This window comes from Giraffa tippelskirchi, chromosome 8, assembly GCF_054371585.1.
Source record: "Giraffa tippelskirchi isolate mGirTip1 chromosome 8, T2T-mGirTip1v1.2.pri, whole genome shotgun sequence".
In the NCBI taxonomy this organism is placed as follows: Eukaryota; Metazoa; Chordata; class Mammalia; order Artiodactyla; family Giraffidae; genus Giraffa; species Giraffa tippelskirchi.
The window spans coordinates 162,568,822-162,629,769 of NC_137282.1; the positions used below are offsets into that span (position 1 = coordinate 162,568,822).

At 54.0% G+C, this 60,948-nt stretch overlaps 1 protein-coding gene and 2 long non-coding RNA genes across 3 annotated transcripts; 2 read left to right on the forward strand and 1 right to left on the reverse strand.

The window, feature by feature from the left end:
- Positions 1-21,817: 21,817 nt before the first annotated feature.
- LOC145518572 (uncharacterized) lies at positions 21,818-23,846 on the forward strand. Its single transcript, XR_014062999.1, has 3 exons — positions 21,818-21,982; positions 22,449-22,784; positions 22,987-23,846. It is a non-coding gene; the product is annotated as an uncharacterized LOC145518572 (long non-coding RNA).
- A 3,441-nt stretch (positions 23,847-27,287) lies between these two features.
- Positions 27,288-29,243, reverse strand: LOC145518574 (uncharacterized). The gene is made up of 2 exons (XR_014063000.1): positions 28,815-29,243; positions 27,288-28,544 (listed from the first exon to the last, which is right to left on the reverse strand). It is a non-coding gene; the product is annotated as an uncharacterized LOC145518574 (long non-coding RNA).
- A 119-nt stretch (positions 29,244-29,362) lies between these two features.
- On the forward strand, positions 29,363-47,608 carry PXDC1 (PX domain containing 1). The gene is made up of 5 exons (XM_081523307.1): positions 29,363-30,218; positions 42,175-42,266; positions 42,617-42,734; positions 46,305-46,416; positions 46,600-47,608. Exons 1-5 carry the CDS (start codon positions 29,963-29,965, stop codon positions 46,715-46,717), a joined length of 696 nt encoding a protein of 231 aa, XP_081379433.1. The 5' UTR covers positions 29,363-29,962; the 3' UTR covers positions 46,718-47,608.
- The last annotated feature ends 13,340 nt before the right edge of the window (positions 47,609-60,948 follow it).

Here is a 60,948-nt window from a genome sequence, read left to right on the forward strand (position 1 = left end):
TAAGTTCTCAGGAAATGCGGGACCTGGTGTGTACATCAAGGTGTTGGGGGTGGAAACGAGGTCCCTCCCAGCTACCGAGAGAGAACCCGGGTGCTCTCCACTGTCTGTCCCCCTTCTCTGCCCCCATCCTGCCCTGCAAAGTCCACCTCCTCAATCCCACCAGGCTTCACGTCCTTGTCTTTATTCCCAATATCAGTGCCTTGGTCTAGGTCTGCCTCCTCTCTTTCGAGGCCAGGACCTGGCAAACTTCTTCTGGAAAGAGCCACATAATAGGTAAAGGAGATCAAACCATTCAATCCTAAAGGAAATCAACCCTGAATATGCATTGGAAGGACTGATGCTGAAGTTGAAGCTCCAATATTTTAACCACCTGATACGAAGGGTCAGCTCACTGGAAAAGACCCTGATGCCGGGAAAGATTGAAGGCAAGAAGAAAAGGGGATGACAGAGGATGAGATGGTTGGATGGCATCACCAACTCTTTGGATATGAGTTTGAGCAAGCTCCGGGAGCTGGTGATGGACAGGGAAGCCTGGTGTCCTGCAGTTCATGGGGTCACAAAGAGTCAGACATGACAGCAAGTGAACAACGACGCTGGCTTTTGTCCCAGCCTCCCAGCTCTGCCACAGCAGAAATGGCCACGGACAGCATGTCTGTGAACGGAGGCGCGAGCACGTGTGCTCCGTCGAGTCCAGCTCTTTGTGACCCCGTGGACCCTCCCTGGCTCCTCTGTCCGTGGGGTTGCAAAGAGTCGGGCAAGACTGAAGCAACGGAGCAGAGAGGAACCCTAATCTTAGGGATGTTCTTTCACACTTTCTAGGTTTTCTCCTCTCGGTCTTTCAAGTTCGTTCCTGATAGAGCATCCCGACTCTTCTCTCCTTCAATCTCCACTGAAGGAATCAGTTTCGTGTCTGGCTCTTTGCAACCCCATGGACCCTGCCAGACTCCTCTGTCCATGGGATTCTCCAGGCAAGAATACTGGAGTGGGTTGCCATTTCCTCCTCGAGGGGAGCTTCCCAGCCCAGGTTTCGAAACCGCGTCTCCTCCTGCATTGGCAGGTGGTTCTTTATCACTGCGCCACCTGGAGAGGTGGACGGAGGTGGCCCTTGTCCAATAAACCCCAGGCTCTGGGTGGTCTGTGCACGGCCTTCAGGCTGTAGCTCGCCAAGCCCCGGGACGCATTCTTCAGCCACCTCAGTCCCACGTCAGCAGCCCGTGTGCTTTCCCTCTTTATATCCCCAGGTTCTTACAGGACTTCTGGCACCCAAAGACACGCAACAAAAGTCTGTAGGAAGACTGCTGGGCGTACACGCCAAGGGTGTCAGTCTGCTATCAAGCAGTCAAATATTATTTCGATTTCAGTAACTTAAAAGATTCAGAGCTCTTTTTAGATTTGGTAAAAATTAGAAATCCATTCCCTTTCTAACAACACAATTACCTAGTAATGTTCTATGAACAGTTGTTTCAGAAACCGTGGAGTCCAGCATCTCTAGGGGTAAGCCTTTTAAAACACATTCCTCTTGGTGGTAAGTTTGACCGAGGCTTGGACAAGAGGCGTTTTGTTTTTTGTGTAAACAAGAGCATCTCAGACATGGGTGAGTGACGAAATCTGCTATCTGGCAGGAAGACAACCGGATCCCTAAACTCGATGTCGGGTCAGACGTGCTTAACTTATCTTCAGGGTTAATCATTCTTGGAAGAAATTCCTCACCTTGTTCTAAGTCACAGCAAAAAGGTTTTTCTCTGTTTGCTCTCAGAAAGAGGGGTTTTACACAGGTCACACAGCCCTGTGCTGCCTGAACACAACTCTGTGTTGGGTCGGGGTCCACCCCTGGGGGCTGCATGAAGCTCGGGTGTCCTCCGCTGGGCAACGCAGAACTCCTGTGTCAGAGTGAGATGTGGGTAAACTGTTCACCAGCCCCATCAGCAAACGCCTCCAAGGCTTCATGCTTTGGAGAACTGATTCAAGGATCACAGAGCCAGAGTACCTCCCAAACAAGGCCGCTCTGGGGCTCGACACCTTGTGCTCCGCCCAGGAGCCACTGCAGCCCCTTCCACGGCCCGTGAGACCAGCCGCACCCGTCCGCCCCTTGCGCCTTCACACTGGCTGCTTGGAACCAGCGCGGGGGGCGGGGGGCGGGGAGGACTCACACGGGAGAGACAGGCAAACACGACGAATCAGACCCAGAGCAGCGCCAGGCCCCTTCTCATCCTCCCGCACAGAAACGTGTTAAAAGGCAGAGCGTAATTAGCCCCCAACTAAAATAAATAAATTTATTAAAAAATAAATAAATAAATAAATAAAAAAGGCAGAGCGACGGAGCAGCCCTGCGCCTGATTTCCACGGGTTTTGGAAAGATCAATATTATTTGGTTTCCGCCTTCAAAGGGTCTGTCTGAGAGATAAAACACGGACAGATGAAAAGATGACTAATAATGTCAACCTCTCAAAGCGACCGCGATAAGCTTCTTGAGCACCCTGTATTTTGGTTTTCTCATCTGTAGAATATCTTGCAGGAGAGATAGGAAGTTAGATTAAATCATGTCGATCAAGCATCTGCATAGAACAATGCTGTTAGCATGTGCTTAATAAAATGTGGACATTGTTATAATCAACTAAGGAAGAAAGAAGCTGGAGATGAGGAGAGTGGCCGAAAATTATGATTTGGAACAAGTGAGCCCGTGGCTCTGAGGCTCACTCAGAGCCTCATCTATCACAGAGCTCAAAACAGGATCCAGCGAGAAACAGCTGTTCCCCAACCCTGCTCCGCTGGCCCCACACCAAGGGCTCAGGAACCTTGACAACAAGGCAGGGAGCTCACAATGAAGCTGCCTTCACGGAAGCACGATGGAGTCACCCGGCCTTGGGGACACATTCTGAACTGTCGTGTCTCTGCTGTGCTTGGAAAAGGAAGCTCTTGCTATGGCAACTGGGTCACCCTGGACCCTCCAAGCAACCCCACAGGAGAGAAGAGCCTACCTCCTGTTTCCTTTCAGGAAGTAGAAAATCACATTTCATGTAGCGTTTTGGAGGACTCTCTTTAATGATTTAATTGAATTTTATGCCTCCTTCATCATGGAAATCCAAACATAGAAATGGAAAATGCTTTGATTTTGTACACACTAGGACTTGGAGATGCATCTGTTTTCTATGCTCAAAAGAGGTGGAGAGTGGGCAGTTTCTAACACAGCGCTTCTTGCAGACTGTGTCGCCTGCAGCTGCCCCGCCTGTGGATACTGTTCTGTCAGTATTCTTAGCTGCAAGCAACAGAAGTCAAGTTTGCTGTTTTAAGCAAAGTGGAAATTCGTTAGAAAGGTATTGAGGAGCTCAAAAACTCATGGAAGGATGGAGAGCCAGGCTCAGAAGCTAAGCAGCTTGCAACAGCCTCCCCCACCCACATCAAAAAAATGCCCCTGGGGCCAGGAGACAGGAATTAGGAGGTTGGGATTCAAATATACACACTACTATAAATAAAGTAGGTAACTAATTTAAACCTGCTGATTAACACAGGGAACTTACTCAATACCTTGTATCAACTTATAATGGAAAAAAAAATTGACAAAGAATATATATACATATATATATATGGGCTTCCCTGGCGGCTCAGATGATAAAAAATTCGCCTGCAGTGTGGGAGACCTGGGTTAGATCCCTGGGTTGGGAAGATCCCCTGGAGGACGGCATGGCAACCGACTCTAATATTCTTGCCTGGAGAATCCCATGGACAGAGGAGCCTGTTGGGCTACAGTCCACGGACTCACAAAGAGTCAGACATGACTTTATGACTAAGCATAGCGCACACACACACACTCACATGCATATATATTATACGCATAACTGAATCACTTTGCTATACACTTGAAACTGACACAGCATTGTCAATTAAGTATGCTTCAAAAAAAATGCCACTGCTGCTGCAGCAGAAACTCTCCTGACTTGAATGCCACCGGGCCCAGGCGCTACTGCAATCAGAGCCTCGGCCACTGCCACTCAGGACGCCAGGCGTAGCCCCGTCTCCCCCCTCGTGTGGACTCTGCACCATTTGTTTCTTCACACCGCTAACTTCTGACTCAGGGCTTGGCCTAGGGGCCTGATTGGTGGAGTCGGTCCATTCTGAACTGTCCAGGAAGCTGCGGAAGTGAGCAGTTGGCATAGTCAACGTCTGTGTTGAAGGGTGTGCTTTGACGTTTAATGCAGGAGGTGCCTGCACAAGGGTCTGAACACAAGGGTTCAGACCAGGAAGAAGGATTTTGGCTACAGTAGATCTAGTCTATCCAACTATAAGTGGTTTAAACAAGGACTCTTCTCGTATCATGAGGATTCAGAAGTAAGCGGTCTCAAATACGGTAAATTCAGACACCAAGCAGGTGAATAGAGACACACATGTGTGATCATATCCCCACCCCTCCATCCACAGAGCACTGGTCTTCATTTCTGGACTTGGTGCTTTACGGTTACGAGATGACAGCCCCAACCCTAGATGTTATATCTTCACACTAGCGAGTTCCAAGCACAGAGTGGAGTTTCTTTCTGCAAGTATCTTTTGATCAGCAAGAAAAACTTGCCCTGGAAGTTATATAGGAGGCATCTCCCTGTGTCCCCCTGGCGAGGATTAGGACTCATATCTGTGTCCTTGCTGCAGAGGAGGCTGGGAAACCAAGTACCCTGTGCTTTCAGCCTCCACAGGGGGATGTGGACTCTGCCAAGAAAGAGGAAGGGGGAGGAGGCTTTAGGCAGACCACTGACAGGGCTGCATTGCTACCCTCCTTAGAGATGCTGGGGGGCTCCTGGGCTGATCCTCTAATGCGGGACTTACCCTGGCTTCACCCTGCACGATAACGCCATCTTTCAGCATGGCATGCCTGATGGGCGTTGTTGGAAGGATTGTGCAGGTCCACCCGGGCTCAGCAGGAAAGGGTGATGTCATAGGCTGTGGGAAGGACGGATGGAGCGTCACGACCTGTGCCACCACGTGCCGCACCCACTCTGGGAAGGCGCTGGCCTGTCTCCTGGACTCTTCATTTCCTTGCAGAGCTTCCGTCCAGCCCATGGAGAGCTCAGTGTACCAGCTGTGGGCCTGGCGCCCCTCTGCTCTCATCATCCGCCTGCCCTGTTCTCCTTCTGGTGTCAGGTGGTCCCTTTCCTTGTCACGCTTTTCCAGAAGTGATTGGGATGGATCCTACAGGCTGGTAGGGACCCACACTGGCTGGGGGAGGAGACCAACTGTGTGATGGGCAGGAGCCAGTGTTTCTTCTTCACGTGTTGGTTTCACCCATCAGGGCCACTCTGGGGTAATTTTGCTCATCTCCTACAGTATTTTTGCTTCTGAGATCCAGTAATATTCGGTTCAACTCTCTGAATTCCAGAGTAAGAAGTGGCTGACTCCTTTGGCTTTCTTAGAGCATAACTCTAAGTGTAAGAGTCAAAGATCCCACAGTGTATTTACTTGCACTGAGCAGCTTCAGCTGCCTGCAACCAATTCTGGTAAATTCTCTTTTCCTTTTTGTTTTGTTAAAAATACTTTTTAAAATTTTCCTTGTTATGGCTTTTTAGATACACCCATCATTTAAACCTGGACATTTAATTCCCAAATACGTGGGATTTAGATACACCCATCATTTAAACCTGGACATTTAATTCCCAAATATGTGGGATTTTTAAAGTATCTTTGATATTAATTTCTCACTTAAATGCTTTCTTCAGTCACCCTCTGTTTTTTTCAGTCTCCTGACTTGACTGAGGCTTTCAATGGCTAAGTCAAAGATCTCTCTTGGTAAATGTCACATTGTACTTGAAAATATGTGGGTTACTTTCAAATATCTTTTGATATTGATTTCTAACATAATTCCACAGTGATAAGAGGACAGATTCTGTATAATTTCAATACCTGTAGATCATGAAACTTTTGTACCTTGTTTTACACCCCTGGTTGTGTTCCTGGGTTTCCTAGTTTATAGTCTATGGGAACTTGAATAGAACTTGTACCCTACTCTTCTGTGAAAATTGTATAAATCTTAATTATGAAGAAAAAAATTGAAAATAGTGTACTTATTAATATTAAAAAAGAATAAATGTAAGAGAACTATTAACAGTGAGCACTTGCCAGGGCCACACCCATCACCACCGATAATGACACGTGACACGCGGAGGCGATGTGACGGTTTACAGCCGCCTCCCTGTAGAGGTTATTGCCCTGAGTCCCCAGAGCAGCAGCGTTCTGGGTGAGTCAATGTGAGTAATAACAGTAGCGAACTTCTACTGAGTTCTCGCAACCTTCTAATCACCCAGCAAAGGGCTTACCTGAGTCCCTCCATTCCTTCCTCTAATCCCTGCGACCACACCGTGAGGGAGGCATTGTTTCTCCTGTTTGTCCAAAGAGGAAATCGAAGCCTAAAGACTATAAGCAACAGCCCCCGCGGTCACGGGGCTCTTAAATGTAGACTCCGGGTTCAAACATGCGTCCATCTCACTCTAAAATCTAAAGACGTGCTCTTATTCTAGAGTCCCTGATTGTTATTTTCATTCAGCATCATTGTTACTCCTGGTTTAGGGGTTGAGGAAGCTGATGTTTAATCACGACTGGTTCATCCAAGTCCACCAAGCTGGTAAAGCAGGAACCACACCAGGCTTCTTGTTCCATTACCCCAAAGGCTGAAGACGAGCAGCGACCGCTGAAGAGAGAAGTTAGAGAGTGGGGTCCATCGTTTAACTGCCTGATTCATCAGATGCCATCCAAGCTCCGAGTTCCATGTAGCTCACCTGGAAGACCATCGTCTGGAAGGCAATAGATCTGAATCAGAATCTTGGTCAATTACTGAACCTCTCTGAGACTCAGTCTCTCTATTTGTGAAATCCAACCTACTTCATGGAATTGTTGCAGGGATTACAGGAGCCATTTCATGAACTGTCTACACAGTGTCTGATGCTTAAATATGCCCATTATCCTGTGCCGTCTCCACAGGCCATCTTTTTTCCCCTATTTCCAGGAGGTTGGACTTCCTCCACCCTGATCCGGAAATGCTTCAGGAGGACTGTGTGCCCTGGTTGTGGGTTTCCCACAGGGATTGACCAGAAGCCTTGGCACTTTTGATGTTTTGCACCAAATGCATCCGTAGAGCTCTGGGCCTTGTAAACAAAGATGTCTTACATCAGATGCCCAAGGCTTCATATCAGAGAATAAATATTGATAGCAAGGCTGAGCTAGCAATTTCACTTATGTCTGGAAAACAGAGATGGCTCCTTAAGTATCAGAGGGTCTCAAGCCCAGGACTTTGCCTGGTGGATAAAGACCAAAAGGCTAAGTGCTGACTGATTCTTATTCACTTACTCTCTTGAAAGTGGATCCTGAAACTTTCAAATGACAGCAACAATTTAGTCATGCCTTCTTCCAAGTTGCTGGTGACCTAGGGGTGTGTCCCACATGGGAGTCTACAAGTAGGTGCGTGGGCCCCTCCATCAAGAGACTTGGGTGCCAATGTCATCCTTCTAGACACCAGGTTCCCTGAGGGTGGGGCCCAGGTAGCCTGGTACACAGGCCGTGTCCAGTAAATGTCCATGGATGGACGGATGCTTCCCACTTCCTCAAAGTGGAGCTACTGTAGCGAGGAGACTTCCTTCCAGTCCTAAATGCCAAAGCTGCAAAAATAGGTGCCACTTCCTTCTGGGTTTTTTGGCAGAAACTTTCCCTCTCAAGTCATCTAAGCTGACTCATAAAACAAAAAACTGGAGACAGGAAGTGAGCTTCTGGGATGACATCAGTCCTGGCCATAGCCCGGTCAGGGACTCTCCCGGGCTCCAGGGGTGGCCACAGCCGTGATGACAACAGGATACCTCAGCCGTCTGAAGACTCCAGGTTCATGCCCGTCACCCACTGGGGGCTAAGAAGGAAGTGGGTCCAGAAGTCAAGACACCCATTTCAGGCTTTTCTTCTCTGACTGCCCAAGATGAATAAACACGAAACAACATTTCCCTCACTTCTGCAGCAGCACTGGGCAGTTAGTTACAGCTTCATTTCAAACTCCTGCAGACTTCAGATTAATCTGCTCTGGGAGTACTCAGCCACGGTTTGAGGACAGACAGGAGCAGCCCTTGACAGGGGACCTGCTGTGCGCCCTCACCCTCGAGACAGCCTGCAAGCTGGGCTTTGTCTTCATGTTAGCGAAAGCACGTGAAGGCTCAGGTTTAACACATCAGGTTTAAATAAGAAATATTCAGGTGAATTAAAAAGGGCAGAGGGAACGTGTGATGGGTAGCTCACCTGCTTCTCGTGTAAACTACAAACCGGAAAACACCAGCGCATCCATCTACGCTTTGAATTATCATCCACAGTCTTTTGATCATGTCTTTGGGGTTGTTTTTGTTTTTAGAACCGCAGTAGATTTGTACCCACACATCCTTGTTGTTTCTTCTTGAGATCATCCTGCGGTGTTGGCCATGACCTTTACCATTCAGCAACTTCTGATGGGTGATGTGGAGAATATTTGTCAACCAGGTATTTCAAAATGGGACCCTACAAAGTCCTACTTAAACAAGTTTAAATTAAACAGAAGTAAAATTAAAGAGATTTAGTTAATGCTTTTTTTCTTTGGGGGTCTTTAATCTGCCTGCACATGTCATGAATTGTCCAGGGTACGTATGACCATATATAACATTTTCCAGTCATATTGGAGACCATCATCTTCCCCGCCTCCCACCGTGCTTCCTACCATTTCTGAAAAAGAGTACCGCACAGAGTTTGGGAAAACTATGACTGAATGGATTTGTTTTTTGCAACACCAGTCCTTAGAAGCCGTTTCTATCTGGGAACTTGTCTACAATCCCAGAAGCTGCCATCAGATGAACCGTGAGCTGGATCTTGGTACCTCCGTGTTTTCCACTGGGACTAAATAAGCCTTTGAGAACCACTGTCTGGCACTACCGCCCAAGCCACGGCCACTCCACAAATTGCAATAATAATAACTTTCCATAGGACGTAGTTCAAGGTTTCAACGTTCTTTCATCCAGGTACCCTGTCACAGTTACCCATCTACCTGTTTGATTTTCTACTGAGAGCAAGGACCACGTCTGCTCACCTGTATACCTCCATCATCAGCCCACTCAGGTCTGTTGAAATAATTTAGACACACCCGACTCTCCAGGTGGACGTGAAAAGGTGGGTTCGTAAGTGACGAAAGTCAGGAAGCAGCTCAGGTGGGACTAGGACTCAGGATGAATCAGGAGCTGGATAATAAGACTATTCTGCTAAAGGCGCACTCTCAATGGTTACTGGATAGTATCCTAGAGAGAAAAAGGCTGAGACTCAGGGAGGGAGCCAATTGATCTGTAACTCGTGAACCCAGACACAAAATACCCTGCAGAGAAGCACGCGCCCTCCTGCCAAACCCCCGTCTCTGCACAGACCTGAGGATCGTTGCCATCAGGCTAAAGATGTTAACAACAAAAAGAGGGAAACAAACTCTCCCTGAGTAAGTGTGAACAGAAAGACCCAGAACCATCCTGCCACTCCCAGGGGAGGAAACAGACACACTGAAACCCCTGCCCTTGGGCGGGGAAGAGGCAGGACTTCCCTCTCATGACACGTTTCCCAGGCCTGAGACAGGGGGCTACCCGATCGGCCAAAATTCTACCCAATGACAGTCACTCCTTGGCCCATCGCTCAGTCCAGGGTGGAGGTGGGGGTTAGTATGGGACATAGGGCATAGTTTATAGATTCAAATTAGGGAGACTATTTATTCCATGTGCCTTGGCAGGCTGAAGGCGCAGTCAGGGGACCACTGCCTCCACTGTGGAGGGACCGTGGGGCACGGGGGTGCCTTGGCCCGAGGTGCTTTACCGAAGCCCCCAGGCTGGGCCACACAGGGGAGGGAAAGACCCTAACACTCCCAATCCTGCTCCTCCTCCCGGTGACGCAGGTCCGGGGTTACCCTGCCGGCCCGGGCAGCAACGCTAAGGTGTCAAACGCATGATATAAGCATACGTGTGTGTACGCTCAGTTGCTAAGTCATGTCTGACTCTTTGTGACCCCATGGACTGTAGCCCACCAGGTTCCTCTGGCCATGGGATTCTCCAGGCAAGAATCCTGGAGTGGGTTGCCATTTCCTCCTCCAGGGATCTTCCCGACCCAGGGATCAAACCTACATCTCCTGCATTGGCAGGTGGGATTCTTTACCACTGAGCCACCAGGGAAGCCCTAGGATTCTATTTGTAAACAAATGTGTGTTGATGTCCATTAGTGTGGGTCTTCTTTCATCTAGAAACTGGACACTAGGTCTCTGCTCGCATTCTGTCTGTAAAATCATCCTTTTTTTTTTTGGTTCTAAATTCTATGGAACTCAGTCAAAGTAAATAAAGTAGAAAATCTATAAGATACTGAAAAAGCTAAAAGAGGTAAATAGTGCCCTTTTGAAATGAGATTTTGAGAGCAGAGTTCGATCTTTGGCTGTGGTGGGCAATGACACTGAGTGTGGCCCTGGGCGGTCCCTGGGCACAGAGGCAACTGGTTGGCGACTACCCGCGCGCCCCGTTGGTGCCCGGGCCTCCCCAGCCCCTCCCCCAGCAACCCAGATCTCTCCATGGGCTCCAGCTAAAGGGTAACCCGGCCCAGCTCAGAGCCTCTGAACCCTCTGCAGCTAATGCCCAGGCTGACCCCTGGATGCCCCTGCCTTGCTCACTGTCGTGTACTTAATGTCTAAAGTTCCATTTGTGTTGACGGTTTCAGGTAAGAACGAACAGAAGCAGAGAAACTAACTGTAGCCGGGAGACCCACGGGGCCGAGCCCTGGGCCCCGGCAGGTGAGTTTCAGACGCTCACCTGCTGTGGCAGAGGTGAGCCCACCCTAGCAGTAGGTGAACAAGGCACGGAAGTGCTCCTGGCTCAGTGATGGCGAGCGGCTCACCCAGGGCTTTAGGAAGAGTTCACCCGCCAGGGATGGGCAGCTCCGACAAGCACCATCTGGAAACAACACAAGCGCTGGAGGGAGCTCACCCCTGGGCCAGGAGCAGGCTTGTCCCGCCCGAGTGGACCCTGCAGAGAGGCGGCTCCATTGCTGTGGTGCTTTCCAGGTCATTTCCAAGAGATGAGCGCAAAAATTATGCACACTTAGCCCCGCTGTTTACCGTCAAATGCAGTCGCCCACGGTAACCTCCGGCTGGTTAGGACATGCAGGGTTGGAGGCAGAGAACAGTAAGGGTGGTTGACAGGATTCATTAGGACACGAATCAGGGCAATTTGTCAGATACCGTGATACTGTCTTCCGTGCTAAGTTCTAAAGGCAGAGGCGACTGGGGGCTGGGGACCGCTGCCTGGGGGAGGGAGCATCATACCCAGATCTGCCCCACAGCCTCAGGGGGTGCGGCCCTGGGCCCTGTGATGCTGTCCGAAGCGCAGCTCACCCAGCAGGACGGGACTGCTGGTGTCCAGAGCTGAGGGCAGTGTGCGACGTAGTGTCTCTCTCTCTCTCTCTCTCTCACACACACACACACCCTGTACATATACACACACAACGCCTATACATACACACACTCTCACACACCGATGCACATACACACTCACCTATATACATACACACACACACACCTGTACACATGCACACACACATAGACACTCACGCCTATATACATACACACACTCACACACACCCATACACACACATACACACTCACTTATATACATACACATCCATCTATACACATACACACACACACCTGTACGCATACCCACACACACCTATACACACTCACACACACACGCTCAGTGTGAGGCCAGGAGAGCTTCGTGCCTGGATGTCAAATAGAAATAATAAATCACTGTGAATATGGCTTCAGACATCACCATGGATTTCAGTTATGAGTAAGGGGAGGAAAGCTGGCTGGACTGGGTTAATTCAGACCCGGGCTGCTTTTCTGGGAAAGAAAGGCTCCACCTTAGAGCCAAGCAGGTGGCCTCGGCAGGGAGCTACCTGAGGCTTTGGCAGCCCGTCCCTTGCACTCCCACTCCTGAGCTGGCCCCTCACCCCATGCCCAGCCCCCACCCCTGCGCCTGACCCCCACCCCGTGCCCGACCCCCACCCCCGCACCTGACCCCCACCCCGTGCCCGACCCCCACCCCCGCGCCCGACCCCCACCCCGTGCCGGGCCCCCACCCCGTGCCCGGCCCCCACCCCCGCGCCCGGCCCCCACCCCCGCGCCCGGCCCCCACCCCGTGCCGGGCCCCCACCCCATGCCTCGTGCCTCCTCCCCGTCGTCTGTCTGGCAGCATCGAGCGTGCATGTCGTCACACGTCTTGCTGGCTCCATCTCATTCTGTTTTCTTAGAAGGAACTTCAAGCTGCTGCATGAAAATTACACGTTGGTGGCGGGAAAAGAACCAAACCCCCAAAGCCACTTTCCTGAGTAGCTTTCCGTGGAGGAGGGGGCCCTATGGGAGGCTGAGGGCCGAGAAAGCTTTCTTCCTGACCTGCTGGGGATCAGCACTTACTGATCTATTTATTTGGAGGAAAAGAGCTGACAAAGAGACTGTGTTGAATAATTCAGCCCAGGGTGAGCAGAGGAGGGGCGGCCCTCAGGGCATGACACCCACCCATGGGGCCTGGAGGGGAGCTACTGCCCGGGAGCTGTGCCCGAGTGCCCTGGTGTGGGTCCCCCCATGGCGCAGAGCCCCGAGAAGCCCCCAGCGGGCCCCTCTGGCCAGCAGCCCCTGCTGTCCCGGGGCCCTGGGCTCCGTGCACCTTCCCTTAGTTTCTCGGCCAGTGCGGGGGTCCTGAGCGCTCCCTCTGGCACATCCAAGGACCGTGAGCTGGTGAGCCACCAGGCTGGCCCCCCGGGACCCCAGGGCTGCCCCGCAGTCCCCCTCCGGCTCCCGCGGTTCCCTCCCCGCTCTGTCCTCTTTCTCAGCCCATGTCTGAACTGCTGCTGCCGCTCTGGTTTCCCTTGAGTGAAAAGGGAACATGCATCCTCAAACTCAGCCTCACCTGAGCTCAGGGGCCCTCCCCACTCGGGCGGGCCTCCCCAGTCCAAGGCACCATCAGGCGGGTGCAGCCCGCAGCCCCCACCCCTCCCAGGCCCGTGTCTGCTGGGGCCCAAACCCCGGCCTCAGCCCCTTTCCCACCTGCCCTCTCGGGCCCCTCTGCTGCTTCTGTTTCCATAAGAACTTACTGACTCGCTGCCTGCTCCCCCCGCCCCCAGACTGTCCCCCACACAGCACGCAGGGGCCCAGAACTAGGGTACAGCCGCTACTGGAGGCCCCCAGGACGGGTCTGCCCCAGCCACACTTGCCCCCAACACACGCGTGCCTGGGCAACACACACACACCATCACACTCACGACACACACCCAATACTTCTACTCAATTTATGCATAGACAGCCACTCACATCCCAAACATGTGTATACAACACACACACATCCACACACACCCAACACCCAACACAGCCAATACACCTACCCAGCACACACACACACATCCGCACATACATGCTCTTCATGATACTCAGAATAAGACCTCTAAACACCCAGCCTGCCATGCGAAGCTCCCACCGTTAACTCCAGCCCACTCACCCAGCCTCCTCCTCCATGAGCCCCAGGCTCCAAAGATAACACTTTCAGGGACTACCTGAAATGAGCTCATGACTTGAAGTAGAAGTTTCCATGGACTAGTTTGCAGCTGTTGTTCTATAGACAACAACAAAAGCTGTGTATGCATACACACGTATACAGACACCCACGAAAGACCACACATCTGTATATTATATATGTTTCCATGTAACATATCTGAGTGCACAGTGAAGGGGCAATGGCTCAAAGGAAGTCCCCCCACCCTCGTCACCTTCGGCAGGGCAGGGTGAGGACGCTGCCCGCAGCCATCTCTGCTCTCAGCCTAGTGGCTGTAGCCCTGACCTGCTTGCTGTCCTCAGGTGGGTGGAGGTGCCGGGGACAGGGCCACAGCTTTAGCTGCGTGTCCTGAGTGGTCAGCACGGGCTGCTGCAGAGCCGGCTCCCAGGAGTGCGTGTGGGCCGGGCTCGCAGCTCCTACAAGAGCCTGTCCTGAAGCAGAACTGGGGAGCACTGCTGCACCGGGTGGGGGGCGGAGATGGGGTGCTCAGTGAGGCGGGTGTGGCCTCCACAACCTACATTTGCAAAGGTGTCACCTTTACCAGTAACTTGCAGGCATGTTTCCAAAACCCTGCAGGCAGGACGCTTTTGTGGGTGTGCATGCCTTCCTTAAGCCTGTGGGCTCCGTGAGGCACAGAGCCCGGGGGAGACAGCTGGGATGCTAAAGGGGTTTCAGGTCGTTGGCTTGATGGCCCCCAAACATCTTCCCCAGCTAAGCCTGTCACAGAGTCCGATTCATCCCCTTGGGCTGCCCGTTTTCAGCCCAGCCACACCTTAGACTCACCTGGGGAAGTAGGTCCTGCCTCTAGAAGCTTCCACCCAAGAGTCTGGTTGAGGGGCTGGACCTGGGTGTCCCATTCTGCAAAGCTGACCCGATGACTCTGATGGGCGTTAGGACTGAGAACCTGGCTGAGGTAGCTGACTCTTCTTGGTTTCCAGGAGCTTCTCTGAATGCAAGAGGCTCATGTCATGGAGGTGCTGATGGCATTTTTTTTTTTGAATATTTAATTTTTTGATGTGGGCCATTTTTTAAAAGTCTTTATTGGGTCTGTTACCGTGTTGCTTCGCTTTGGGCACGTGGGATCTGAACTTGGCAGCCAGGGATGGAAGCCCCACTCTTGCACTGGAAAAGCAGTCTTAACCACTGGGCCACCAGGGAAGTCCCCTTTCCTTTCATAAATGAACAAGATAGCCGTTCAGAAAGTTCCCCTTTACTACTTGACAGCTTGAACTCGGGAGGTGGGCCAGTGGGGGAGGAAGGGTGGGCGTTTGTTACCTGGTTTGCAGAGAACAGCTGGCCGTGCGGGCCCTCCTGATGGCTGTGCGGGCCCTCCTGATGGCTGTGCGGGCCCTCCTGATGGCCATGTGGGCCCTCCTGACAGCCTCTTGGGTTTGCGCAGGTCTTCATCTTGGCTTTACATTATTTAATTCACACTGGGTTAAACCAGCAAAGCATTTGGGATACTGACATTTAAATCTAAGTTGATGAAGAAAAATTACATCATCATTCCTCCCATCAGCTTCAAAAATGTAACCTTCAATGAATTGGAATTTTTTTTTTAGCCAATTCACGTTGATATATGGTAGAAAGTATCATTATTGTAGAGCAATTATCCTTCAATTAAAAATAAAATTAAAAAAATAAATTGGAATTCTTACAGGAAGTCCATTTCACTATCTCTAAATCATGGTCCAAAAGAGAAAAAACAGTAACTATTACATCCAATTTCTTTTCCATTTACTGAAATTAAAATTTAACAAATGAAACACTCTCCCCATTGTCTTATTATTTTGAAACAAATCATGAAAATTCTTTAAAATTAGTCCATGGTCCATTTTTGATGCCCTTATCATGGTTAAATTTCCAACTGCATTGTAATATTTGTTGTTTGCCCAAACCAAACACAATACAAAAATCATTGTTAAAGTGGATTGCTAAAAAATTGTGGGTTTTGGTATAAAATTATAGTGTTTACATAGCACAAGCCACACATAAAGTGAGAAAAAGTAAAAATGTATCTTACAAATTATAATCATCAATAATAATACATTAGAAATACTTCATTACCTTCTTGCTATCATACTGATCTGAAATAAGATACTAAAATTAAAATAATAGCTTTTGGCTAACATCATGTAAAAATTTTTTTTTTCTTGATTTTGAAGGAATTTTCAGATTATACATTACATGAAAAGTGTTTGTAGGTCTAAAACTTTGGGGAAATGGCATCTCTTTCCCAACTTGATTACCAGAATTACACCAAGAAACTTCTGGCCCCCTGCCCACCCCCAGAGCCACAAATCAGAGTCTCCAAGAGACGCGGAGGTACCTCTATTTTTTGGGAGAACATTTCTATTTTTAATAAACACCCCCAGATGATTCTGGTGATGAGCCTGGTGTAGAAAACACCTTTCTTGTCAGAAAGCAGGTCCCTGAGGCAAAAATAAGGCCATAAAAACAAGCGTCAGCTGGCAAAGCACACGGCTGGCAAAAGGAGGTTTGACAGGAGCGTGGCCGTGCCATGGGAGGTCTCAGAAAGCTGGCCTGAGGGCAGAAGGCACTGAGGGGCAAGACCCAGGGCGGGTGACGATCGAGGCTGCACATTATTGCGGGCCAACGACCCAGGGACGTGTCTCTGATCCGTCTCTTCCCATGGGACTCTGCCTCTGACGCCTCATCATCTCCGAGGATGGTGCTAAGGGTTAAAAGAAATCATCTGGGCAAAGCGTTGGGCCGCATAGCAGCTGAACTGAAGTGAGAACCCAAAGAAATGGAAATGACTTGGAAGAGTGACTCTGACTCTGCTTCAACCTGCCTCGGTGACATTTTTGTTCTCGTTTTTGTAGCTGTAACCTGTCTGTTGTTCTCTACTTCGAAGGATGGACGGTTTCTTCATGGATCCCGGCAGTCTGGGGTCTCCTGCCATTTCCCTGGGCTGGCACTTCGCTCACTGAGCTGTCTCCAAGGCTGGGGGGCTCAAGTGAGAGCAGCTCGGTGAAGGGGGCTAACGGTGCTGTCTTTGGAACAGAGTCTGCAAGGTTCTCTGGGTGATGATGAACGTTCTAGAGAAAGAGAATTTACTTGCCAGCCTCCACTGAGCAAGCAAGGAAGCCAGGGCAGCTTGGGAGGAGGGGTCACTCCTCCTGAGGTCTTTGATTTGTTTTCCCCACAAAGCACGCTTTCATTGAACATCTTTCAGAGATGAAAATGTAATTGTTAGCTTGGCTTACAAATCGGAGGTGCTGTTCTGAAGCCCAGAAAAATAACTCAGTGGAAGCACACAGGCTGGTAATGAGATTAGAGGTTCAACGTTCAGAAGTCGCACAGAATAAAATGCATATTCAGGAAGCTCGAGATGGGGTCCCATGCGGACCAAAAACATGTTATGCAAATACAGTGTGTCTGTATTAGTCAGGGAAGTGATGAAAAATACAAAGGAAGCAATTTCAAGGCCTTTCTGTTCCTTAAAGAAAAGAAAGATATGGAGGGTTCAGAAGAGCTCTACCTCCCCGAGAGGGCATCTCCTCTCCGGGCCCCTGGCTGGTCTGGGAGGCACCTGGAAAAACCCCTGCACCCCCAACGTGCCCCGCTACCTTGGCACTGAAGATGCAACCAAACCACACACTAGGGTGAAAAGGGGGGTAAGGAGTGAAAAATTATTTTCATCTTTATCCTCACGGTTCAAGCATTTACTCTCCATCTATTGTGAGAGCTGACTTCCTATCTCTTCCTTCCTTTCAGACACAATGCTCTTAACTGCTGAAAATCATTAGTGCATTTCAGCAAAATTCTAACAGCAAATGTTTACCATGTGGGGCTCGTTTCTTTTTTTTCATTGAAAGAATGAAATTGGAAGTTTAGAACATTCCTGTTCATAAAGTAGCACATCCATAACGTCTCTCCTTCATGAGTTGTTGCCCTAGTCTAACAGGCTAACTAAATCCAGGACAAGACTTGCGTATGTGAATTTTATAAAGAGAACAGGAGGTGTCTGCTATGACAAACTGAATGCGCTGTTTTAAATTTACTAGCGAGGTCTAAAACAGGGGCCCCTCAAGATGTCAATCTGGTAAGTGAGCTCATTACCAGGGAGAAGGGCCCCTGAACGTGGGGGAGGAAACTGGTGCAGAAGTGAACGGTCCGACATCTGAGCGAGGAGCAAACACCCCAGGCCTTATCTCCAGGGCGCATTCTATAGCAGGGTAGGCAGCTTGGCCACTTACTAGCAGCGAAACCGGGTTCTGGAGAGCTCACACCAATTACAGCCAGGGAGACGGCAGCTACTGCTTCCAGTCTACTACAAACCTCTACTTAGAAACTAGACAGTGCTGGCGTTAAAAACTGATAGATGGGGCTCCCCTGGTGGCTCAGGGATAAGGAATCCGCCTGCCAATGTGGAAGACTCAGGTTCAGTCCCTGGTTCCAGAAGATCCCATATGCCGTGAGCAGCTAAGCCCGTGCTCCCCAACTACTGAGCTTGTGCTCTAGGGCCCCGGGAGCCGCAGCTGAAGCCTGTGCGCCCCAGAGCCCGCAGAGCCCGCGCTCTGCACCAAGAGAAGCCGGAGGGCCACAAGGAGAGAGCAGCCCCTGCCCCCCAACACTAGGGAGAGCCAGCGTGTAGCAGCAAAGACCCGGCAAAGCCAAGATAAATAAATAAACGAAATTATTATTTTAAAAAAATTGATAGATGGAGTTGTCAGAGGTACCTGATCAGCTTCTAGAATGTCATTTTCCCTGTATCCCAGTTCTCAAGAGTCAGGAACTCCCATTTAAAAAACAAAAAGGAAGATTTACAAACAGAGAGAACAGACTTGTGGGTGGGGGTGGGGGAGGGAAGGATTGGGAGTTTGGGATGAGAAGATGCAAACTCTTATATATAAGATGGATAAACAACAAGGTCCTACTGTATAGCGCAGGGAGCTATAGACAATATCCTGTGATAAAGCATAATGAAAAAGGGAAAAGGGTATATATGCACGTATAACTGAGTACTTTGCTATACAGCAGAAATCAAACAAAACATTGTAAGTCAGTCATATTTCAATAAAAGTTAAAGACAAATAAAAGTGAAAAACCTAAAGGGAAACCCTGACCACTTGGTTACTTCTCAAGATCCAGAGACTGTTTATCTTTTATGAGGAAGCACCAGAAGTCAGATGAACTCCTGCTCACTTTTGTGCCGCTCTCATCAGATTCCCATCCGGCAAGAAAAATCTGTTGAAAGAGTTAAGCAGTCAGTGCTGACAATGCATGGACATGTGACAAGAGGGACCTTTCCAGGCAGAGAGAGATCGTGCTGGACGAATACTTTAAAAAATTGAATTGAAGGGGTGAAAAAAATGACACTAAACGTAGCTGGCTCATTGGACAAATTGTCATACGTTTTGAACCTGGATTTAGAGTCAGCGAACTGAAAAAAACAAACAAAACAAAATACACAAACAGAAAAACTCTCCTCTTGAGATCACCAATACAGTCACAGAGGCTTTTAGGAGTTTCATTTCCTTAGGAAGTCTGCTCATTCATACCAGGTTGTCATAGAAACATTTTTTAAAGTGTTTTCCAGCCATTTTGTTGTTTCACGGAAGAACCCGGGGAACCACCAAGTACTGGATCCAGAGGAGACAGAAAAGTCCCCTCCTGCCCACTCCCCCAGCTGAAAGAATTCTGGACCAGGTCTTACTTAAGAGTTCCTGGAAGTGCTTTTTGTTTGGAAACACTGATTGTCCCTCCCATCTGGGGGCCAATTCAGAGGAAAAGTTGAGCTATTAAGAACAAACCTTGCAGGCAGAGGAGGTGGACAGAGAATGCTTTCTGAACAACGGAACATCTAATGTGGGACATTTTGGAATATGTATAAATATTTTTACCCACCTTGTTAAATTGCTTTTAATTCTAAATGTGTGTGTAGCAGTTAAATTGTGTAAAAAATGATCTCAACAACACACTTAGACTGTTTGTTTTCCTGTGAGTCTGTGACTTAAACAGGGTATTTTGTTGTTGATGTTCAGTCGCTATGTTGTGTTTGACTCTTTCTGACCCCATGGACTGCAGCACGTCAGGCTCCTCTGTCCTCCACTATCTCCCCGAGTTTGCTCAAATTCATGTCCACTGAGTCAGTGATGCTATCTAACCATCTCATCCTCTGTTGTCCCCTTCCCCTCCTGCCTTCAATCTTTCCCAACATCAGGGCCTTTTCCAATGAGTTGACTCTTCACATCAGGTGGCCCAAGTATTGGAGCTTCAGCTTCAGCATCAGTCCTTCTAATGAATATTCAGGACTGATTTCCTTTAGGGTGGACTGGATGGATCTCCTTGCAGTCCAAGGGACTCTCGAGAGTCTTCTCCAACACCACAGTTCAAAAGCATCATTTTTTCAGCACTCAGCCTTCTTTATGGTCCAACTCTCACATCCATACATGACTACTGGAAAAACCGCGGTTTTGACTATATGGATCTTTGTCGGCAAAGTGATCTCTGCTTTTTAATATGCTGTCCAGGTTTGTCATAGCTTTCATTCCAAGGAGCAAGCATCCTTTAATTTCATGGCTGCAGTCACTGTCTGCAGTGATTTTGGAGCCCAAGAAAATAAAATCTGTCACAGCTTCCACTTTTTCCCCTTCTAGGTATTCTCAGATTCATTTTCCACGGATGGTCATCCTTCCTCTTTTCTGGTGCCTCTTGAGGTGAACTGAACAGCCAGAGCAATGGAAAGATGAAGCGTCCTAGATAAGCTTGGTTTCTGCCCAATACCCTTAGCTGTCAATTTCATTCGTTTATTCATTCTTTTGGAAGCCACTTCAAACACTTTTTGGAATGAAAGGATTGTAATAAGCAATCAAACCGTCCCTCTGTGTTTGTATTCTAGGAAGAATTGCATTTCTTCTAACGTAGGACTTTAAATTGTTGGGTTTAATTGGAAAACGATTTCCTCAATTCCATTTTCTCTCAATTTGAAAGACACTGACTACATGTCAAAAGCCGTTTTGCTGAAAGCAACCAAAACCAGCAAAATTAATCACCAAGAGCTATTGTCATTGGAGACTAGACAGTGCCTAACTCTAGGAGGGCACAGTTATGGGGTGAACTGTGTGGAGATCACGTCAACCTTGCCTGGAGCAGGTCTCCACGGCCGCCTGGGTAGACCAGTTCTCCCAGGGAGGTGGCCTTTAACAAAGCCATCCTGTGAGGGGTTGTGTGGGCTCTGCCATGGCAGCTGCTTTGGATGGAGTCTGACGTTCCAATGCGGTTCCCCAGCAAACCAAGATCTGCTGACAGTGAACTTGGAGGAGCTTGAGGAGTATAATCAGAATCAAAGGAGGTGCCAGCCTGCTGAACTTTAAATAGATTATTAACAAAAAGCAGAGCCTGACAGAGCAGTCTGCAGTGGTTTACCTTCTAAACTGCAGCTCAGCCCAGAGCTGGTCATCAACTAGCACTGGTTTTCTAGAATATGTACATCTGGGAAGGTGCTGGAAAGACCTCAAGTGTGAATTTTCCATACATGCTCTCTCCTAGCTCGGAGGGTCTATATGAGCAACTTAAACAACTTTAAGTAAAGAAGAAGCAAACATTCCACGTATCCTGGCTTGCCTTCAATCCCTGGCCCGAATCAGAAAGGTAGTTCCATCTCTTTAAAAATGTATTTACTTATTTTTTCAATCTTATGACTTCTGCCCTGGGCCAGCTGAGGCCAGGTCATTCTGAATGTTTGAATTAAGGAGCCCTTGGGAAAAGAAGCCTTCATGATGTTCCCGTCTGGGTGAGTGTCAGAGCAATCCGTCACAACAGCTAATGTAAATGTACCTGTTTCTATAAACGTCAACCCCCTGAACCGAGACGTGGGCGTTTGTGCCGCTGCCCTGAGCTTTTTTCTGGTTTCAGTTCATTGAACGCTGTGTGCCCGTGTAAGCCACATTGGTGAGGTACTCGCAGGCCTGAGACAATGAATGGAGAGCAGAAATTTGACAATTAGCTGGAATACTTGGGATGTGCAGACAACCAAGTGAAGTCACTGGGGCTGCCGCTTGGAAGTTAATACCCAGGCCAACCAGAGAGACAGAGAGAAGACTAAAATCAGAGGCTTTATGAGTATGGCCTTGCCTGCACTGAGCACATCTGCACATGAGACGACAAATGTTCACGAAAGCCAGAGAGGAAATCGGGGTGTGGTTATCCGCTCTAGAAAGGAGGGTCACCTGTGAGTCCTCTGTAAGACAGACGCCTGCAAACATGATCTTGATGTACACTTCCCCCCATTTTCTTAGATTCAGCCTCAAGAAGAACTGGAATTATCATGCCAAGAAGGCAAAGAGAAATAAACAACGGTTTCGCACCTCAGAAGGATGCTCTTGAGCTTCCAAAGGAAGGGCACAGAGGCAAGTAAGAGCTTATCCTTTGGACACAGAGGGAAGGAAGAGGCTGCACCTGGGGGGCGGGCAGGGCATGCGGGGCAGGGCTGCCGGGAGGCGAGTGGGGACGGAATGGGCATCGGGAGGGCAAATGGCAGCCGCACACGCTGCCCGGTGGGGCCTGAGCCGCCTCGGGCTGCAGGCCGGGAGCCGCCCTTTCTAACCTCCCTGGGCCAGGGTACCATGGACCACTGCCTACACTCTGCTGCGGAGGGGGTACCCACCTCTCCAAACACCTGCGGAGCCCCAGAACTGCCTCTTATTTCCTTCCTTAAATAGTCCAAATCATGTAATTCCCCGCCCCCAAAACAGAGGAAGCCCTCCTACTCAGCAGAGGTGCTGGGGACACATCAAGCTCCCTATGTGGGTGAGGCTGAATGGCCAAATACATCCCCCAATTGCAAATTTCTGCTCATTTCAATCAAATTTATAGAAACTTAGTCCACATGTTTACAGAGATGTCGACTCGGTAAAGCGAGGGGCAGTGGAATCCAGCCTCGGTCTTCTTAACTAGGAATGCTCACTCCCCTCTTGCCCAGTGGCTGATGGTGAGCGCGGATGGAGCCCGCCCCAAGAGGAGGGTGTGCTGCGTGTGTAGACGTGAGCAGACGTCAAAGGAAGTGAACGTCCGCCCAAACCTCCCCCCACTGCCAGCCCTGATTTCTTGAACAAGCCTGAAGTTCCTCCATCTCCTTTTCATTCACTCATGGGATGAAACGTTCCCTGGGTACCAACCCAGAGTCCGTGTTGCGGAATGCAGCTGATGCAGGTACATTCAGGACAGCATCTCTGCCCCAGGAGCATGAATAATTTTATAACCAACAAGCATTTTATAGTTAAATGATCATTATTTGCTGAATGGTAGCAACTGAAGAGTACAAAACTCCATCAGCCCTTCCCATCGGGGTTATTCAGTGCTGTGATGAAGGCTAACAGCTTTAACCAGTCAGATTTTCATTCATTTTTTTCAGTGTCATGTTAAAAAAAAAACAAACGGTGACGTGAGCTGACTCACACACCTCAGCTGTAGCAGAGAAGTCTGATGTTGTTCTGTCACTAAGACCTGTCTGACTCTTTGCAACCCCATGGACTGCAGCACGTCAAGTTTCCCTGTCCTGCACTGTCTCCCGGAGTTTGCTCAGATTCATGGCCACTGAGTCGGGGATGCCATCCAACCATCTCATCCGCTGCCACCCCTTCTCCTCCAGCCTCCAATCTTTCCCAGCATCAGGGTCTTTTCCAATGAGTCTGTTCTTCGCATCCGGTGGCTGAAGTATTGGAGCTTCAGCTTCAGCAGTCTGTTACTCAGGCCGTAAGCAATAAATTACATCCTCTGAAAAGGGGCCTCCTGGAATGGTGTTCAGAATGGTAAGAACCCACAGAGATGAGGTCTACAGGAATAGGGTCAGGACTCCTCAGGAGTGACGGGGAAGAGAACGAACTCATGGACTGATTCAGAGAGAATTCATGCCCGTGCAAGCCTCGGTGGTCACTTGCAGCCCTGCCTTGCTTTTGAGTCACGAAACTGAGACCTGGACACGCTGATTGACTATAGCACCGCCACCTTGGCATCTGCAGTGACAAAGGAGGAGTCCCCGAGAGAGAATCTGCTTGGATGAATGTTTAAACGTCCTTTGAATTACTGCAGTAACGCTCGCTTACTGCATTAAACTCGGAAAATATGAAAAGTGCACAAAGGAAAATAAACTCTGTAATCCTGTTCCTGAGAGAGGATCTCTATGAATCCCTTCTAGATGGTTCGATGCCTGGGATTTGGAGCTCCTGGAAGATCTGGGTTTGGTGATAAGATTAGAGTGATAAGAATAGAAAAGCCTCCAAATGTCTCTTTTTGGGGGTTGGGGATGGATCGCTTTGGTGGGAAGGACAGTGATGGCTCAGGCATTTGCTCCCCTCGCTCACTTTATTCATTCAGCAGGTACTCAGCATTTATCATGTGCCAGGCCTGTGTCAGGTGTCGGGGAGATAGATATGCAGGAGACAGCTACAGGCCCCATCCTCATGGAGATGAAATTCCAGCCAGGAAAATGTAATTAACACTTATTTACAGCCAAGAGACGCAGAGGACACCCTAAGAGGGTGCATCCGGGTCTCCTGACACTGTCCAGGCTCTCTTTGCCTGTCCGAGGCTAGGATCAGCCTTGCTATTCAGAGCCGCCTGCAGAGAAGGGGCTCTGGGACCTCCTGGGGGCTTGTCAGAAATGCGGACCCTCTGGCTCCACCCACCAAACCGGGATCTGCTCTTTCACAAGCTCCCAGGGGAGTCACAGGGCCATCAGGGCTTGAGAAGCCTGGTCTGAAGCATGTGGGCATCGGCAGTCCCGGGGGGGGGGGGGCTGCAGTGTGGAGGGCAGGCTCCCCAGGCCTGCAAGCCCAATACCCAGGGTCCCCGTGGGGGTGATGGGCGCCAGGGGGGAAGCTGGTGCGGCCAGACCCCAGCCAGAGGAAGCTGTGCGATCAGCCAGGAGGCCTGGGCAGGGGGCAGCCCCGGGTTTGGGGGCACTTCGGCTCCTCCCCGAGCCCCAGTTTCCTCACCTGCAGGGGCAGTTACCCTCCCCTCCCCCGAGGGCCATCCTGCGGGTCAGACCAGTCAATGTGTCCGGAAGCCTCAGCGAGGCCTTGCCAAGACTATGCATTTGCAGAGAACAGAGAAGAGCTGTGTTTGCAGGAGGCTTCCTGAACCACATTCCTGTGTCCAGAACCGCCCGGGAGGCGGAACTCGGAGTAAATTATTACCCAGCCATAGAAAAGTATGAAATAGTGCCATTTGCAGCAACATGGACAGACCTAGAGGTTGTCACACTGAGTGAAGTAAGTCAGACAGAGACAAATATCATACGATACTGCTTACCTGTGGAATCTAAAAAAAAAATGGTACAAGTGAACTCATTTATGAAACAGAAGCAGAGTCAGAGAGAGAAAACAGTTCCCGGGGTGCGTAGGGGGAGCTGATAAACAGGGAGACTGGGGTTGACATACACAGACGACTGCATGTAAAACAAATAACTATTAGGGACCTACTGCAGAGCACAAGAAACTCTACTCTGTAATGGCCTATATGGGAAAAGAGTCTAAAAAGGAGTGGGTATATGTATATTATAACTGAGCCACTTCACAGTATACCTGAAACACAACATTACAAATCAACTATACTCCAATACTAATTTGACAAAAATAATGCTGCTGCTTCTGCTGCTAAGCCGCTTCAGTTGTGTCCAACCCTGTGCGACCCCACAGACGGCAGCCCACCAGGCTCCCCCGTCCCTGGGATTCTCCAGGCAAGAACACTGGAGTGGGTTGCCATTGCCTTCTCCAATGCTGAAAGTGAAAAGGGAAAGTGAAGTCGCTCAGTTGTGTCCGACTCTTCGTGACCCCATGGACTGCAGCCTACCAGGCTCCTCCGTCCATGGGGTTTTCCAGGAGAGTACTGGAGTGCCATTGCCTTCTCCAACAAAAATAATGATGTCCCCATAACTAGTTTACCCAACTCATCGCAAGCATGTTGAAAACACGCTCTAGGTTCAACTTTGCATATGGTGGAGGTGGGAAGGGTGACAAACGGCGGAACCAGTGGGGCCAGGAGGGCCTCCCGGACCCCGTCTCACTTCCTGGCTGGAGCCCCCAGCTCCCCAACGTGCTGTCTGATGCAGGCCGGGAGGGACACGGAGGGTGGCCTGGAGTGACCACCAGCCTTTGCTCTTTCTTTTCTTAACTGCCAGGGTTTGGGAAAGGATAGAGCTTGACAAAATAATCTAAACCCAAACAAAACCACCACCGAAGAAAAATAAACAGAGAAATGATCAACCCCTCAAGAGTAAAGGCCTTGAATTTCATGCCGTCTTTTACTCTTATTTTTCCCTCTTAAGAATCAGATTAAAGTGTCTGGTTTCCCAAGCCCTTGCCTACAACCAGGGCTCCTCAGACACACCTGTGCAATTCTAGCCGCCTTGGCAGCCCAGCAGGTGACCCAGAGAACTCCTCTTTGTTCCTGCTTCACGTGTATTATGTAGCCCCAGGCACCCAGCTACCCAATCAGCCTGATTCACAACCTGAAACCACCCCACCTCCTCTGTGCCTGTTCCTGATGTTTATATAACATGGGTCCTCAGAGGTCTGACAGCACGCTTTCTGCCCTTTACCACCTAGCTGGCCTCACAGACGTGGGCTTCTTACATTTTAGTGTTCAATTCTTGGGCTTCCCTGGTGGCTCAGGAGGTCAAGAATCTGCCTGCAATGCGGGAGACCTGGGTTCGATAACTGGGTTGGGAAGACTCCCTAGAGAAGGGAACGGCTACCCACTCCAGTATTCTGGCCTGGAAAATTCCATGGACTGTATAGTTCATGGGGTTGCCAAGAGTCGGACATGACAGAGGGACTTTCACTTGACACCTGGAAAGGCAAATCCAGACAGAGGGTTCAGGTGAGCCATGAGCCGACACACTGGACTTGGCGGCTGGGCTGGACCAGTGCTTGACTCTGGAGGGGGGATGAGGTCCTAGTGAGGTTTTCTTCTCAGGCTTTTTTCTGTTAGCTCAGTAGGACCTCATCCCCCCTTCCAGAGTCAAGCACGGGGCGCACTCCGGCTGTTTATTAGGTTGGCCAAGAGGTTTGTCATGACTGTTGACAGCGCTGTGCTATACCCGTCAGCCATTCCCACCTATAGTTTTTCCAGTGACCTGGTTTCCGGGGTTCCCCTGGTGGCTCAGCAGTAAAGAATCTGCCTCCCAGTGCAGGAGATGCAGGTTCGATCCCTGAGTCGGGAGGATCCCCTGGAGAATGGAATGGCACTCCAGTATTCTTGCCTGGAGAATTCCATGGAAAGAGGAACCTGGGGCGGGGGGTGGCTACAGTCCATTGGTTCGAAAAGAGTCAGACACAACTGAGCGACTAAACAGCGAACAGCAGGTCCTCCTTTTAGGGCTGATGCATGTTCTGTGGCTGCACAGCATACTACCACACGCGTGCACCGCTGTATGTGGCGGGAGGCATTCACCCCACTTTCTCACCGCGGCAAACACTGCACCTTTCTCCTAGTGCCCACGTGGAAATGTCTCTCTGGATCGACTCTAAAAGAGGAGGTGTTGGATCGCGAGTGCTGCCAAACCACCCTCCAAAGAGCCCCTTCAGAATGGGATGCCCCACATCAGTACTCAGGGTGGGTACACGTTTCTCCATAACCCACAAAAACTCCCATTCTTGTCAGACTTGCCCCAGTATAAGTTTCCAAATTCAACACAACTCCCAAATCTTTCTACAAATATGGCATGAACAGGTGCCAAAAGTTTATTCACCTCATTAATTTTTGAGGACATTTATAACATGAAAAAGCTGATTCAAAGACCATTTGTGGAAATGGATTTCTAGGGTCAGATTATATTAAAATAAGATTGCGAGGTTAGATATAAAAATGGTCAGTGTCTTACAGAGCAGTACATTATAACCTTTGATGTTAACTTTACTTTGGGACAAAAATTATTTGCATCTCTTCTGTGCACAAATCTACAAGTTGGTATGCCTTTCATTAATAGTAAATACAGCATCAAACAACAGTACATTCGACTAGAAAAGGAAGTAATCCTTGGGCTTGAAAAATATCCTTCAATAGGACATTGAAAGGATCACTGTTTTTCTGGTCTCATTTTCAGATTTTGGATAATTTTTCTTAATAGATTTTTAAAAATCTGTATCAAAGCAATGGATTAAAAAGTGGCAGCTCACTGTTTTGCTCAGAATTTCTGTAATGATTAGTAAGTCCTGGGCAGTCGCTATTTTTACTCTGTAGTTCCAGGTCTCTTTAAACAAACACAGCTGACAGGAAAATGCTTCCTTCTCTTTAGTGACCAGAATGCCTGCCACAGCTGAAGGGCCGCCTCACGGAGTTAGGTCTCCTAGGCAACAGGGAACCGAAGACCTGATTGCTCCCAGGAAAGATTTGGCTGGATGCATAAAAGCTCCTGGGCTTCCCTGGTGGCTCAGAGGGTAAAGAATCTGCCCGCAATGCAATGCGGGAGACCAAGGTTCGATGCCTGGGTCGGGAAGATCCCCTGGAGTAGGAAATGACAACCCACTCCAGTATTCTTGGCTAGAGAATCCCATGGACAGAGGAGCCCGGTGGGCTACAGTCTTATAGGGTCCCAAAGAGTTGGAGTGACTGAGTGACTTGATTTCCTAAAAGCTCCTGCGCTCTGGTGGGAGAGATGCTGCCCAGCCCAGCCGCAGAGGGGGAAGGGGCGCAGAGGCTGGAGGCCTCAGTGGGGCTTTGTAGGGGCGGGGACTCGGCGCTGCCCTCTCCCCCCCGCGCCCCGGTCCCTCTTGCAGACCCGGCAGTCAGCCCCTCAGTCACCAGCACGGACAGGCTGCCGCCACTTTTGGGGGGGTCGCCAGCTTGTGGAAAACACCTTGTCTTCCCAGCTCACATGGCAAACGGGAGGTGAAGATAAACTTGGATGAAAACTTGGATGAAAGCTGACGATCTGATAGGGGCGAGTCACTGGAGCCGGCTGAGCAAAACCTGGAGATGGTGACTGCGTGTGAGGGTGTGTTGGGGGTGTGGGGGGGCACACACCCCTCGGTCAAGTTGCGTCACGTGACCGGCAGTCGGCCCTCGGTCCCCACCGTTTCTGCCGAGCTTCTTTAGACTCTCTAGAAGCGCAAAGCGCTGAAGGACCTCGCTCTGGGTCTGCCCACCCCGCCTCGGGCGATGTGAGGTCGCCCGGGCCACAGCAACCAAGTTCCAACGCCTGAACTAACTTCCCAGTCTTGAACTCTGGCTTGAAGTTACCTCCCAGCAGGCGGCCGCGACCCCCGGTTCTCCCCCGGGGCCATCCCGAAACCCCTCGGCTCAGCACGCGCCCGGCGCAGGGACGCTCTTCCCCGGGGCCCTTTCCCGCCGCCGGCCCGGTCCGCTTCTGAGCAGCGCGTTCCCCCTCCTTCTGGGGACTGGGGTCCCCGGGGGCCGGCGCGGGCCTGCCCCGTCGTCTGTCCCCCACCGCGTCCGGGCAGTGGCGCGTCTGGAATGCGCGGGGGACGCGGGGCGGGCGGCTCCGGCCTCGGGCCCGGCCCGGGGTGGACGTGCGGGGGGCGGGAACCCGCCAGACAGTCCCGGCGCCCGTAAATCCAGCGCGTAGCCCCCGGCCCGAGAGTTTCCCAGGATTCAGAAACGGGAGGAGAACAGCCGCCACCCCGGGCCCGGCCCAGTCTCTTCCGGGCCGGGCCGGCGGCTCGGAGCCCGGGGAAGGGGGTTGGCGGGCGGGCGGGGCGCGGAGGCGGGGCCGGCGCTCGGGTTTCCGCTCCGCCCCGCGGCCCGGGGACCCGCGGCCCCAGCGGCGCGGGCTCGGGAGGCGGCGCGGGGCGCGGCGGCCAGGCCACCCCTCTGCCCGGAGGCGGGGACGGCGGAGGCGCCCTCGGCCTCGACGTCGGGACCGCGCCGCCCGTGGTGGGAAGCGCCTTATAAGCCTGTGGCCGCGCCACCCCGTAGAGCGCGCGCACCCCGGCCCCGGGCGGGCCCCTACGGAGCGGCTCTCCGGACAGGTTAAGGGAGGACCTCGGCCCGGCCCCGGCCTCGGGCAAACCCGGACTGAGGACAGACCCCGGATCGCTCCGACTCTGGACAGACCTCGGACGGACCCCGGCCCGGGATAGATCCAGACTGCAGACGGCTCCCTGTCCCGGACGGACCCCGCGCAGACCCTGGCCGCGGGTGGACCCCGGACAGATCCCGGATCGCTCTGACTCTGGACAGACCTCGGACAGATCCCGGCCCGGGATAGACTCCGGCCGCGGGTGGACCCCGGACAGACCTCGGCCCGGGATAGATCCCGGCTGCAGACAGCTCCCGGCCCCGGACGGACCCCGCGCGGACCCCGGCCGCGGGTGGACCCCGGCCCGGGCGGGCGCGCCCCTGCCGGCCGGGGATGCGCGGCCCGCGGCATGGCCTCGGCGGTGTTTGAGGGCACGTCGCTCGTGAACATGTTCGTGCGCGGCTGCTGGGTGAACGGCATCCGCCGGCTCGTCGTCAGCCGACGCGGCGACGAGGAGGAGTTCTTCGAGATCCGCACGGAGTGGTCGGACCGCAGCGTGCTCTACCTGCACCGCAGCCTGGCTGACCTGGGCCGCCTGTGGCAGCGCCTCCGTGACGCCTTCCCCGAGGACCGGCCGGAGCTGGCGCGCGCGCCGCTGCGCCAAGGTGGGCGCCGGCCGGGCCTGGGGGGCTGGGAGGCTGGAGGTGTCGGGGGGCTCGGGGACCGAGGGCGTCGAGGGCTGGGAGGCAGGAGTGGGCTCGTTTAAAGTGCGAAGGGGGCCCACAGGGGCGCTTGTTAAGCCGGGATGGCGAGCCTACGGCCCCTGGCACGGGACAGGGATCCTCAGACCCCCGCCCGCCCCCGGACCGTGAAGAGCACTGGCGGGCGGGCGGCAGTCTGCGTGCGGGCCGAGGCAGGCGGACGGGCGAGCCACCGGCCAGCCCCTGCGAGCGCGGCGGGAGGGGCTGCGGGAGCGTTGGGGAAGAGTTAAGGACAGCGTTCAGCAGGGGTCGCGCCCTGTCTGGCGGCGCCCCCACCCCGGCGGGCCGCTCCCCCTTGTCCCCGGTGACCGGTGACCGACAGTGCGAGGTGCCACGCGGCCTCTGTCCCTCCCTGGGAGGGGCCGCCGGGGTGGGTCCACCTTGGGTTTGATGAACCCCGCCGCCTCCTCCAGGCCTTGTGACTTTCCTGGCTCGCGGGGACTGGGTGGCTTCCCATTTCCTCTTCGAGGCCCACGGGCTGGCCCTGGAGGCTGAAGTTGAGGCTGGAGGGCTGGGCCTCCTCGCCCACCCCACATGCAGGACCCCACATGCCCCGCTGAGAAGGCCAGCGCCGTCCTCTAAGCACAGCCCAGGGGCACCTTTGGGGGCGTCTCCCTGAGATCTGGGGGTACTCTCCACCCTCCTGGTGACAGCCCCGCCCCAAGCGTGAATTATCTGGGTAATTAGCTCATTCTCATGACACATCTTCTGGCAGACGCGTCGCTTGGCAAGTCTCCCAAGGCTGGCAAGCTTGCCGGCCCTGCCCCTGGAGTCTCAGGCTGCTGGCTGCTCTGCAGGGAGTTCAGTGCCACCCCAAACACGGCAGCAGTTTACCTTGACTTGCTATTTGGGTGTGTGTGTGTGTGTATTATTGTATTTTCAATGTATTGAATGAATGCCCAAATCAGGAAAGCTTAGATGAAGGAACCGCGCTTTATTCAATGCCTTTCATCTTCTCTGGAATGGGGAGGGCCGTAAACAAACAGGTGCCCCTGAGAGCTAGCCAGAGTCTGCCCTCCCCTCGTGCCCTCATGCCCTCCCGGGCCTCCAGGTCTCACTGTCAGAGGACCCCGCTCAGCGGTGCTCCGGGCTGGCTCCTCCCCTTAGTGCAGGACCCCGCACCCACTTTCCCTGTGTGGGTCGGTGTGCGTGCTCTGTGTCTGGCAGTAGTAAGCCCTCCAGGGATATGGCTTCTGTTGTCACCCTCAGTGGCTTCTGACGAGGGTCACAGGCAGTGGGGAGGAGGGTGCAGCTTCAGTTGTCTTGGGACCTGGTGAGGAAACGGCCTTCCACGGAGGAGAAGGCGGGTGAGTGTGAGGCACGTGACCCGCCATACAGCACACACACACCCGCTGTTCACACCCACACCCCCATGCATACACACACCCCCATCGTGCACACACATACACATTCATCATGCACTCATACACCTGCCTTACACACATACACTCCCATCATGTACACACACACACCTGCCCCTATAGTGTACACCCACACCCACCATGAACACGCACACTGCCATTATGCACACCCACACTTGCCTTGCACATGCACACTCCCATTATGCACACCCACACCTGCCTTGCACACACAGGCTCCCATCGTGCACACCCACACCCGCCATGCACATGCACACTCCCATCATGTACACACACACTCGCCTTGCACACACACGCCTCCATCGTGCACAGGCAGGCTCCCATCGTGCACACCCACACCCGCCATGCACATGCACACTCCCATCATGTACACACACACTCGCCTTGCACACACACGCCTCCATCGTGCACAGGCAGGCTCCCGTCGTGCACACCCACACCCGCTGTGCACACGCATGCTCCCAGCTCTGTCCCTGTGTGCAGGCTGCACTGGGTCAGTCCTGAGTTTCAGTGGCAGCACAGAGAGTGCCTGTGCAGAGGGGGCCACCCACAGGGAGGCAGGAAGAGGGTGGTCACCAGGGAGAAACCAAGATGCAGACGGGATCTCATAGCTGCGTTTAAGCGTCTAAAGGGGAGACTCAGAAGGACGTGGGTGTTGCGTGTGGTGGGGTGCGGGGCAGTTAGATGAGGACCAGGGTCGGGCGCGCTCTCTAACGGCCCACAAGGGACTGTGGGAACCATCTTCTTGGCTGGAGTCGTGACAGTCGAGACAAGCGGGGAGACCGCCATCTGAGGGGGGCCTCCTGTGAGGCCAGCTCAGCGCCTCTGGGGCCGAGGAGGGGCGACATTAACCCTCTGTCTGGGTCTTGCTTCTCTGTTTGGAGGCAAGCTGCTGCCCCGAGCACCACCTGAGTTTGTTGTACACCCACGGGAAGGCCTTTTCCTTCCTTCAATCCTGATAAGTCCAGAGAAGTTGTTTGCTAAGTAAAATACATCGCCATTAGGTCAAAGAAGAGTTCACTTTATTTCCAGGCAGATTTATTGTTTGCATAAAAAGATGGACTAGATGTCCAAACCGTACACGCAAAAGGCATCCAGAAGTGTGTGTTGTGTTGAGATGGCAAGTTTTCTCAGTATAATTCCCCATCAGAGGCCCTCAGTTTAAACTTACTGCATATTTCTGGGCTGGGTTAGACTGGCCCTCTTGTCTCTTTCAAAAGTTCTGTGAGCAAGTCTGGCTTCCAGAGCTCGTCCTGGCTTCTGCTGGCTGTTGTCAGTGGGGGACTGGACACCTCCAGGCCACGCGGCAGCCCTGGCCCCGACCTGCCTCTGAGATCCCATGTGCCCTCGGGATGCTGAGCCCTCTGTCGTGGTCCCTGGGGAGCTGCGGTGGGAACGTGTTCTGTGCAGCGCGCGTACTGTCCCTTCCTTCTGCATGCACTGGTGCTGGCCTTGGCCGTCTGTCCGTGGAATGCGTGTGTTTCCGGTGAGGTATTAAACCCCTGTGTGCAGTGGCGGCTCAGGGCTCACCGGCCCGCCTCCCTGGCCTTCTGTCTGGGCGAGGCGGTCCTCGGGACTTGTCTTGCTTCCTCTGTCCTTTTCCTTGGCATCTTGACCTTATGCTCCTCTGCGTCTGGATCTGATGCCCCCGTCCTTGTTTCCTTGTCCCCCTGCCAGGAGAGGGAGGCGGCTGCTTCCAGGGCATGTTATCTCTGGGTGACCAAGGCGTCCCCCTCTGCTTTTTTCCACACTCTGACACAGGTGGGCCAAGTCTCCCGCTGAAATCCCCTCTGCGTAACACATTGGCTCAGGGCTTCCTGACCAGATGTGGCAAGGTCACTTGTCTGTTACATCGCTCACGTCTGGAAAGGTTTACGCTTTAAAAGACAATCTTGCAGAATTTCCCCAATGACTTCTTGGAGTTCTTGGACTATTTGATCATTTTTTTAAAAAAATAACACCCATTTCAGACCTCGTACAGTCATCTCCGCAGCAAGAGATTCTGTTTCCAAAGTGGTCAAGTGATCTTTGGTTCCTGATTAATGTAATATCAACACTCTGGCTTGGTCTTCACTCAGCGAGTATCTCCCAGCCGCCTCCCCTGTGCCAGGCAGCTTCTAGGTGCTGAGGACGCAGCAGAGAACAAAACAGACAAACCCCTGCCCTCATGATTCTGTATCTCGGTTTGAAGAATCTGATAATAATCAAGATAAGTTAAAAGTATGATAGATGGTTGTACATGTTCAGAAGAAAGGAATTCGAGGAGGGAAGGAGAGGAGCTCTGACTTGTTGGGGCAGGTGAAGGGGTTCACTTTCGGATGGGGCAGTGGGGGGAGGGGGCAGTAAGGGCTGTGCGTGCCTGGGATGGGGCTGCCAGGGCACGTGCAAAGGCCCTGAGGTGGGCGTGAGCCCAGGTATCTGGGTAGGGAGAGGGCTGTAGTGGCTGGAGGACGGGTGGGGGCCGGGGGATGGGCAGATTGCGCTCAGTGCAAGGCTCTTGCTGGAGATGGAGAGCTGGGAGCGGAGGGACTTGATGGGCGGGCACTCTGGCTGCCGTGCTGAGAAAGGCTGGAGGAGGACCAGGGGCAGGCGCCAGGGATGATGCGTGTGTGTGTTAGTCTCTCAGTTGTGTCCTGCTCTTTAACCCCGTGGACTGTAGCCCACCAGGCTCCTCTGTCCATGGGGTTCTCTAGGCAGGAATACTGGAATAGGTTGCCATTCCTGTCTCCAGGGGAACTTCCCAACCCAGGGATCGAACCTGGGTCTCCTGCATTGAAGACAGGAGATTCTTTATCCTTTGAGCCACCAGGGAAGGTGTGGGAAGTGGTCAAACATGGCTGGTCTGGGAGGGAGAGCCTGGGGTTTACTGAGAGACCAGACGTGCCTGTCAGGGGTGTCAGGTGAGGCAGAAGGCCAACAGGAGGAGCTGATGGAGGGCCCGGCTTTGAACGCAGAGTTTTTAGCGTTTCTCCAAGGAAGGCCCCTCCTTGAGAGCCTGCATGTGGTGCTGGGTGACGTCCGTTCACCTTGCCTGCGGGGGACCTGGATCTGCCTGCGTTCTCTCTGACCCTCTGTCAAACGTGGGGTGGAGGGAAGGTGTCCAGCACCAACCAGCGGGGCCTGGACGCAGGCCTGCCGGCCAGGACACCCCCACCCACTGGCCAGGACACCCCCGCCCACCGGCGACTCCGGGGACGGCGCTCACTCCCAGGCCCTGCTCTCAGGACGGGGCAGGAGCTCCATGCTTTCCCCAACGAGGCGGGAGATCGCTGTCTGATTTGGGGGCCAACTGCAGGACCCCGAGTTCACTTTCTTCGTGAAAGTGGCTGAAGACTCAGTGGAGGCCGCAGGGCTCCGGGCCGTGGAGCAGCGGCACGAAGGCCACCTTCTGCCGCCCAACGGGCGCCGCACTGGGGCTGGGGTCCTGCCCTGCCCGCTCCCGGCGCGGCCCCCAGCCTGGCTTCCCTGGAGGGGGTCCCCCTCTTCCAAGGAGGGGGCCGTTTTCCCTTCTCTGGGGCGATTTGGGGGAGCTCTCTGCTTCACAGACCTATTTTTGAACCTCTTCCATATACAGGGCTCCTGGCATGGGCTGCGGGGCTCTGCCGTCCCCGGGTCCCGAGGCGGCCACCCCCGCCTCCTGGGAGCCGCTGTCCCGCCCCTCTGAGTCCTGGGTCTCCTTCCCAGGAGACCGTCACTCCGAGTCCCCTGTCCGTGCCCCGGGCCCTCCTGCCCCCGTCCGTGGCACGTGGCCCCGTGGTCTCAGCTGCGCTGTGGGCCCAGGTGACCTGAGCCAGCTCCCTGTTGGGAAAGGAGTAGTCGGAAGGTCACAGCCATCGCTGGCTCTGGAGCTTCTCCGCCACGGTCACCTCCCACCAGACGTCCATGGGGAGGCCTGGCTCTGCCTCTCGGCACTGGGCCCTGCTGGTAGCATCCGGTTGCCCTGAGGCTGGCCCCCAGGACGAGGTCCTCTTCTCTTTGTAAAACAAGCGCAGGCCTGCTGTGCCTCGCTGTGTGTTTTTATGCACGCTTTCCCAAGAGGCAGAAGGTGCCTGTGGTTGAGGGCCTTCAAAGCCAGGGAAGGTGGGTGTGCGGTGAGAGGTGACGGCAGAACCCCTGAGATGGGGGGTGTGTGCCCGTGCCGTGGGGCTCCACCTGGAGCTGCAGGAGGGGCCGCGGGAGTGATGCCCCCCGTGGGGACCCCGGGCACCCCAGGCCCCGGTGCAGCCCAGCGGCCGTCAGCAGAGTGCGTTGGGGACCACAAGCAAGGACTCGGCGTTACCAGGGCTTGGTGTCACCATCCCACTAAAGTTGTTCTTATTGGCGCTTTTGTTCACTTTTACTTCCCTGGGTGACCGGAGACTTCCCCCAGCCCTTCTGGTCGTCAGCGCTGAAAAGAGGGTCCCGGGATGTCCCCTGCTGCATCCCCCCGGGGACGCCTCCCTGTGGTCACATCGGCCTCATGCCCGTCGTCCCGGCCAGCCCGGGGGCAGGGTCTTGTCGCCCGGTGCCCGTCACCTGACACAGCCCAGGGCTTCCTGTTTTGAGGGCTGTGGCGGGTGCTGTTTATTCCTTAAATTCCTTCCGAGTTTTAAGACAAACCAAGGCTCAGCGAGTGGCTCCTTAGGCATGGTTGAGTCTGAAGTCGAGTAAGGAATTCTGCTCATGGTTGGAGGAGAAGGAGGCGGCCTGGGGAAGGAGGGCTTGGGGGGACGCAGTGTGAGGGGAGCACCTCTCAGGCTTGGGAAGAAGCCGACAAGAAGTCTTCCCTCAGCAGGTTCCTGGGTCTCCGGACGTGTTACCTCGTCTCTGCCTTTCTGTCTCCACTGCCTGCTTTCCCTGCCCTTCTTCGTCCTTGGGAGGATCGGGGGAGAAAGTCCTGGCCTCCATTGTCACCGTGAGAGTCACTGGGCCAGGGAGGCCGACGGTGGGGAGGACCGAGCCTCGTGTGCTGCAGGGCGAGCTCAGGGCAGAGACCGGAGCCCCACCGCTGGGGCGGGAGGCCGCAGTCCACCTGGGGAGAGCAGGCTGTGGTCTGAATGCTGAGTGTAACAAAGAAGGATCACCTGGGTTAGCTCTCGAGCTCACCAAGTTGAGTCCCCACCGCTTTTACCCTGACTATCTATATAGACAACATATATTTAGGAAGTTATCATGGGGGGTTTTCCTGGAAAATTTAAAACATTTTGTTTCCAAAATTTGTATTACACTCCCAGGTGGCTCAGTGGTAAAGAATCTGCCTGCCAATGCAGGAGACGCAGACTCGATCCCTGGGTTGGAAAAAAACCCCCGGAGAAGGAAATGGCAACCTACTTCGGTATTCTTGGCTGGAAAATCCCATAGACAGAGGAACCTGACGGGCTACAGTCTATGGGGTCGCGAAAATGTCGGGCACGACATAGTGAGTAAACAACAACAGCTTTTAAAGCATGTGTGTCTCTTGTGCAGACAAGGTAACCCTGCTTTCCTCACCTCGTCCAGCCCGTCTGCTTCTCTGGACAGTGAGGGGTGGACTTTTGAAATACGGTGTCTTATTTGATTCGGTCGGAGAGTTCACATCACAGATTTCCCCGGGGCTCTGTCGTGGGTCTCCTCCCGAGGGACTTGCATTCTCTGGGTAACGGACTTGCCTTCCCAACTGACCCGAGAAGGATCTGTGTTCACACCCAGAATTGAAGGGGCTGCAGGTGCTCAGGTGGATTCAGCCCCAAGCCCGGCCCTGGAGGCTGGCTCTGTCACCAGAGCCTCCGCCAGGGAAGTGGGACGTGGGACCAGGTGTCTGCGGTGAGGGCGCTGGTCTGCGTCTGCTCAAAGCCTGATCTTTGTGCTCCTACCAGCGCGTTCAGTTTGGGTTCCGAGAATGAGTCGGTGTTCGTGTTTGTATAAAGACCTACCCTGGAACTCACGGAAGCTCTTGTCGTGGTCTCGCTTCTCAGGGCTGCGCCAGTTTGGACAGAAAGGGCCCCCTGGCTGCTCTAGCCTGAATTTTAACCCCCAAAAAGGATGTGAAATCAACACACTGAAATTTACATACGGCCGTGTTATCCGTCTTTGGGTTTCAAATTGTTAACTGTTTTGGGCGACGTCTGGATAAATTCCTCACATCAGAAGCCGTGTAGCGTGAACTTTTAAAATTGAGGTTGTACTAGTGACTACGCTTAATCAGAAATGAGACAATTTTCCAGGACGGGGAAGTGTTCTGAGCCAGTTTCCTGCGAGGACAACGTGGATGCGGCGGGTCCTCGCGGGCTGCTGGAGCCCTCTGCTGGCTGGCCCTGGAATGACAACCGCCCATAACCAAAAGGCGTTGGCGTTTCTCTGTCCAACCTTGCAAATTCAAAACCATCTTACCCTCTTGCCGTTTTTAGAACCGCGATCTCAGACAGTAAAACTGAGTCAAACAAGATTGCCACAGTTTTTGCTCCACCAACAATTTTTGGGATACAAAAGCTAAAATTCCTAGATGATCCCAAATTATTGTACATCAGCACATTTTTGAAAATAAAATTTAAAATCCTTACTGCAAGCAAGTGACATTTGGAAGAGCAGCGTGTGCGTGCATGAGTCACTCAGTCGTGTCTGACTCTTTGCGATCCCACGGACTGTAGCCCGCCAGGCTCCTCTGCCCATGGAATTCTCCAGGCAAGAACACTGGAGTGGATTGCCATTCCCCTCCATAGGAACTTCCCAACCCAGGGATTGAACCCTGGTCTCCTGCGTCAAGGGCAGATGCTTTACCATTTGAGCTACAGAAAGCCCCTGGAAGGGCGGTACCAGCCTGTAAAAGCCAAAGCTGCCGGTCGCAGAGGACGAACAGAACAGGCAGAGCAGGAAGCCCCCGACGGCGTGTGCTCGGTCTGGGGTCTCGATGCGACGCCCGTCCTGGGCGATGCGGGCTCCGGGTGTGCTTACGTCCCCCCCACCCGTCCACCAGCTCTGTCTGAGAGTGTGTCCTGACCTTGGGTGTGCCCGCAGGTGTTTTGGCTTCCACTGGTTGTGAACTCAAGAAACCGGACAAGGGGGACCCCCAGTGAGCTTTGAGACAAGGAGACATTTTAAAGGAAGATTTATTTCGCTCTGCGCTGGGGCCCCGGAACACAACTTTAGTGTTTTCCTTCTGCATTTGATACGCCTCTCTGATGGGAAACACCTTAAAAATAACCACAGGACAGTGATTTCCAGGCCCAGGAGAGGAGGGAAATATGGGCCCCGGAGTTTGGAGAGGGCCTTGCCCTTGGAGGCCACGTGGCTGGGGGTGACCCCTCCCTGCTCTGATGTGAGGTTGGGTCGGGGGCTCTGAGGGGGTGGGAGGGGGCTTCTCGGAGGCACCCAGCAGCATCTGTTGCTTGTGAATTTCCACCGTTGGCCACACCCCCCCTGCCCTAGGAAGAGGCCCGAGTCCTTGTCATTCACATGGACGGGTTCCCTTGGAGGAAGGAGGACTTGTCTCAGGAGCGCTGGTCCCGCTCGCCTTGGTTGTCTCTGGGCACCTGTTTTGGGGAAATGAACGTGCCCCAGCGAAAAGCCAGAGCGTCACACGATCTCCTGACCCTGTTCTTGCTGGAGGGGTTCCGGCAGCTTCTTTCCCCGTTGAAGTGTCTTCAGCCCCTCTTGTCTTAAAGTGTGTTTTCGTTTCCTAGGAGCACCAGTTGGCTTCCCCTCGGGGGCTTCCCGGGTGGTGCTGGTGGTAAAGAACCCGTCTGCCAATGCAGGAGGTGTAAGAGACGCGGGGTCAGTCCCTGGGTCGGGAAGATCCCCTGGAGGAGGGCATGGCAACCCACCCCTTTGTTCTTGCCTGGAGGATCTCTTGGACAGAGGAGCCTGGCGGACTGCAGTCCACGGGGTCACAAAGAGTCAGACTCGACCGAGAGACTGACCACGCGCACTCACACGCACGTCATCACGTGCTTCGTCCCCCCGGGGGGGTTCAGAGTCTCTAACGCAGCTCACAGGACACGGCCCCGAACATCGTCTGAGCTCTTGAGAAGAAACCGAAGCTCCTTGACTATGCTCAGTGACTATGTGATTATGGTTTATCTTCCTTCGACTGTTTTCCTTTTTTTTCCTGCTTGTTCTCACTTCTCTGATTAAACTTATTCATTGGCTAAAGTTTTTCCACAGACAGAATTCATGCTGAGGACATGGGGCCGGGCAAGAACCACAGGGTCCTACTCAGAATGAGGGTGTGGGGTCGCAGGGCACAAGCTGATGAGGTGGGCTGGGGAGGGTCCCCAGGGTCTGTGCCCCGAGCCGAAATGCCGATGTGCTACCGAGGTCTGACGAGGGACTTGTTGCCTTTCTCTGCTTCCTTCTGGAAGCAGGTCACCAGGAAGGTACAGCTACAGGGTACCCAGTAAGTCTGAATTTCAGATAAACAATGAATAGTTTTTAGTGTGTCTGTCCACACTGCCGTGTTAGTCACTGTGTCTGAAGTGCACGTTGAACTGGGCATCCTGTGTGCTCCGTTCTAATTCTGGAACCCTAAAGGAAGGTCAGCGGAGAAGAGAATGTGGTTACCGACTCCGTGGCACCCTTGGTGGTTATAAACCCAATGGTGGGCTTTACGTCCTAGAAAGTGGGTATAAATGTGCTGTGTGCGTTGGCCATACGCGAGGCCTATCTTCCCGTATTGTGCTTACAGAATATAAAAATACAACTACTGTGACATGAACCTGAGTGATTTAACAGCAGTATTCTAGGTGTAATAAAAACTGAAATGTGACGGTTTTCTTGTCTTAGAACAAAGAAGCACTTAGTGGGGATGGTTTATATAATTGTCCTCTCTAAAAACAACTTTTCAGAGGACTTTTGCAGTATCCCTCTTTCCCTCCATAAACTTGTCCGCAGCGGGAGCGAGATCTCGGAGCTGTGTGTGTGTGTGTGTGTGTGTGTGTGTGTGTGAACTTCTAAACAAGCACACAGGCCTGGGAGGAGGTGTCCTGAGGCCCTGAGACCCTGGCCCCAGGCGTAGCTTCCTCCCTTCCTGCTGCCCCCAGCCTGCCGGGCGGCGGTGGGGCGGGCAGCCTGGGAGAGAGGGGTGGCTCAGCCCCGTCTCTCTGCCGATGGCCGGGGCGCCACGCTGGGGCATGGCACGGGCCGTGTGGACCGGAGTCTGGGGTCTGCGGCCGGCTTCCTGGGCCCACGTGGCTGAGAGCGCTGGTCAGGACCAGCCAGGCCCCTGAGAAGCAGACCCCCAGGTGAGCAGGTGAAGGGGCAGCTGGCCTGTGCTCCAGGAAGTCCAGGAACCAGTTCCTGGCCTTGACTGGACCTTCTCGACTCCAGCTGATGCGAGGACCCCCGCTCAGCCCCGGCTTTCTGAACCACCCTGTGTCTGGGGCGCCCCTGGCTTCCACGGACCACGTGTTCTGGGGCCTCTGAATTTCAGTCAGGCAGTTTAGAAAGTTAATTTTATCTCAATGTGGACTTTGTGAGTTGCCTGCAAAATGAGCAACCTTTCTCCTATCAAACAAAACCGGAACTTCTGAAAACTGAGATTCAGTGACTGAATCTGGGATCCCAGCCTCTGTGGTTTAGATCCCGGGTCACGTGAAATGTCTTGGGTATTCGAGTTGCTGCTTCCCTGAGAAGCTGGTGTGATGGACCGGTCCTGGGAAGGTCGGTGCTCTGCACGGCTCACGGGGAGACGGAAACGCACTCCGACTCTCTGTGCTGTTCGGTTCAGTGGCTCAGTCATGTCCGACTCTTTGTGACCCCATGGACTGCAGCCCGCCAGGCTTCCCTGTCCATCACCCACTCTCGGAGTTTGCTCAAACTCATGTGCATCGATTCAGTGATGCCATCCAACCATCTCATCCTCTGTCGTCCCCTTCTCCTCCTGCCTGTTAGCTCTCATATTTTAAAGACAAAGCACTGTGCTTTATCTAGTAGCCAGTCAAGACTTCTGTTAACTGGAACGAGGGTAGAAGCTCAGATTCCTGGAAGATGCCATGAGTCACGCCCATGCTGGTTTTCTCTGAGTAAAGATCTGATTTTTCCCTTCTAACCCCCACGCACAACATCTAAATGACTTCTCTAATATGGGCTCCTTTTCCAAGGGGCCCTGTGGTCACCTTAGCTGTGTCACTGGGGGTGGGGGGCAGGGGGCCAGCCTCCCTGGCTGCAGCCACCCACCCTGGCGGGGCCGAGCTCTGGCCCTGTCCACTGCACAGGGTGTGGATGGAGCTGGCCTGACCGTCCCACTCAGCGAGGCCTGCGAAGGTCTCCCTGCGGCTTCCAGACGGCCCCTCTTCCAGCACACACCTTCATCACTCTTTGGGTCATTGAAACCCGAACTGAGGCTGAGAACCGGGCTCTGAGCGCAGGACTGAGCCCACGTGAGGCTGAGTGCCCTTCCCAGAGGTCGTCTGTGGAGGGCGACACCAGGGTGGCGGCCCCGCTGTGGGCTGCCTGTTGTTCTGTGTTTAATTTGGGAGCCCACGCCCTGGTCTGCTTTTCTGATGGAGGCATTTCTGCTTTGACCCCAGGACTGGTCGCCATAAAGGACGCCCATGACATCGAGACCAGGCTTAACGAGGTGGAGAAGCTGCTCAAGGCCGTCATCAGCCTGCCTCGCAAGGTGGGTGCGCAGGCGGGGCTGGGGCGGGGCGCTGGGTGGGCAGGGGGGTGGCGGCTGCCCTCCTGGAGGCGTGGGGGGCTGGGGGGGCCAGGAGCCAAGGAGAGGGAGCCCCCTTGGGCACTGGGAGCTCCAGTGTTTGCTCCCCCCGAGAAGGAGCGGAAGCAAGGGGCTCACGGTTTACTGGAAAGTGAGGGCGCAGACCTGACCCACGTTGTTCCCGCGGTCCCCATCCCGCCTGCCCCGGGCCCCGAGCCCCCCGAGACCCCGAGCCCCTGACCACGGGGCAGGGACGGCCCATCCCGTCCTGCCAGCAGGAGGAACGTGTGCAGGAGGAACATGTTTCTTTGCAGTACTCCAGGTCAGAGGTTGTGCTCACCTTCTTTGAAAGGTCGCCCCTGGATCAGGTGTTAAAGAATGACAACGTGCATAAGATTCAACCCAGCTTTCAGAGTCCGGGGAAGATCTCAGGTGAGGCCGCCGGGAAGGCGCGGGCTGGGTGCGGGGGCAGCGCTGCCAGGGGCAGCCGAGGGTTCTGGAAACCTTCCCAGCCCGCTGTCCACGTGCTGGGCACGCCTGGCCCCCTCGGGGCCCAGAAAGCAGACCGGACAGAAGGACAGAAACAGCGGGCAGGGGCTGCTTCCAGAGCTTGTGAAACGGTGTGCTTCTCCCTGCTGGCCTGCAGCTTGCACACTTCCTGCTTCCAAAGGTGTATAAATTGGAACTTACTTAAAAAAAACAGTCTATCAGAAAAGCATTAATGAGGTATTTTGAAGCGAATGGCTGGAACCCATCATCCAGCAACAATACGAGTTCAGCTCGTGCGGCATTGCCTTTGTTCTGGGCTTTAGGGCGGGTGGGACAGAAAGGGACACTCGGCGTGGGTCTCCTTAGTGTGGGCGTTGGGCCGCGCCTTCTGGCAAAAGTCAGCGGCGGTAGGAGGAGATGGTCCTGCAGGTCTCAGGGGAGCGAGGGGAAGCCCGCTGCCACCTTCCTCTGATCCGGGCTGCACACGTCAGTACAGCCCCAGACTCTGCTTCCTCGGTGCTGCAGGCGAGGCTCTGAGGAGCGTTTTGTAGGAAGAGGTCTGTCCCTGGAGCCCAGGTACTTGTCCGGGCCGAGCGAGGTCGTGCAGAACCAACCCCTGGGGGGGCGAGGAGGGTGCTCCCGCCGGAGGTGAGGTGTACCTTCATCGTTCACTGAATGAGGAAATGAACGTATCCAGACGGGAAGAGGGTCAGTTCAGAAGTCCTTTCCACGACACGGTTCCTTACGGCAGTGCCGCCAGCCCCTGAGGTCCTGGCTGCCAAGAGCTGCCCTGCTCCCGTCTCGGCCCATGTTTGGGGTGTGCACATACTCAGGGGTCCCCAGGCACGGAGTCAGCAGCAGCTGGGCCTCCCGCCTGCCGGGGACGCGTCCTCAGTACCCACGAGGGCCACCCCGGATCTGACTTCCTGGCTCATTGATTTGTTGACTTCCTGTCGCCCTGGGCAGGTCGGGATGTGGTCCCTCTGGGTCTCCCGTCACTGCAGAGCCCCCCTTGGTCCGGGCCCTCAGCCTCCTCCCCGCCGGACCTGTCTCCTCTCTCCCTCAAGCCCTCCCGTGCTCGTCCACTGCAGTCCTGCTAAATTCCCCTCACTCCTGAAAGTGCCCTTGCCCACTCTCAGCACCCTTCCTCCCAGACTTCTTGGCAGCTGCTTGCACGTCTGGCATGGCCTCTCTGGAGGTGATGCTGCCTGGAGGGCAGCCCTGCCTTGACTCACGCCCAGGCCTCCAGGTTGACCGGCTTAGGGGCCGGGGCTCCACTAGGGGGCACCAGGCGTGCGTGGCGTGAGGACCAGCCGCCTCCCGGGGCCTTGGTTCTGGAAATGCTCTGGTTTGGAGTCAGTGCGACCGGAAACATCCTTCACCTCTTGTTAATCTAAAAGCTTGTTACCATCTCTCAGAAAACTGTGCAGCTTAAAGGAAGCATACACCTCAGCCTTTATCTGGTTACTTATGAATTGATACCAGCCACAAAACCAGAGTATTCAGGTTTGGGAAGCCTGGAAATATAATTTAACTTTTTATTAGCCAGGCATTTGTACAGTCTCAGCCTTAATTTTCACCAGCGTTCGTTAGATTCTTTACAAAAACTATCTCATTTAACACCCCCCCCACACCAGTGCCCCTTAGGATAGACACTGTTATTCCCATTTTACAGGCTGCTGCTGGTGCTGCTAAGTCGCTTCAGTCATGTCCGACTCTGTGCGACCCCATAGACGGCAGCCCACCAGGCTCCCCCGTCCCTGGGATTCTCCAGGCAAGAACACTGGAGTGGGTTGCATTTCCTTCTCCAAAGCATGAAAGTGAAAAGTGAAAGTGAAATCGCTCAGTCGTGTCTGACTCTTCGCGACCCCATGGGCTGCAGCCTACCAGGCTCCTCCGTCCATGGGATTTTCCAGGCAAGAGTACTGGAGCGGGGTGCCATCGCCTTCTCCGATTTTACAGGCTAAAAAACAGCAGAGTAACCTCCTTCACAGGCTTAAGTGGTAGAACTGGAGTTTCCTGGAGGCCCAGCTAGCTTCTCTTCACCGACAATTAAGGAAAGATTTGCAACAAATGTGTTTTAGGGTCTGGTTCCATTTTCTCAATCCCATGTTCTAGAACTGCAAATCTCACATTTAATAAAGACTAGGGGATTCCTGTATGAGGTGACTCTATTTGCAGCACTGATGTTTGTTTTCACTTGTAAGGTCCTTCCCTGCCCCCAATTCCCCTGGAGAGGGTGGGACAGAGGGTTTGGGGTTGTCAGCTGGTTGTGCTGAGGTCACTGAGGTTTCACGTGCTTCCTGGGGCAGATTTGAGTCAGTTAATAAAAGCAGAAAAGAAGGTGGTTCTGGGGGCTCCCCTGCTAGTCCAGTGGTTAAGACTGCACACTCCAAAGGCAGGGGACTGGGGTCAGTCCCTGGTCAGGGAACTAAGGTGCCACATGCTGCACAGTACGGCTCAAAACATTGTTTTTTAATTAAAAAAAAAAAAGTGGCTCTGTGCTGTCCCGCGTTTTGAACTGTGAGGTTGGGGGTCTTTCTCTTGCTGTCGGGGGTCGTCCTCTGTGGCTCTCTCCGCCCACTCAGGCCCTTGTCAGCCTCTTCTTTGCGCCTGGTGGTGTAGCTGACCCTGGCGGTTCCAAGCGCTGATTTCTTGCTGGTTTTCGGCTCCTTCTTCCAACTCATGAGCTGTCTCAGGTGGTGGCCTCTGGCTGGGCTCGAGCGGGAGGGGAGGCCGCAGACGAGCCGCTTGCTGGTGCCTCTCTCACGTGGGGTGAATCCAACGGCCCTCCTAGAAGAGCCAGCGAGACGTGAGCCGTCCCTTCTCCAGAAAGTCAGGAAATTTCAGCCGTTGGCGAACCTGATGGATGAACAGTCCCGTTGTCCTGAAGGGGGGGGAGGGGTCGAGTTTTCTCTGTTCTTTTTTACGTTGTTTCCCTGAGTGTCTCCTCTGGAGAGAGGCTGAGAAAACGGAGAACCGAGCACCGAAAGTACCAAAAATAGACATGAAATTAGTCTCACTTGTTTAAAAAGAGCAAATCTGTCCACGGGGATAAAATAATCTAAATGATGGTTAAGGTCTAAGAAATAAAAGGAAACAGTGCCCCAGACACCCAGGGCATCCGACGCCCGCTGCTCCGAGCTGTCTGCAAGCATCGGGCCGTGCGTGGAAGACGGCGGTCACTTGGGAAAGCAGCAGGAATCTGGAGTGTGTTTTAAGCACGTTCTAAGGTGAGGTAGGTGGAAGGCCTGAGCGTGGGGCTTGCTGACCAGGGATGGCGGCCGGGGGCGAGCCAGCGTTCAGGCAGCTGCCCCCCTGGTAATGCCCCCCAACCCCATCCCCCGGTGCCTATTCTTGGGGTCTGTGATCTGCTGAGGGAAGGGCTGGACACGCAGTCCAGGAAGTGGCGGCCGGAGGAGGGGCCCGAGAGGAGATGCGTGAGCCCCAAACGTCAGCGCTTCACACGCTGACCCCCTTGTGAATTATCTCCCTCACTGCTCTCGTTTTCAGAAATCATGAGGTCCAATGGATTCTGTTTAGCAAATACGGAAACGATCGTTATCGACCACAGTATTCCGAATGGCAAAGACCAGCCTGGGGCCGTGGACCCCACGGAACACCTGTAAGTGCACGGATTGTGGCTTTTTTTTGGGGGGGCCCAGGCTGGGTTCGCAGGTTCTGCCCGGGCTGTGCTCACGGGCCAGGAGCCTGCACTCCACCGGGCAGTCCTTCCCCTCCCGGGCGCTGGCTCGGGCCCGCGGGGGTCAGGCGCCTGCCCGGCCTCACCGCCTGCCTCCCCACGCAGGTTTGAGAGCGCGGGCGAGTTCCCCGCCGAGCTGGAGGACGGGGACGACCCTACGGCCTACGTCACCAACCTATCCTACTACCATCTGGTGCCCTTCGAGACGGACATTCTGGACTGAGGCTCCCCCAGGCGCCTCTCCCAGCCCACCTGTGGCCGCGGCTCCACTGCCGGCTGGGGGCCGGGGGCCGGGGGCCGGGCCCAGCCCGCCACCCGCCCCTAAGGAGACCCCCGTCTCCAGCAGCCGGGAGTCGGCTCGGGGGGTCCAGTGCCCCTGCTGCTTCTAGGGCTCTCCCTGCCTGCGTATGCGTCCCGGGACGTGCCCCCTCGAGCCTGGAGGGACCACAAGTGCCTGCGAGACAGCCCGGGCCAGGACTGGATGCCCTGCCCTCCGTGGGAGGGCACCCGGCCACCCTCTCCCACGTGCCCTCCCTGGACCAGCGAACAGGACGTTTCAAGTGAGACCTTGGCGGGTCCCCAGGTTCTGGACAACATGGGGGCTGTTCTGTCACCCAGGTCTCCCGGGACCAGGGTGTGCGGCTTCCAGTCCTGCTTCCCACCTTCTTCCCAGAAGCCGTGGGCTTCGTGTCAGCCCAGGAGTGTTGGCGGAAGGTTGGTCGTGAGTGGGGTGTCAGCTGCGGGCACGGAGGACCTGCTGACCGGTGCCCACGTGGGGGACACAGAGAGGATGGAGTCCACCTGGGCTCCTGTGAGGGGTGAGAGCGCCGGGGCCCTGGGCGGCCGGGGGCTGTTGTCCTGCCCGTCACCGAGCTCTCGATGATGCAGTCGCTGCATCAGCCTGAAGACAGGAGCCGGGAGGTCCCTGAGTGTCCCTGGTGGGTCCCCTGCTGCCCTTGGGGAGGGTCTGGGTTCTGCGTGTTCATCTCTTCACAGAGTCTACTAACAACCAGAATTTGCTCGTGTAAATAATAGTAAATTATTGAGAATCCTGATTCTTTTACACAGTCTGTTTTTAATCTATTTTCATGAAATAAAACATGTTGCTCTCCTCTGAGGTGTCTATCACGTGGCTCTTGTCCCTGCCCTGGGGCCAGGGGACCCCGCGCACCGCCCCAGGGCCAGGGGACCCCGCACAGCACCCCCCCACTGGCCGCCCCAGCGCTCACTGTCCTTTGGGAAGTGTGTTCTTACCCTGGGAAGTGATCTGTACAAAAAAGAAGTGAAAGTTGCTCAGTCGTGTCCAACTCTTTGTGACCCCATGGACTACCCAGTTCATGGAATTCTCCAGGCCAGGATACTGGAGTGGGTAGCCTTTCCCTTCTCCAGGGGATCTTCCGAACCCAGAGATCGAACCCAGGTCTCCTGCATTGCAGGTGGATTCTCTACCAGCTGAGCCACCAGGAATACTGAGCCCAGGAATACTGGAGTGGGTAGCTGATCCCTTCCCCAGCAGGTCTAAACTGGAGAGGAAACAGGCGGTGTGTGCTTTTGACTTTGGGTCTCCTCTTCCTGCGCGCTCCCCACAGGCGGCCCTGGGAAGCCCCTCCTGTGACCCAGTGGGCAGCAGGTGGCCTTCCCGTGGCCCCCGCCCCTCCCTGGCCTCCAGCCGCGCTCGGTTGGGGCAGCCCGCTTCCTAATAGGCTGTCCGGTGACCGACGGGGTCGACAGCTGCCTTCCTCTCTTGGGGGTCAAATTCAGTTCTGAATGGATAGGGCCTCCTTCTGGCAGGGTTAGAATCAATCACGCTCAGCCAATCAGCGTCGGAGTTTCAATCGCTGATTCCTGGGTATATTCCTCGTTATCCACTTTCCACGGGGTCTTCCCCCTAGCTGTGGGGTCACAGTGGTGGCAGCTCCCTGAGCTCCTCGGCTCACGGGGACCGTGTCACCCCTCAGGGCCCGGCTCGGCTCCCAGGCCCACCTCAGCTTTCACACAGAACGCTTCACTGTTTTCCAGTCAGCGTGCACCGAGATTACTAAGGTAGGGGTCAGAGTTTTGCATGTTTTCCTATAAAATACATCAGAGGGTTCTCTGACTTCCTGTTTTTTTATCCTGGAAAAACATGATCTTCTAGGCCCATTTGTTGTGTGCCCACATTTGAAAGAACCATACGTGCACATCAGTACTTTCAGGTGCGGCAGTAAACGGGGACCATGCAGACTCCCGGTGAAGACGCCACTGTGGGTGGTGGGGGCTTGGGCTCGTGCCGGGTGTGGAAGCTGGTGGTCATGTGGGTGTTGTGGGCTCAAAGCAGCCAGTCCAGCTAGCCCTTCAACAGAATCTGGAAATCTGACTTTCTATGAGAAGTACCCCAGTTTAGAAGTGCTTCAAAAAGCAGAAGTAACTAGAAATGACCAAGTTAAAGAATCAGGAATTTGGGGCCTCTGAACTATTAGCTTAGAGAATTGATGCCCGGGGCTCAGGTGGACATGGGAAGTCTGCTCGCTGGTCCACATGCCCCTGTGAGTGGGAACGTCCACCCGTGAGTTGAAGCTGTTTGGTGAGTGTGGAAATTGGAGGAGAGGGAGGGAAGAAAATAGATCAAATACCAGTGTCAATACCCCCAGGACCAAGACTTCAGTGTTGATGGAAAACATCTGACACCACAATAAGCCAACCAATGAATTAGGAGTTTGGGGTTAGCAGAAACAAGCTACTGTATAAAGAAGAGATAAACAGCAAGGTCCTACTCTATAGCACTGGGGACTATATTCAGTATGTCATAATAACCTATACTGGAAAAGAACCTGAAAAAGACTAGATGTGTTTGTATCACTGAATCACTTTGCTGTACCCCAGACACCACCCATTTGCATCCCCGGTGACAGTGTAGGAGGGTTCCTCGGTCTCCACACCCTCTCCAGCATTTGTGGACTTTTTCACGACGTCCATTCTGGTGAGTGTGAGGCGATACCTCGCTGCAGTTTTGATTGCCTTTCTCTGATAGTCATCGACGCCGAGCGTCTTTTCGTGTGCCTCTGGGCCTCGCTACGGTCTCCAGGCTGTTGGGTGGGTTTGGAGCCGCTGGTCACACAGTTTCTGGTCGAGAACACGGGTTCTTTCTGCTGAAGTCCATTTCTTCTGAGGAGAAGCAGGTCTGGCCAGTGTGTGGGGCCCGGAGACACGGCAGCTGCTGACTGCAGGCCGCACCTCCTCTTCGTGGTTTTGAAAATACGTTTTTATTTTTGGAATGTTTGCTGTCCTTTCCTGAAAGGGAGCTTAATGACCAGGTACGCCGCTGGCGTCCCACCCCACCCACAGGAAGGGTTTGATTTTTGCCCATTTCAGCTTCTCAAGTGTTTCATGCAAACAGAAAACGTCAGAAGTAGGGCTTTGAGAAGCTGTAACAGCTGGATGACGGGAGTGCGAATCCTCCCGTGACTCGACACGTTGACTCACTGAGGGCAGTCTGATCGGGCCTCCTCCTCCTCCCACTGTGTTATTTTTTTTATATAGATAATTTGATGAGTGGAGTTGATTTGACTGAGTCAGCCGGCCGTTTTGCAGAGAGAAGACTTCAATACAATCCATGAAGTCAGTGCTCTGAGCACTTAGGCAGAGCTGCCCTGACCTCCCAGCCCTGAGGCAGCAATGCTGGGAGGGGACTGAAGTCACCAGCTTCCAGGCGGCCGGGAGGAGCAGGAGAGGAGGGGAAGAGGGGGAAGACGTCAGCCAGGCGGGTGGAAAACTCTGAACAGAGTGTGAAGGAGGCCGGGGAGGCGGGGCAGGGTGAGCAGGACAGAAAAGGGGGCCTGACGGCTCCGTCTCCAGGGACCTCAGCAGGACAGTCAGCTCACAGGCTGGTCTGCGTCCCCTCCCAGCCGTGTGGGTGGAGGGGGGCGGAGGGGGACACAAGGGCTGGGCGGTCTCTGCTGTCCAGGCTGGTCCCAGCGCAGACTTGAGCAAAGCTGCTTTCTTAGGGCTGGACTCCGCAGGCCGGGGCTCGTCCTCCAGACAGGAGCTGAGCAGTTCTCAGGCCCCAGGAGCCCCTTGGGGGCCCTGGGATCCTGTTAGATGAGCTCAGAGCCCTGGCGTGGGCGGCTCACGCTTGTCATCCCAGCCTCTCAAAGACGGTGTGGGGCCTCCTCTTCCCCCGAGCTGGGCAGGTTAGCCCGCCCCCGCCCCCGGCCCAGCGGGCATTGTCCGCTCCCTTGGGAATCTGGCTCCACTGGACCTTCGGGCGCAGGGTGGTGGTGGGGGATGGTTGCAGCAGCGCTTCCCCAGAAGGAAAATAAGAGAAAGGAATGAGGAAGTGCAACTGACACTCTGTCTTGCACATCTGTGAAGTAGGGCAGGTGGGACCCGCCCCCGAGGGTGACTGGGCTGGGGGACGCTCCGTTCGACTTGCTGGGTCACTAGAAGCCAGAGGCGAGTTTGGATTTGGAAGGTCCCGACTCGTCCGGGGAACAGCTAGATTTGGGGCTCCCCTCCCCACGGCAGGGGGGCCGTGACCTGGGTGCCCACGCTGCTGCTGGCTGGCAGCAGCCCCTGCCACACTTGCTCCCAGGGGAGCCTGGACTGGGGTTGCTGTGGCCCCCAGACCCCGGACCTGCAGGCCTGGTCTGACCCCACTGCTCCGTGTGGAACCCGGACATCTTGCTCTCGTCCGGAAGGTCTCCGCTCCCACAGCCCACCCGTGGCCAGGGCCCCGTCCACGCATGGCCCTCCACCATCACCACAAGGGGCTTCCGGTCACCAGTGGGCTCATTACCTCTAGGTTTTGTTTACAGACCTGCTTCTCACTGGGTCCCAAGCCCTTGGTTCAGAGGCCACGTAATCCATTCTGCATGGCTGGCTCTGCACAAGGACGTGAAAACCAGTTTGGGTGATGCATTGAATAGAAACTGGTGATAAATGGAATGGAATATCCCTGAGAATTCTCTCTTCACATATCTTTTCCAAAAATCTAAGGAGCCTGAATATGCTTCACCATTTACTTTATTATGGTCTTGGTAATCAGTTTTGAAAATGAGCTCTGAGCAGGACTGGGGGTGTGTGGATCTGGAAGATTTGCACGCAGCCTGATGCCAGGGACTCACCTGCCCTCTCTGGAGCCTGGCTCTTTCCTTCTCACACATGAGGTCGCCAAGCCCGTCATGGTTTCCCACTGTCGCTCCCTGACCTGATTCTCCACCTGCAATAGGTTCAAGCGCTATTACTAGTGTTAATCACTGCTCGTGATGGTTATTACCGTTTAGGAGTGAAGTGGTTCTGGCCATAATTCTCCTCTAACAGTCGTGGACTAGTGATAAGGGTTGAAGTTGCTGCGGTAAACCCCTAGGCAGCAGTTGTACTGTCTTTGGAGCCAGATGGACAGGGTTCAGATCTCAGCTACACCCCCAGAGGGTAACCCTGAGCCAGGCCCAGGAGCACTCTGCACCTCAGTGTACCCACCTGGAAAGAGGGGTGATCTTAGGTTCTTCACCGTCTGTTGCGAGAATCCAATGAAAGAAAGCATGGGAATGCTTAGCAATGTCTGGAAAACAATTTGTGGCGAATAGGTGATGGATTCTGTTACTGGACACCCTTGTTAGGAGCAATTCATAGTAGATTTTGCAGAGGGTGTGTTCCCAGCCAGTTTCAGAGGGAAGCTTCCAACAGGCACAGGGTATTGCCAGGCTCTGCTAGTGGCCACAAGCTGGACGGATCACTGACCTGACCAGTGGGCATTTCTCATGCTTTCATGGATAATTCAGATGAAAGCACCCAGTGTGTGTGAGAACATCCCGAGGAACAGGTCAGAGAGAAGTAAGGTGAGAAAAGGATGATGGGCCCTTGGCTCTGATTTAACCTGCTTTGTTCATCATATTCAAGCCCAGAGAAGCACGGTCTTCGGTGTCGGGCAGAACTGCAGGCTTGAAGGTGACTGTGAGCTGCACCGTCACTCCGTCTGGAGATGCACCTGCCGTGTGACCCCCCCCCCCGATGCCCCCAAACCTTCTCACGGGCAGGGTCACTCTCCCATCAAACCCTCCCAGCTTTCCTTCCCCTGGTGGAACCTGCCACCTGGCTGCTTCCTTACCCTGAGGTACAGAACCCTCATCACAGTGTAAGGAGCACCTCTTCCCTGGGGACTGGAAATGTGACCAGGGGCCAAAATCCGGACCCCAAGGAAGGGGCTCTGATGGTCGGATTCCAGGGCTCAGCTGTGGGTGGGGCGAGGATGGGGTCCAGTGTCAGAACGGTACCAGAATCTTCCCTGAGACAGAGTGCTGAGCGCGGTCCCCGGCTGGTCTTAGCAAAGCCGAGGTGGGGTGCCAGGCTCTTCCCTGGGGCCCACGAGATGAGGGCAAGCAGGCTAGGGGGCCTCACCCTGCTTCACCCCCAGCTCGCAGCTCTGGGTAGTTTCTAGGACACGATGTGGGTTTAGATGAAGCTGGAAGCCGTGGTCGTGACCTCTGAAGTCCTCCTTTCCTTCTGCTGCTAGTTGGAGGAAAGCTTCTGGGCTTTGGAGGCCGGCGCGTGTGGGCTGAAATCTTCACTGCTGCCTGCGTTCAGGCAGCCCCAGGGTCTGCAGGGCTTTCCCGAGCCAGTGACGGTTAAGCTGAAACGTGAAGGGAGGACGAGTCGGGAGGTGGGCAGGAAAGAGCCCAGGAGAGGGGGAGGCACCTGCGAAGCCCTTGAGCAGAAGGAACGGGGCCTCGAGCAGCCGCGCTTCTGTTAACCAGCTTCTTCCCCAGACTGTCCGAGAGCAATGAGGGGAAGCGAACAGGGAGGCCTCACAGGCTGGCACAGGGCGGGCTTGCTCCTTTCCAAGGCCGTGGGCGCCCATCTCCCTACGAAAGCCCTAGAAAATCTTGCTCCCCTCACAAAGAGAGCATGTTCTGGAATTGAAAAGATTTTGCAGCAACACGGATCCAGGAAGCCAGAGCCATGCCCAGCAGGAGAAGCCACCTGCCCCAGGGCTCGCCCCTGACAAAAGGAGGCAATGCTGCTATTCAGCCGGGGGAGGGGTTCACGCAGGGGTGGGGGACTCACCTGCAGGCTGGCTCCCTGGGGGGTGGTTCCTGCTCTGTCCCTGCTTTGTCACACAGGGAGGGAAAGCCAAAGAGCTATAGGATTTCTCCACTGTGGGTCCCAGCTGAGCCTGAATTATTCAAACGCACTGGATCAATTATTCAGGACGATGAATTGGCGTGTGTGGTGTGGGTTTGCTAGTAAACAAGAAGACTGAGCCGCACTGGGCAGGAGACAGAGGCCCCACCAGCCCCTCGCTGATGGTGTCTATGTCTTGCCCTGACTTCAGGGCCCTTGCTGCAGAGAGCAGTGACCCCACAGGCGCTCCCTGGACAGGTGCAGGAGTGGTGGGAGTGGCTGGACCTTGTCCCCTGGGCCTGGCTCCCCAGGCCAGATTGTATTTGATCTCAGACTGGCCGTAGGTCTGCCAGGACGTCTTGTGAGTTTGCGTTCTCTATCGTTCGTTGTGAAAGGTCTCTGTAATAGTTGTGAAACAGATCTTTGGTGAAAATCCTCATCCCAGCGTGGAGGGCATGAGACTGAAAATCCATGGGGCCCAGGCCCCAGACCAATGTGGACCCTTCAGCTGACGAGGTGGCGGGGTTTTTCTGCACCACCCCAAGCAGGTCCAGAGCCTCCCGCCCAGCCCCTGTGCCTGTTCAGGCCCCCAGGCACCCACAGATTCTCCTTTGATTCTGTGTCCTCCTCTGGCTTAATGCGTCCAGAGAAGCCGTCTCTCTCCTCCTCCAAACCTGCCCGTTCCCAGCGAAGTCCAGCCAGGAAGGCAGGGACTGCTCTTGGCCCTCTGTCCCCTCCACATCCAGGCCATCGTGAAACCCTGTCTCCAGGTTACCTCTCACTTCCGTCCCCACTGCCACCTGCCACCCACTGCCTGCCAGTCCCAGGCCACCAGATCCCTGGGTCTGAGCTCAGCCCCGGTCAGGCACCTGTGCCCACATACTGGCTCATGGCAGGCGTATCTGCCACATCCCTCCAGTCTCAGCAAGAATCCATCACAAGGCCAAGGGCAGGGGTTGGGAGTGGGCGCCAGGTCCATCCTGGCCTTGAAAGCTCCTTAATGGACAAGATTTTCCTTTGCTGGGGATCTGTGGGTTATTGTATCTGATTCAAACTGAGTTTTTTAACTAAGCTTGTCTGAGTGCTTCCAAACTCGCTTCTCTTGATCTGAGTAGCTGGCTACCTGGGGCTTTGGCCCTCCAGGGGCCCAGGGGAGCAGCAAAGGGGAAGCTACTTGGGGGTCTGTTTCCAGAGCTATGTGTGTGAAGGGAGAGACCTCCTCGGAAGGATGGATTAGCCCACCTGGGGTCATCGAGTCACCCCCACCTCCACCCCACATGGACGTGTTCACGCCCAGGGTCTCCTGGTGAGCTGGAGGGGAGCATGTCCAGACAGGTGCCTTCTGCCCCCGCTGATGCTCCCAACACACAGGGACAGACATGGACACTCCCACGGACACTCAGTACCTGGACATCAGAGGGTTTGTGTGTGTGTGTGTGTGGTTTTTCATGCTTTGTTTTAATTCAGAAAATTGCCCTGACAGTGGGCGGAGCTCTCTCTGCAGCAGGAGAACCGGGTTGGGAGGGGTTCGTCAGACTCCCCCGGGGATCTGCACCTGGCAGAGCTTCGAGTCCTCGCTGCCAACAGGCCATCCTGTGGTTCCTGCCAGGACAGTCCCTGCAGACAGGACAGCAGGCGCTGAGCTCCGTCCCTTCCTGGAGAGCCTGGCGTCCTGGTGAGGATGGTGGTCACCAGTGCCGGCCGCTCAGAGCAGCCCTTGGTCCCGCAGTTGGTCTTCTGGGTGACCGGACCTGAAGCTCCCTGGGGACCCCCCGGGGCCACCTCATTAGCGTACCAGAAACCCTCTCCTCGATAAAGGAAATTCCAAAGGGTTGGAAACTCTGCCAGGACCTGGGGCAGACTGTGTACAGTTTTCACTATTTCACTGTTTGTGTGGCAGTTCCCGTGACTGAAAGTGATGATTTACACAATTCCGTGTTTACCATTTGTCTGTCCCACTGGACCATCGGCTCCATGCAGACAGGGGTCTGGTTGCTCCTGTTCAGATGTGTCCTCCGAGCCCAATGCCCAGCCCCCAGAGCTGCTCACGTGATGGCTACACAGAGCTTGAGCGGTGGGGAACGAGGCCAGAGAGGCACTTCGGGGCCAGACTGCAGGCCTCCCATGCTCCAGGGACAGCGTGTCTGCAGCCTTTCTCACCTTTTATTTCAGAAACCGCTGGCAAAATGGAGCCAGGAGTCGTAAAGTCCCCAGGGTCCAGCTTCATGAAGCCCCTTTGCAACACAGTCCTTGGAAGCCTGGGGGCAGGGGTGGGAGATTCCTGTGACCCAGGGCTTCACTGCCAGGCGGGGTGTGACTGAGCTCTAAGTCGGGGGAGAAGGGCCCAAAATACAGACGGTGGTAAGATTCGTGTCTCTCATGTTTAACAGCCTGAGAAGTGCTAATAAAAGGCAAGAAGAAAGGGAGGAGGAGGAGGTGGAGGAGAGCTGGGCCCGCGTGGGGAGTCGGGGACCAGCCCTCGTGCCTGCTGAGCATCTGTCGTCCTTCGGAGTCAGGGGTGGGGGGTGGGGGGAGGGAGAGACCGTGGGGAGGGACCAGTTCCTCCCTCCCCATCAGCCAGGGGGAACTGATGAAGGCTTAGGTCACAGGCTTCAGCATCCCCCTCTGACAGCCAAGGCAAGTATGGAAATACATCAAAAAAATAAACATACAAGAAACATGTTGATGTCTGCTGATGAAAGTAGCAGAGCCGCGGAGCCGAATGAACCGCGGTGAGACGGGCTGCTGGTCCGTGCAGGCTGGCCCACACACCCATCTTTCCAGAGAAGACGGGAGGGCCTTCACATACACAGACAAAGGTCTCTGGCCTTCGCTTTATCTGCTCAACTAAGCTGAGCCTGCTCTTCAGATCCATTGTACTTTCATTACAAACAAGAACAGAAGCGTTTAGCACAATAATCAAACACAAACATCCCTATGTTGTCAAATAAAAATATAGTGTTCAAGTTTTTTAAGCTCGTAAACTTAGACGCACATTTAAAAAAAAATAAGCTATAAAAAGAAAGTCCTGCCAGGTTGGGGTTAGGAGAGCAGAAAAGGAGGGAACAAAGGGAGCGAATCGCATCGCTTCCGGGGAGCTGGAGCCAGTGACTTGGGGGAGCTCCCTGGGGCGGGGCGGGGCTGGAGAACCAAGGCCTTGAGAAATCGCAGAACGGCTTGGTCGCTACTAACGTCTAGGTGATCATCTAGGCTTCTCAAGGTAACGGCTTGTGATTTGTGTTCCCGTCTTTTAAAATCTCTCTCTAAATGGAATACTCTAGGTTTCCTTCTGGAAGCCGTTACTCTGCACTTGGGCGGCTGACAGAATCTTAACCATACCTGGGAGGAGCTGCCAGTCTTGTTCAGATTTGATACCAAGTCCAGATTAAATGTATCCCTGCTTTAGCTTCCCTCGGAGAATCCCAGCAAAGCCCTGGCACGCCACCCACAGAGAGAGGGCCGTGGGGGCAGAGAGTGGGAAGAGGCGGCGGCCTTAACCACCTGCAGTTACAGTGACGTACTTGGAGAAGTTAAACGTACAGATTTTCTTTCCTTTCTTTTCTACATTCTTTTTATATTGATACGCTTGACTTACATTAAGCAGTTTATTTTCACTGCCTGTTTGGTTCTTAGGTTGACTCCATATTTTTATCATCCTAAATATCTAAAAAGGATATTATACATTTGAAAAAAATAAAGTAAAATACCATGCTTGGCAAACTTCACAGGAGCGTGTGAGTCTGTGACCACCCTGCCGGAGCCCTTCCCAGGACGTTGGAAGGCGGCAGCGTGATTCCGAGGCTCGAGGCTCTAGCATCACAGTAAACCCATCGTCCACAGGCAGGGTCCAGGCACAGAGGAAACCCTTCTGGGAGATGCCTGCGATCTGGGCCAAGTCTCTGGTTTCACGGCCACGGTGACTGTCGCCCAGAGGAGGGGTCACGTCCAGTCTGTCTTCATCCCCGCCAAGAAGTCTAGGTGGCGGTGGGCGGGGACCACATGCCGAGAACGCCTCTTGTCCCCATACGACCTCCTCCTCCTCGCTGCTTTCTGGACAAAGTCCCCCAGTCACTCGTGAAGTCATGCCCTTGTTACGCAGAAATCTGCTGAGCGTTTGCTCCGAGCCAGGCGTCCTGCCAGGAGGGCCTCCGGTCGGCGGCCTGTTCTGTGGTTTCGGGCTTAAAGCTCCGCTTGTTGCTCTCTGTGCCGCTGATCCTGCTCCTGTGCGATGGGCTGTCTCTCGGGCGGAAGGGCGGCGTCCTGGATGCCTCTCAGCCCTCCGGCGCTCTGGCCCCGAGACACGGGTGCAAGTCCCAGCTCTGGCCGAGCAAGGTGCACCCCCTGGGCAGTCAGCCTCCCTGAGGGCCACGTCTTTGTCAGTGTTCGTCTCTCAGTCATATCCGACTCTTGGCCACACCGTGGACTATGTCTCGCCAGACTCCTCTGTCCATGGAATGCTCCAGGCACGATCACTGGCGTGGGTTGTCATTTCACACTCCATTTATCTGTAAAGCCCAGCACGTAGTACGGAAGAACTCCTTAAAACCCAGGTAGATTTGAGTTTGGGAGGGGAAAACATTGGCAAGTTGCTAATAAGCAAAACATGTCATGTTTTCAGCCGCTGACAGATGACTTTGTGTTGGTGGAATTGGATGCTTCCTCACTGAATTGGTGGCTGAAGTCCTTTTGGGGGCCCAGGGCCAGGTAGGGGGCTCTGAAGAATTAAGTTTATTTGTGCCCTCAGGTCTGTATCGGCACACTGAGTCAGGATGAAAGGGGAGTTTGCCTAAGATTCTTCGGAGGGGCACAGATTCGGTGAAAAAGATCTGAGAGGTGGGTGGACTGTGTAACTCTGTGGGGGTCGAGGGGGTCTTAGGAAGAGTGTAGCTCGGTAGGAAGCTTGACACTCACCATGAAGGACTGAAGAGGACTCCAAGTGGGATGCCTCGTGCACCTCCAAGGATCCCACGTCCTAAGCCCCCGAGATCCTTACCTGTGAAGCTTAGACATCTGTGTGGCTGAGAGGAGGAGGGCAGGGGCAGAGGGGAGAGGTCGGGGGTCAGGGCGATTGTCACTAGGAAACGTGTGAAATCTGGAGGCACAAAGTAATGAATTAAAATGAATTAAACTCATGACTGGAAACCTAAGTTGGCAGCGAGAACTCACAAAAGTTGTGCAGTCTCCATGTGAGGAACAATGTGTAAATGAGAATCTGTATCAGATGTGCATTTTGGGTGTGTGTGTGCGTGTGTGTGAAAGCTGAGAGTACCGGCTGGGCTGCATCACTCTGATTTGAACTTGGTTTGGGGATTTATTGTTGTGAGGTCTTCCCTTGGACCGAGAGAAAGCCCCCGGGGACGAGCAGAGACCCTCACACTAGAATCCGCAGGTTACTCCTGCCGTATCTCCCCACTCATCCCCAGATTCGTACTTTGCTCTTCTTTTTAAATCATTTGTTTATTTGACTGCACTGGGTCTTAGCTGCAGTGCACGGGCTCTTCCTTGCAGAGTGAAGGCTTCTCTCTAGTTACGGCACTACGGGGGCTCAGTAGTTGCAGCGCTTGGACTCAGTCGCCCCATGTCCTGTGGAATCTAGTTCCCTGACCAGGGATCGAACCCTTGTCCCCGGCATTGGGAGGCACATTCTTAACCAGTGGACACCAGGGAAGTCCCCCGGGCTCATATGTTTCTGTGTCTGTCTGTGAAACGCTGCCAGCCCTTCATGAACACAGGCTTGGAAACCTAATCTTTAGCTCAGTATGCTCAGCGCCTTAGTAAATGCTGAATGATACACCGCTCACGTCATAACCTCCTCAAGAACAGACAGAAGTATGAGAGCTATTTAAACACTTAATGACCTGTGTCTCTTGGTTAAGATGGGAATGTAACACCTCTGCATGCATTTCACAAGTTGGCATTTGCCCAGTTGGACTGTGGTCACGGGTCCAACCAAGGAGACGTCCAACCACAGATCCACCCTCTGGGCCGCTTCTCCAGGAAGAGCTGGGGAAGGATCCGTTTTCAACATTTAGGTTTCTGACGGAAGGCGTTTTACTGTTGTTTAGTCACTAAGTCGTGTCCAACTCTTTGCAACCCCTTGGACTGTAGCCCTCCAGGCTCCTCTGTCCATGGGATTCTCCAGGCAAGAATACTGGAGTGGGTTGCCATTTTCTTCTCCAGGGGATCTTACAGACCCAGGGATCTAACCTGCATCTCCTGCTTAGGCGGGGAGATTCTTTACCGCTGAGCCCCCAGGGAAACCCAAGCGTAACCATTCTGAAATCCATGTCACTCAGTCATCACACTGGCTACAGGTTAAATAATACACATAACTTTTTTTGACCCAAAAGATCACATGCATTTTAGACCTCTGCAAGATCTGCACGTATTACATTACTGGAAATGGGCAAGCGTTTTTAAATCTCTCACGGGAGTGGACGCCCTCCGGTCTCCTGCCGTACAAACTAGTCAGGCGCATGGAGGGAGGGAGAGATGCCCCCGGAGGATGCAGGGCTCTTCCTTCCTCCAAGGAGAAGTTCTCCGGGCCCTCCCTCCTTTCTTCCAGCCTTGGACTCAAGACCCAGCAGGGGCGCGTCAGCTAGAAGCACCCGGGGAAGCCTCCCCGGCAGCCTCCCCGCGCTTGTGCTGATGGAGAAGAGTCAAGACCAGAACAGACCGGGACGGAAGCCCTCACCCACACGGCCCCACACGAGATGAGGTTTCCCCAACAAGCACTGCATTGATTTTCTCTGCCGAGGGATAAGATTAACATGCTTCATGTTTTGCGACTGTTTCTTGGCAAGTCTTATGGGGCTGACCGTAGTCGCAGACGGGGTGCGCTGATAGGGAAGAAAGCCGAGGAAGGGCTTCTGTGGGCACCCCTGGGCTCTGGCCAGGGGGTGCCAGGATGCCAGGTTGCTTGTGTGTTGGGGGGCAGCCCATGGAGCGACCTGCCCTGTGTGCAGACTCCACAGCTGGTGTTTGAGGCGTTAAAGCTAACCTCAGTGTGCCCGCGCGGAAACACTAATGTCACTTCTCCCCTTTGGCCAGACAGATAATTTGTTGTGAATTCAGAGGAGGCAGAGGAGAGGCACCCCAGGGAAGGGTGAGGGACCCTGTGCCTACCACGTGGTCCTCCTTGCTCCCTGCCCCCAGCCCAGCCGCTCATTCCTAACAACCAACATTAGCAAAGTGTTTTACCAACACATTCCTTCATTCTCACTTGAGTTCTGTGGTTACCCCATGTCACCAGGAGGAAAACGGAGCCCAGAAAAGTGGATGGTTTCCCTGCCGGGGGCCACTGCCTGAAGGTCTTGAGCTAGGGGCCCAGTCATGAGATTTGCAACCTCAGTGGTT

Coding starts and splice junctions, on each gene's coding strand:
- PXDC1 (XM_081523307.1), top strand. CDS start 29,963: ATGGCCTCGGCGGTGTTTGAGGGCACGTCGCTCGTGAACATGTTCGTG. Junction 42,735..46,304: donor GAGTCCGGGGAAGATCTCAG/GTGAGGCCGCCG, acceptor TCTCGTTTTCAG/AAATCATGAGGTCCAATGGA. Junction 46,417..46,599: donor GTGGACCCCACGGAACACCT/GTAAGTGCACGG, acceptor CTCCCCACGCAG/GTTTGAGAGCGCGGGCGAGT.